Source organism: Rhinolophus hipposideros, assembly GCF_964194185.1.
Source record: "Rhinolophus hipposideros genome assembly, chromosome: 21".
Taxonomy (NCBI): Eukaryota; Metazoa; Chordata; class Mammalia; order Chiroptera; family Rhinolophidae; genus Rhinolophus; species Rhinolophus hipposideros.
The window spans coordinates 44,444,962-44,505,909 of NC_138067.1; the positions used below are offsets into that span (position 1 = coordinate 44,444,962).

At 44.9% G+C, this 60,948-nt stretch overlaps 4 protein-coding genes across 19 annotated transcripts in view; 1 reads left to right on the top strand and 3 right to left on the bottom strand.

Annotated features, from left to right (window-relative positions):
* The window catches only part of VRK3 (VRK serine/threonine kinase 3), a 39,974-nt gene extending 33,653 nt beyond the window's left edge, over positions 1-6,321 (bottom strand). For 4 of the 16 annotated variants that reach the window (XR_013992130.1, XR_013992132.1, XM_081031195.1 and 1 more), the window contains exons 1-3: positions 5,791-6,321; positions 4,791-4,854; positions 601-776 (exon numbers count right to left, since the gene is read on the bottom strand). Coding sequence is in view for 11 of the 16 variants with exons in the window: in XM_081031195.1 (XP_080887321.1) it covers positions 601-739 (139 nt within the window). In the remaining 5 variants the exon portion in view is untranslated. Of the gene's footprint in view, positions 1-600; positions 789-4,790; positions 4,855-5,712 lie in introns of all 16 variants that reach the window. The other 12 variants (XR_013992131.1, XM_081031194.1, XM_081031190.1 and 9 more) reach the window with 7 other exon arrangements.
* Positions 6,050-22,093, top strand: ZNF473 (zinc finger protein 473; the record flags this gene model as incomplete). The annotated part of the gene is made up of 5 exons (XM_081031531.1): positions 6,050-6,061; positions 6,324-6,572; positions 12,910-13,036; positions 15,511-15,600; positions 16,882-22,093. The coding sequence occupies 5 exons, from the start codon at positions 6,050-6,052 to the stop codon at positions 19,278-19,280; spliced, it is 2,877 nt and encodes a 958-aa protein (XP_080887657.1). The 3' UTR covers positions 19,281-22,093.
* Positions 22,094-30,418: 8,325 nt separating this feature from the next.
* Positions 30,419-44,404, bottom strand: LOC308489675 (uncharacterized protein). The gene is made up of 5 exons (XM_081031150.1): positions 44,352-44,404; positions 41,492-41,590; positions 40,532-40,658; positions 38,411-38,512; positions 30,419-35,264 (listed from the first exon to the last, which is right to left on the bottom strand). Exons 2-5 carry the CDS (start codon positions 41,543-41,545, stop codon positions 33,379-33,381), a joined length of 2,169 nt encoding a protein of 722 aa, XP_080887276.1. The 5' UTR covers positions 41,546-41,590; positions 44,352-44,404; the 3' UTR covers positions 30,419-33,378.
* A 6,294-nt stretch (positions 44,405-50,698) lies between these two features.
* On the bottom strand, positions 50,699-58,715 carry IZUMO2 (IZUMO family member 2; the record flags this gene model as incomplete). Its single annotated transcript, XM_081031532.1, has 7 exons — positions 50,699-50,741; positions 52,965-53,091; positions 54,305-54,385; positions 55,289-55,309; positions 55,548-55,634; positions 58,211-58,285; positions 58,484-58,715. 7 exons carry the CDS (start codon positions 58,713-58,715, stop codon positions 50,699-50,701), a joined length of 666 nt encoding a protein of 221 aa, XP_080887658.1.
* Between the last annotated feature and the right edge of the window lie 2,233 nt (positions 58,716-60,948).

Sequence of the window (60,948 nt, forward strand, 5' to 3'; positions counted from 1 at the left end):
GCCATGTGAAGAAAATGATAGGAAAGAGAGAAGCAGCAAGGAGACCAAGGGAAGAAGGATTCTGTAACACTATCAGTGACAGGCGAAGGTGGGATGGCCCAGGATGGTGGCAGAGGCAGTGGTCTGACTTGGCACTGACTTTAACGGAGAACTGACAAGATTCGCTGGAGGGCTGAAGCTGTGGGGTAGAGAGAAAGAGGACTAGGATGACTCCATGGTCTGGTCTGAGAAACTGGGAGAACAGAATTGCTGTTTAGTGCGATGGGGAAATCTATGGAAGGGGCAGGTGGGGGGGGCAGTCACATCAGGAGCTCAGTTCTGAGCACGTGGAGATGCGTATGAGACGTCCAGGAGGTGTCAAGCAGGCAGTATGATATATACGAATCTGGATTGTAGGGGAGGAGTGCAGGCTGGAGACAGAAATGAGTAAGTTGTCAACTTTAAAAGCATGAGACCAGTAAGATGCCAAGAAACTGAGTACAGAGTCTGTATCAACGCAGGGTCAGACAGGCTGCAAAGGTGTTTGTGCTCCCTTCCCAAATGCCTGCACACCTGCACCTCACCCTCCTCCAGGGAAAAGCTCAACGCTCTGGTCCTTACCTTGGAAAGATGATAGAAGCGATCCGAGAAGGCTCTGGGGCTCCTCATGCTCCCCGGTAGGCAAATGCTTTCCGCAGTAGGGGCAGAATTTGAAAGTTGTTTGAATACTTTTCCCACAGTCTGGACAGGAGGTGATCATGCTAGAAAACAGCAGTGGCAGAGGAGGGAACAGGAAGCTGAAAGAGAAACTTAATTCATTGCTGATGAGTAGTTATCCGAGTTCCCCACACTGACAAGACTGTAAAGGGAGAAAAGTGATCACCCCTGGAATATACTCTCTGAGGAAGTGGCCACTTTTAAAATGAGTTCCTGCCCAGTGCCTCCAGCCTCTAGCCACCTGTCTCTCCCTAATGGCACAGGACAGGTACAAAGCGGAACAAAGGTACCAGGCAGAAACTGCAGAGCTCACAAAAGATACAAGAATGCCTTGAGGTCAGTGAAAATTATGCAGAAGCACTGCGAGTCTTCAACAGTATTTGTGATGTTTACTTCTTGAACATCAGATGATGCTCACCAAATATCCACATGCTCCCCTATACTTCCCAGGGTCCTTTGCAGTTAGATTGAGGCCACATGACTAGTTCTGGCCAATAGGGTGTCAGTGGAAGTCATCTCTTAGCTGACGTAGTTAAAAGCCAGAGTACCTTCTCCATCCTGCCCTCCCCTCCAGGGATGGCCCTGGAGGCCACACCCCAGATGGCACAGCTACGAGATAGAGGGGGGCTGCATGGTCCACATTGCAATTTCATGATTGACACATAAACTTATGTTGCACCGAGCCACCAATATTCTAGGGTTTATTTGTTACTGCAACACAACCTATCCTAACCGTGCCTAAGTGAGACACCAGGTGTCCACTGCATTATCCTCTCAGCCTTGTGTATCTCTGGAATATTTCCTAACACTTTAAATATCAAAACGAAATAACACACATTGCCTATGACAAATGAAAATACGGCAGGTGTATTCGTTTGCTCGGGCTGTCATAACTGAATACCCCGGACTGGGTGGCTTAACAATATGAATTTATTTTCTCACAATTTTGGAGGCTAGCAGTCTGAGATCAAGGCCAGTACGGTTTCTTCTGAGGTCTCTCTCCTTGGCTTGCAGATGGCTGCCTTCTCACTGTGTCCTTACATGGTCGTCCCTCTGTCTGCGTCCTAATCTTCTCTTCTCATCAGGACACAGTCATATTGGATTAGGGCCCTGTCTTAGTATGTTTGGGCTGCTATAATATCACAGATGGGGCCAGCCCGATGGCTCAGGTGGTTGGAGCGCCGTGCTCCTAATGCTGAGGCCGACGGTTCGATTCCCACATAGGCCAGTAAGCTGCCCCTCTACAGCTAAGATTGTGAACAACAGCTCTCCCTGGAGCAGGGCTGCCATGAACAGCCAGAGGTTGGCGTGAGCTGCCACGGGCTGCTGTGTGCTGCGCAGGAGCGGCTAGTGGGCAGCGTGAGTGGCCAGCAGCCATCGTGAGCAGCCGGCAGCCCAGCGGGAGCTGCCTTGAGCTGCTGCGAGAGGCTGACCGACAACTGGCGACCGACTGCCCCAGCCGGGGGAGTGCGAGGCTCCTAATACCAGCATGGGCCAGGGAGCTGTGTCCTACACAATTGGACTGAGAAACAATGGCTTGAACCGGAGGGGGGTGGGGAGATGGGAGAAAAGGGGAGAGAAAAAAATATCACAGACTTGGTAGCTTAGAAACAACAGAAACTTATTTCTCACAGTTCTGGAGACTGCGAAGTCCAAGACCAACATGCCACCATGGTTGGGTTCTGGTGACGACCCTCTTCTGGGTTGCAGACTGATAACTTCTCACTGTGTCCACACATAGTGGAAGTCGGTTGGCTCAGTTGGTTAGAGCACAGTGGGGTGTCTTTTATAAGGGCATTAATCTCCCTCATGAGGCTCCAACCTCAGTACCTAATGACTTCCCGAAGGCCCCACCTCCAAAGTCCCCATCACATTGGGCATTCAACATGAATTTTGGAGGGACCCAAATATTTAGACCATAGCAGGCCAACCCTAAGAACCCCATTTTAACTTAATTATTGCTTTAAAGGCCCTATCTCCAAATATAGTCACATTCTGAGGTCCTCGGGGTTAGGGTTTCCACATACGAATTTTTATGGGACACAGTTCAGCCGTCAGAGCAAAATTAAACTAGTTAAGAAGAAGAGCAAATCAATAAGAATGACAGTGCAATAGGCACTTCAAATGAATATATTTTGAATATAAAAAAATATTACCTTATTTGTTCTTGATTCTAAGACTTAGCATGTAGTACCAATTATAAGCTGGACTATCAAAACAGAAGTCAAAATAAAATTGTCTGTGGCTTCATTTCACCTTCAAGAGAAAGTTCTTCTCTTTTTACTTTTATTTATTTTGACAAACACAAATTGTATATATTTAAGGTGTATGTGACGTTTTGATATATGTACACATCGTGAAATGATCATAATCAAACTAATTAATATATCCATCACCTCTCATAGTTACCATTTCTTTGTGTGTGGTGAGAACATTTGAGATCTACTCTCTTAGCAATCTTTAAGTATACAATATATTCTTTACTATAGCCATGCTATATATTAGGTCCAGAACTTATTCATTTCATAACTGAAAATGTGTACCCTTTCATCAGCATCTCCCCCTTTCTTCCATAGCCTCTGGTAACCATTATTCTACTCTCTATTATTATAAATTTGACTTTTAAAAATTATTTATTTTTAATTTTTTTTATTGGGGAATATTGGGGAACAGTGTATTTTTCCAGGACCCATAACTCCAAGTCAAGTCGTCGTTTTCAATCTAATTGTGGAGGGCACAGCTCACTGGCCCATGTAGGAATCGAACCAGTGATGTTGGTGTTATGAGCACTGTGCTCTATCCAACTGAGCCAACCAGCTGCCCCAAATTTGACTTTTATTTATAATTCTACATATAAGTGAGATCATATGATATTTGTCTTTCTATGTCTGGCTTAGTCGAATCAAACACTTTTCCTTTAGTCAGTGTAAACGTTGGCCTCTGTAGCAATTTCAAAACTGTGGAGTCCTTAAAATCACAGGCTCTGGTCCCAAAATGCCTGGATTTAAATTCCGGACCTGCTATATGCTCGGCACCTTACTTAACCTCTCTCTGCCTCAGTTTGCCCGACAATGAAATGGGGCTTCTTACACTACCTATCTGACAGAGTGGTTGTTGAGGCCTAAATTTATGGCAAGTGCTGAGAACAGGGCCTGGCCCATGGAAAGCCTTTTATGTTAGTAGTTATTACCATATCATGCCCTATATCCCACTTATTATATTCTATTTGTTAATATATCTATTTTTCCTTTTTCTTTTTCCATATTGTAAGTTCTGAGCCTCTCAGGCCTTTCCATTTCCTCCTGATGTTGCCTTATGGAATCTTAGCACCCACCCTTGAAAAACACAGGCTGTCCAAACAGCTAGTGAAAGAAATCTCAGCCAGAGAGAAAAGCGTTCCTCTTCCCCATGGTCTGCAGAAGAGCAGAAACCACACTGTGGTGTAAAACTGTCCTTCTGTTATATCCCACAAAGACATCAGACTGCAAAGACTGCTGCCAGGTATCCCTCGGCCTCTAAAAAGTCTGTAATTCGGACTGGGTGTGTAACTTAACCATTTGTTGTCCTGGTAATAACAATGAAATGGATACCTCTGTCTTCTCAAAGGTATAAATACTGGTGAGTAGTTTTGTTAAGCTAGAGGAGTCACCATCACATCTTCCTTCTCCCTCAGGACATGGCAAACCTGAAGCCCTTGTGTTGATGGAGACACAAGATCAAAATTGCCTGGATGGCTACCCTGGAGAGTTGTTGCAGACTTTGTATTAATGAGAAATTTGTATTTGGGTTTAGTCACTGAGGTTTAGGGGTTGTTGTTACTGCAGCACAGTCTGTCTGACAAATATACTGAGAATCTGCTAGATTACTTTGTGAACAAAAGTCTGAAAATCCATGGCAGTTTTAAGTGGCGTCACTTTAAGTGGACTTTCCCCAGGTGCTAAGTGCCCTTGGATAAAGATGGCCTCCAGGGTGGGGCAAGGGCCTGAGTGAGTGACGGATACAGTCCTCCTGGGACTGAAGAGCAGCAACACGGAAGAGGTGGAGCAGTAGCAGGCTGGTGATGGGGAATAGGGCTAGACGGGCAGTGTCTGTACCTTTATGGGGTCACGGTCTGGCACTCAAGATTCACTGGGCTAGAAACTCCATCTTAACAGTGTCCTGTAAGTGAATAAACACGGAGAGGCTGTCTCAGGCTCACTTCTCATGTAAAAGACAATGGTTAATGATTACTGAGCACTGGCTATGTAGGAAGCATGTGCTAATTTCATTCATTTATTCAATGATCATTTACTGAACTCCTAATAGGTGCCAACCACTGGGGATACAGCACAAAGGAAACAAACACAGCTCTTCATCTGATAAAGCTCACATTCAGGGGTGGGGCAAGACTAGACAAACAAATGAGCAAGTCGCTATTGAATAGGTTAGAGATAGTGCTATAGTAGGTGCTCGATGATTATGGGTGGAAGAAAGAGGGAGTCACAGTCCAAGGTCACATGGTTTGTTCAGGACTAAAACCCACGGCTCCAACACTTAGGCTAGTCTTTATGATTCATTCATCCATTTTATTTCCTCAACAAATATTTACTGAACATCTGCTACGTGTTCAGTATTTTGTCTTTCCTGGAAATTCTAAGACATAGCACAATAAAAGAGCTAAAGGCTAGTCTCCATCTCAGGGCAGGAGGGTCAGTTGTTTAGGTGACCAGGACTCGCCTCCTACGCGCCCTAAGCAGAAACCAGTGATGACGTAAGCTAAGGCGGGGCGTCTGTTAAATCCCCCGTTAGCTCCGCCTGTCTCAGCCGTAGCCACGCCCACTACCAAAAGCTAAAACTGGCTTGGGACCGCAAGGACAGGCCAACTATCTCCGCGACTAGAAGCTCCTCTCATCCCAACCCCCGGGCCGGGGGGCTCCGCCTCCCACAAAGTGTTGTGATGACGTCACAGGCACCACGACCCTACTGAGGATAGTGTATCAGGAGGCCGTCCCACGCTAAACCTCGCTTTCCCCTCACCTCGGGATTTGGTGATTGGGGTGGAGTCCAAGTACGCGCCGCCAGACCCTCGGATCCACCCGCCGGGATAGGACTCACCTCAGTTGTCACCAAGAAACTTCCGCTGAGGCGGAAGGCGCTGCGCGCGCATCCTCCGCCCTGAGGCAGGACTGCCCCGGCGCAGGCGCTGCCAACCTCCCGACTGCCCCTGGGATGTGCCTACCGGAGAACTCCATTTCCCAGAAGCCTTCGCGGCACACCAGCCCTCTGACTCGAGGCTGGGGGAGGGATCATTTCCTCATGGCCCATCCCCATTCCGCCCTCTTTGGAACGCTGGTTCCACTGCGCATGTGCCAATATGGAGCCAATCGTGAGGAGGAATGAACTAGTAGGCAGAAGTCTTGTTGTTTGTTCAGCCTCAACTATGTCCGTTACTTCCACGCGTATTCTCAGGAATACGATTTCCTCCTCCACACGTTTCTACAGTTCTCTGGTTGTCTCTCTGAGAAATGGAAAGGCTTCCCCATCTTCCAGAAAAGGCAGGAAAGGATGATTATGTTATTCTTCAACATGGGAAAAGCTGGACTAGAATGCCCAGTTGCCTCCCGGTCCCGGTTCTGTTTCTACTCTAGTTCCCGGAGTGCTCAGCAGGACCTTTAAGGACGAGGAAGCGGGTGGAGACAGGAACACAAGTGAAGGCGGCCGCACAGCCTTCTGGGAAACGGAGTCCTGGCGTTGGGCGGAAGGATCTGCGTAGGGAAATTCTGAGATTCACGCGGCACCGGAAGTGGCTGCGAGGAGGCGCCTGTGAGAGGAATAGGGTCTCCCGCTTTCCCGGAGTTGGGGTCGCGCCTGTTAACTCGGCGGACAGCAATCTCAAGGTGAGGAGACGCCGGTGTTGGGACCGCTGAGGACTCTGGAGGCTTGGGGGCTCGGTTCTTCCTGAGGGGTAACAGAATGCTCCCGGGGCGACGACGGTACGGGCGCGTCCCCTTGGGCGGTGGGTCCAGGTGGACTCTTGAACCCTTGTTCGCAACCTGTTACAGGCCAGGCTCCTGTTAAAGTGGTTTCCAGTCCTCATTGGCAGCCTGGAGAGGAACGATTCTATTTTATTTTGGGGTGAGGAAACCGAGGCAGAAAGCGGGGGTGGGCTGCCTGAAGTCGTTGGCAGAGCGGGGCAGGATCTTGAGGGATGAATGGATTGGAGTTCTTCGGGAGGTCAAAAGAGTGAACATTTATTGAAATACTTTCAGGGTGCCACGAGCCGTGCTGCCCTCGCGTGTTTCTCCTGTAACCTCCCCGCCGCGGTGAGAGATCGGTGTAGCCCCCAGGTCTTACCGGATACTCCTGGCACCAGGATCATCTCGGGAATCAGACTTTAGGAAGTTAGTAGGGTGCATATTTCACAATTGGGCAACACCCCCAGCGGGATCTGGGGCAATCCTTGGAAAATGAATGTTCCTGCCGGGAAAGGGGTGAAGAATCACGCCTGTGTCACGTCGGGTTAAGTTTTGCTGCCAGTTTATGAATAAAGTTCTGGTTTCCAGAGTTTGGGGTTTTTAGTTTAAGGGACTGTGGGTCTGTTGTATTTGCCCCGTTTCTCAAACTCAGATGTCTATGAGGGCCAGGCAGGTAAAGGGCAGAACCCACGTGGGTGAGGGCTGTGGGCGTCAGGAAGCACTTGCCCCGTCTAAGGGGGATGGTAGCTTTAAACGAACTCCCACTTATTAGCTCCACAGGAATGCAGACCCAGCGTGGCCAAACCATAGGATTTTTTCAGACGCTGGAAATCAAATGTTTAGGTGATATTTCCCAGTTTTCAAGTGTGGAACTACTTAAAATAATGTTCTTTCAAAACTTCCTATCTGCCAACATTGTAGGACAAATAAAACATCTGTGCACTGAATTGTATTCGCAAGCCAAGGCTTACCTCTGTCACGTGCGGAGAATCATTGTGAGTAAACGTTAGCACTTACTGGTATACCACATTGCCTGATCTGCAATCACAAAATCTAGAAAACTCTGAAGACCATTTCTTTCATAAATTTGGTACCAAAATCTGACCAGAACTACAGTGATTTATAACCTTTAATCATCCTACCTTGAGTGAATATTTATACCCTTCACTCTAGAAATACTGAAATGTTCAATAACAAAATGCTGCCTGTCCCACACTGTACTGGCATGTTAATGACATATATTGTATAAATGTATATATCACCTTTTTAAAATCTGAAAATTTCAAAGCACATTTGGCCCCAGAGGCTTACGACTTGTGGACCTGTGTCATTAAGTCATCCTGCTGCTTTGTGATATGGCGTGTTTTCAATGCTGTAAAAGAAAGAGGAGCACACTAGAGAAGGATTAATTTATTTAGCAACATATAATCAATTTATTTAGCAATATGCAATAGCAAAAGACAAAAGCACTTAAAAGAATGTGCTAATGCCAGAAAGTAAAGGTGGTTAAGACTGAACTATATACATTGATAACAGTGTCATGTCAAAGGAGTATACGTATAAGTTTAAGAGATCCTAACACATGTTTATTATTGATCAAAAATCACTTGGCTACGTACACAAATAACATCAATAAGGAGTATCCAAAAGCAGTAATAAGCTTTATAGGATAGCAACTAGAATAGTAGATGCCAAAAGCTCACCACACCTTAGGAAAAACAACAGTGGAAAGAGCAGGAATCAAAATCTTGCCAGGTCTGCAGCTGGGAAAGCTGAGGCGTCTCCTAATGTTGCCTGCTAATTCCCAAGAATGTTGCTGCTGTTGTTACTGTTGCTGCTGTTGTTGCTGGACGTCTGGGTGTCTCCTGATGTGTAAGCTGCAAGCTGTATACAAGTTTTCAAACTGCTAACCAGTTCTCAAGAAGGCTAACCGTGGGGAACAACACTGGAGAGGCCGGGAACCAGCCAGACCTCACCAGGTTCGCAGTCGGAAGTCAGGACATCCGCTGGTGTTGTAAGCTGCATGTTGTATACGAGTTTCCAAATATTAGAATGATGAAGAATTACCAATGACAAGACGATGAAATTACACTGCCAACTGAGGTCTGTCTTACATATTTTTTCAGATGTACCTTAGAGCCAAGCTCCTTGTTCCTGCTTCCCCCTCAGGGAATGGCCAGTTCTGAGAGGGTCTGGCAGTTACTGCGATAACTGTGATAAAAACATTGCTTATTCGGCTGAAGGGCCAGTTTATTCGGACAAATAGTACTTATTCTTCTCTCCTGGGATCATCGGCCCAAGGCCTTCCAAAGCCTGGCAACAAACCTGTTATGTCATTCTGATATAACTTAGTTACTACTTTTTCTACCTCATCTGCTGATGCAGGCAAAACAGACAGAAAGCAACATCATCCCATATCTCTCCTGCAGAGAAAGAGACAAGGGAGAAATTCTCTTAACCAACCCTAAGCTAACCAATACCTCACATGCAGTCTCTCATGTGAGGGAACTCCACATGCAGTCCCTCGTGTGGGAACAACGGAACAAACAGCTAACAGACAAAAGCTCACATCAGCCAATGAAGGCAAATTTTCCCAACACCTTTCGCACAAATGCTCCATAGATACATGCTCCTTAGGAAATTTACAGTGACTACAAATGTGTAAAAGCCGCAGGGTATAATGTTTTGCATGTTATGGGTCATGAAAAAGCTCAGTGGGCAGTGATTACAATTTTTCTTAATGAAGTAAAATAAAACCAACTAGAATAGAAAACATCCCAGTACATTCTACTTTGTAAGATGAAGTATTGTTTCATGAAGCTTTTGTTTATGTATTTGAGTGAGCAGTCGTGATATGTATTTTCTTCGTTACCGTGGGTCATGGTTAAAAAAAAAGTTGAAGAACTCTTGCTGTTGTAGAAATAGCAACAGTTTGGAGGCCGAGTCACCTGGACTCAAATCCTGGAGATGATAGATAGTCTGAAATCCCAGAAGCATCATTTCAGGGATTCAGTTAGAGAGACACGTGTGATCTGTCAACAAATATTTAAAAACTACCGACTGTCTCCAGGCACTGTGCTGTGCTAGCACACAGCAGAGAGCAAGACAAAAGGTCCCAAATATGTATTACTGGCTGTGATAAGTGCTAACAATTGTTGTGAAGTTGTTTGTAGGCTCTGAAACATAGTGGAAATGTGGGGTCAGGGTAGTTTCAATAAGCACAATTGTCATTGTGATTCCGGTAGGTAGACTCATGTGCTAACTCATCCCACTTCTGGACATTTTGGGGGCTCATCCAGCATGGCCAGGAAATCAGCCCTAGAAGGAAGGAAGACTTTCTCCCAGTTCCCTTGTCCTTCCTGCAGCCCTGCCCGCCAGGAACGTGGAGGTGAAGGAGGCGAAACATAAACGAGGACTCTGGCTGCTGGGCCTTAGTTGGCTATGACTGAGGTGAGTCTAGGGTCCTTCCATCCTAATGGATCATCCCCAAGGACTGCTCGGATGGCCTGGACTGTCCTAGGGTGGCCCCTAGCAGTCCTTGCTGTCCTGCTCAGGAATCATTACTTACAGGAGAAAATCCAGGGTCCGTGGCCCGTTCCTGCATGATTGGGGTCCTGCCCCCATCCACGGCATTCTCTCCCTTTCCACACAAGTGATGCTCCCTTCTTGGCCTGGTGGGAAAGTGTTACACTGTACTTTGCTCAGGCTCCTCCTGCTCCAATACCCTGCCTGCCATCTCTGGCTGGGAAGACTTACACCGCCTTCAAGACCCAGCTCAGTCCCTCCACCTTCCTGACAATCAGCTCTTCCCCGCTCTGGTCTCCCATAGCACCGCCTGCTGCCTTCACTGGAACAAAGCCACTGGATGTGGTTGTCCCTGCCCGTGTCTGTTCGCCCTGCCACAGTAGAGACAACTGCTGTCTGGTAGAGTCCTTCCTGTGTGCCAGGAACCATACAGGAGCTTCCCAGCAGCATCTCAGTCACTCGGCAGAACAGCCCAATGCGATGGGGCAGGAATCGGCTCAGAAAAGGCATGAACCTTACTTGCCAATGGTCACCCACAGAGGAAGGTAGTGGGACCAAGCTCAGACCCAAACTAAAGACTCAGGTTTCGTTTTTATTGAAGTGTGTCCGTGCACACGTGTGTTGATGAGAGTCTGGAAGGAATACAGCAGACAGCCACGGGTTCACCTGGAGATGGGGTGCTGGGGGAAGGCTGTCACTTTTTATTGTCAATACTGCTCCAGTATTTGAATTTTTATTAAAAACAGCTATTCACTAGGAAGTTTTAAAATTAAGAAAGTGGCATCGCCGAAAGTTGGGCAATCAGACAGGCACCCCAGGTAGTTATGCAGCCCGAAGTGGACCCAGCAACACCTATGAGGGCTCTTGGAGAAGGACATGATGTCCCCTCAAGGTCACAAAGGCAGGACTCAACTCAGGTCTGCCCAGAGTTGTACAGAATCTAATCAGGCTGCTGCTCTCCCGACGAGTTTCCAGGAGATGCAGTGGGCAGAGGAGCAGCCAAATGACACCCAGAGGGAACAGTTCGCCATGTCCAGAACGTGGCTCCCTAAATCAGGAACAGTGAATGAAAAGGGTGAAGATGTACGGCTATCGGACACCTTCTGAGCACATCACTCCAGTACAGGGCATGGGCCTGCGTGGATTCTGAATCAGACAAGCCAACTATAAAAACACCCAGTGTAGACAGCAGAATGGTGGGTGATGGGCCTGGGGAGCGGGGAATGGGGAAATAGTGTTTAATGCAGACTGTTTGAGTTTTGCAAGACGAAGAGAATTCTAGAGATGGATGGTGGTGATGGTAGCACAACAGCATGGGTGTGCTTAATGCCACGGACTATACACTAAAAATTGGTTAAGATGGTAAATTGTATATGTATTTGTATCGATAAGTATTATCGATTGCTGTGCACAGACTTATTTTCAAGGCCCGATACGCAAGACACACCACCACAAGCCGGGATGAAGGGGTTAAAGAGTTTTATTACAAAGTGAAAGTAAGTAAGACAAGACAGAGATTAGAGGAATATATTATCATACCACTAACAAGCAAGGAGGCAATTCATCATACCACCAGGGCCCGGTCAATTAGAGTCGTAGAAACAGCAACGGCCTTTCATCAGCAGGGCAAAATCCCAATCAAGTAAAGTTATCAGCACGGGCGAAACATCATGCGCAGAAACAGCACCGGTAAAATATCAACACGGGCAAAACATCATGCGCAGAAACAGCACCGGCTTTTCATCAGCACGGCCTTACAGCAGCCCAGGCAGCCGGGGAACAACTGTTGCTGTTGCTCCTCCGCTTTCTGGGGTTTTGAGGACTTCACTAACAACAGCAGCAAGGAGCCAATAAGCATACGTGTTAACTACACAAGGAACTGGTCTCAGATCTGGCTAGGAGCCGGGGCCAGTCCTTGGGATGAGATTAGATGTATCAGAGCTCAGCCCACCTGTACCAAGGCAAGGCCAGGCTCCACATCCTGTAAATATTTTCTTGGTCCTTGGGAGGGTAGCCAATCCTTCCAAGGCCAAGCACGTATCCCAGCCACAGTGAGAGTTTACATCCCCAAATGTTCCCAGGCAGACCTTCATATATTCTATTCCTTACAGTATTTTACCACAATAAAAACAAATTGGGGGAAAAAACACCATTGAAATGTCTAACAAATCTGAATACAGACTTTGAATATGGTGTGTGTATTCAGTGATAGTGGTTCTGCTGTTAATACTGAAGTATTCACAGGTGAAATCAGATGCCACCTGGGATTAACTTTGGAATATTTTAGCCCCCACAAAAAAATAAATAAAAGTGGGGAAAGGGGCTTAATGAACAAAACAGATAATTGCTAATAGGATAGGGGTTGAAGTTGGATGATGGATACCTGGCTGTATATTGCATGTATGTCTCTACTTGGGTGTGTGTTTGAAAGTTTGCATAATAAAAAGTTAAAATCTTGAACAAACACTGAGAAAAAGCAAAAGAAATAAGTGGGTTTTAGGATCAGGCAGACCTGGGTTGAGTCCTGCTTTTGTGATCTTGACGGGACATCACGTCTTTCTCCAAGACTGTCCTTCCTACAAATACGGGATGCCCCGTCTCCTAAGTCTGAAGGCTCTAATGAGATGGTCTGTGCCAAAGAGCTGGCACGTTGAGGGCGGGGGCACACTGAGTGAGCCATCGTACCCCTCCCTAACCCTCGCCCCAGAGTCACTAAGAATGTGTTGTGTTTTAGCCATTTAAGACCTTCAAGGACGTGGCCATGGACTTCACGTTGGAGGACTGGGAGCAGCTGGGGCTGGACCAGGGGAACATGTTCTGGGATACGGCACTGGACAACTACCAGAACCTCTTCTTGCTGAGTGAGTCTGCACTCCGGCCCGGCTCCGTGATCACCCGTCACCCACAGGGTGAACTCCCAGCTCCTGAACACCTCAGAGGCAGCGTGATCTAGTCCACTGGCGCCCAGCTGGTTGATTCTGCCCCCTAGGGGACATTGGCAATGCCTGGTGACCCTTCTGATTGTCACCGCCTGGGGGTGGGGGTGCTCCTTGCATCTAGTGGGTAGAGCCCAGGGTTGCTGCCACACATTCTAGACATAAGAACAGCCCCTAAACCAAGGATTAGCCGACCCCACATGTCAGTAGTCTCCAAGCTGAGAAGCTCTGATCTGGCCCCTGCCGGCCGCTCCAGCCTCAGCAGCATTTTCCTCTTGATCATTCTAGAGTGATTCCTCATGCTGACACTTGGGGGTCTTCACATTTGCTCTCCCCTCTGCCTGGAAGAGTCTTGTCCCTTCCTTGCCTCGGGGCTTCCCTAAGACTCGAATGGCAACCCCATTAGCACTCCCTCCTCTCTCTCCTGCTTAGCTTCTCACTGTTCCCTCACTTTTTAGCTGCTGCTTTTATGACCTGTCTCCTGCCAAACGGGAGCTTCCTGAGGGCCCCTGTGCTATTCACTGGTGTACCCCACGTTTGCAACAAACAGTATCTGCTATGGGGACTCAATAAACAGTTCCTAAATTAATAAATGAATAAGTAACAGGAGATGCTGTGTCAGGAGCCAGGTCCTGTGCTGGGTGAGCTCTTAGAACTCTCTCCTTCAGTCCTTTAGTCACCCTTGAAGCAATTTGGCTGTTCCTGTTTTGCTGGGCATTCTTAAACAGGTTCAAAGAGGAGAAGTCATCTTCACAGCTAGGCCGGGGGCCAGGACCACCTCCAGGTTTGGTGCTTTACTAGGAGGCCTTACTTGCGGCCTCAGCATATGGCTGTACTCACACCATGCGCCATCCCAGCGAAAGGACACAGAGCACAGTCAGCAAAGGGGAGTCGTGTGGGGTGAAGGCCAGCGGAGTCCAGTGTAGCTTCTAGAGTCCTCTCCCTGTGGAATCACGAGGACACACTTAATTCCCCTAGGACTGAGGTATGACAACACGTGAAATATTGTCTGCCTGGGAAGCTAGTTCCTTAGAGACTGAGCACCCAGGATTTTTACTGGGTGCTGGTCACACAGGCGCCCTCTGTCTGGAGCATACCAACTTTCTAGACTCCCAGAAGGAAAGCTGGTGTTCAGCAGAATGGTTTAGGCCAGATAGGAGCTTAGGCACAGGGAGCTCCTCTTACTGGTCAGGGGCTGCTGGGCACCATCCTGAAATCCAGGTTCCCAGGCGGGCCTTTCCCAGGAGAGCAGTCAGCCTGCTGTTAACCCTTTTCGCCAGGCTGGGACCTCCAGCATTGAATAGTCAGCAGATGGCACGGCCGTGACTGCAGCTGGGACTGTGCGTCTCCAGGGCCACAGCACCCCAGCTCTGCATCAGTGTCCCCCATCCCAGCTGACTCGATTCCTTTTCTCTAGCTCCTCCATTCTTTTCCCAAAACAGAAGAATTTATTCCAAAGATGTGAAAAATACAAGATTACACACTGGAAACTATCAGTTGATGTAATCTTGTCACATTGGGACAGATTTTCTCCAAACTGTACTCAGTGTCTGCTACAGAAGTAGCTTAGAGGAGGTCCAATCTCAGTGTCTGTTCTATTTTTAAACTCCAGCACACAGTAAAAATGCATTTCCCTTGACTCCTGTGCACATGTCTGTATGTATAAATGAGGAGCGTATTTGTTTCCTGTGAATGCTTCTACAAATGGCACAAATGTAGTGGCTTAAAACCACACACTTTTATTGTCTTACAGTCAGAAGTTTGAAAGGAGTCTGACTGGGCTAAAATCAAAGTGTTGGCAGGGCTGTTTCATTCTGGAGGCTTCAGGAGGAGTCTGTTTCCTTGCTCCTTTTTAATTTCTAGAAGCTGCCTGCATTGCTTGGCTTCATCTTTAAAGCCCACAATGGCCTTTCCTCCACCATAGCACATATCCCTGGATTATGACTCTGCTCCCTTCCTTGAGGAAGTCTGCAGAAGGCAGGATGCCTTGGGTTCTGGGACCCTGACATCTTCCATCACAGGGCCTGGCTCATGAAGGTCTCAGGCATTGTGTGGTCCACAGGTGAATGAGTGAATGGTCAATGGCTGAGTAAGTACGGGCCTCTCCGTCTGGCAGACTCTGCTCATTCCTTGAGCTGTTGCACGTCCTATGTATCCCCAGTCCCAGCTGTCACAGCTCTGATCCCGATCACCTGGATTGTGACTGTGGGTCCCTCTCTTCCACTGGACCGGGTACTCTGCAGGGCAGGTGTCCCTGGAGTTGCGCAGTGCAGCACCAGGCCCCCAGGAGTGTATGCTGGACAAAACATCGAATAATCAGGAGAGCCAAAAGGTTCCCACCGAGCGGCTAGATGGCCCTCTATGTCCTGGTTGATGACAGTGCCGTTCTCTCCCTGCAGACCCCCCCAGATGCAATCTGACCTCCCATCCAGATGGTGGGGAAGAGCTGGAAGCCTTGGTGAGAGGAAGTCCAGAAGTTGCAGGCCCTGGTGAGTGGGTGAGGAGGGGCCACCAGCATCTGGGGGGATGGTGGCGGGGTCCTGGGGTGTGGCCTGTGTGTGCCCTCTGTCCTCAGAACCTCCATCCATATCCAGTATGTCTACCCAGCCACCAGGACCCCTGGCTTTTGGGCTTCACTCTGACACACGCTGGCTTCTATCCCCTCTTCCCGACAGGGATCAGGACCCTCTTTCTGCATGCCCACCTTGTCTTTGTCTACTTCAGCGTTCAACATGTGACTGTCCTGATGCCTTTCCTCTGTCCCGTCCTGGTCCTTCCAGGCGCAGCAAGGGGAGGCCTTCCGTCCCTGAAGTTGGTCTCTCCATCTTCCTGCCTTGTGCCCCGCTGAGCACCCAGATGGACATCGTGGTCTACCTGTTTCACCTCCATTTGTACAGGCCTAGCCCTCCTTTCTGGCCCCTGGAGCACAGCAGATGGTCACATCTGTTAGTAACTTAAGCCTGGGCCTAAATGCTACCAAGAGCATTCACTGCCACAGTCCCCCAGAGGGATCAGGTTAAGCAGTGAGGATTCCTGATGTAACACTGGTCAAGAGGTCCCTACTGGGAAAGCAGAGGCAGGATCCTTGCCCGGGGCACAGGAGGCTTTATTCGTGGTTCGATCATTAAAATGAGGAGAAGGCCCCTGAACCAGAGACCATGATAGCTGCACAGCTCAGTCAGCCTCCACCCAACCTGGTCAGCATGCAGCCCCATTCACCTCTCAGAAGTTTGTTAGCATGAGTCCTCTGCAACCTTATGCAGCACACCACTATTTTCATGTAGGTGACTAACCCAGGCATAGACTCCTGCAGCCTTGGATTTCTGTTTCTGCCACCTCAACATATAGACCATTCCCAAGCATGTAGAACCACGACTTGACTAACAAGCAAATGTATCCTCCATGGTGACAGTCGTATGGCATTCTTATCATTCATATCTCATGCCCCCTTGAACAGTGCACTTCTAGGAAGTAGGTCTTAGCTGATGAGGGTGATAGTGGAGAGTATCTGCTGAGAAGTCCCTGCTTCCTTGTGGAGGCCCTCCAGTGGCCCACTCCCATCTTAATGCTCCTGGTCATGGGCTCGCTGTTTCCTGTGATGCCACTTCTACCTGGATCACCACTTTGGCCTCTTCTCCTTTGTCCCCATGATGGACAAGCTTGACTCAGGACCCATGCCCCGTTCTCCCTCCTGTCTGTGTTCTCACCCTGCAGCTCTTTCCTTTTCACCCTGGGGAACAGGACACATTTGCACTTTCCTTCTCTTGCAGACATGGCTCAGGCCAAGAACTCTCCTCTGCTGCAGGACTTCTTGGGAGAAGGACTCTCCCAGGAGATTATGGAGACATTTTCCAAGGATGGCCTCTGGAACTCCAACTTGGGAGAAGCCTATATGGGTGAGAGCTGGTTAGACAGTTTGGTGGGAGATCCAGAAAGTTTTCTGAGATCTGACGTTGTCACCAACATGGCAAGTCCCACAGAGGACAAGAGTCATGAACTCAAGAGTGGCCTCAGTCCTCAGTCCTTCCTCTTCACAGGAGAGGATTCTGTGATCCATGGTCTTCCTGAAGAAAGCCTGATGCCAAATAAGTCTCAGGAATGTAGGAATGACTTTGGCAACCACTCAGACCAAAGTCAGCAGGATATTGTCCAGGGAGAGGAGAAACCATATAAATGTAGTGAATGTGAGAAGCGCTTCAGCCGCAGTTGCCATCTTATCCAGCACTGGATTATTCATATGAGAGAGAAACCCACTGTGAATGAAGAGTATGAGAATAGTTTTGACCAGAGTTCGTGCTTTTTTGTGTATCCAACAACTCACCCAGGCTACAAATCCTATGTGTGTAACAAATGTGGGAAAACTTTTAGTCAAAATACACACCTTCTGTGGCATCAGAAAATTCACACTGGAGAGAAACTACATAAGAGTCAAGACAATGACTGTCCATCAGGTCACGGTTCACAGCCTGTGGAGCAGCAGAAAACCCACACAGGTGGTAAATCCTACAAGTGTAACGAGTGTGGCCAGAGTTTCAGCCGAGCCTTTCGTCTTACTCAGCATCAGAAGACCCACACTCGGAAGCGCTATGAATGTGCCAAATGCAAGGTGACTTTCAACTTTCGCAAATACCTCCTCCAACATGAAAAAATTCATGCTGCAAAAACTACCTTTGAGTGTCAGGAATGTGGGAAGGCCTTTCAGCAGAGCTCAGCACTCATCAAACACCAGTCTGTTCACACTGGAGAAACAATGTACAAGTGTTGTGAGTGTGGGAAATCCTTCAGCCATATCTTGACCCTAAAGAGCCACAAGAGGGTTCACAGCCGAGAGAAGTCTTACAAATGCAATGAATGTGGCAAAGCCTTCTACCGGAACACTCACCTTAATGAACATCAGAGGATTCACACGGGTTACAGGCCCCACAAATGTCACAAATGTGTCAAGAGCTTCAGCCGGCTCTCCCACCTGATTCGACACCAGTCCGTTCATGCCACAGAAAAGCCCTACAGCTGTGCTGAATGCAAGAAGACTTTCAGCCATAATGAACACCTTGTTCTACACCAGAAAACTCATGCTGTGGAAACCCGCTATGAATGTCAAGAGTGTGGTGAACGCTTCATTTGCAACTTGACCCTAACATGTCACCAGAGTGTTCACACCCGAGAAAAACAAGGACTTGACAAGAGTGGGAAGATCTTGAATCAGAACTTAGACCAGAAAGAGCATGCAAGGATCAGCGAGAAGCACTTTAAATGTAACAAATGCAAGAAAACCTTCAGCTGCAACAAATACCTGACTCAGCACGAGAGGATTCACACCCGGGAGAAGCCCTTTGAATGTAACCAGTGTGGCAAAGCTTTTGGCCAAAGTATACAGCTTATTCACCACCAGATGATCCACTCTGGAGTGAGGCCATATAAATGTGGGGACTGTGGGAAGGCCTTCAAGCGCAGCACCTCCCTCACCAAACATCAGTGCATCCACAAGAATGAGCACCCCTTTAAGTGTAATGAATGTGGAAAGATCTTCAGCGAAAGTGCACATCTCTCAGAACATCAGTTGATTCACACTGCCAAGGAACCCTTTAAATGTAACCAGTGTGACAAAGTCTTTGTGCACAGTAACTACCTTATCCAGCACCAGAGAACTCATGCCGAAAAGAAGTCCTTCGAGTGTAAGGAATGCGGAAAGACATTTCACCACAGCTGGCACCTTTCTAAACATCAGAGAGTTCACACAGGTGAACAACCCTATAAATGCGGTGATTGTGGGAAAACCTTCAGTTTGAGTGCTCCATTCATTCGACACCGCAGAGTTCATACTGGAGAAAAGCCTTACATTTGTCAGGAATGTGGAAAAGCCTTCAGCCAAAGCTCGTGCCTTTCTGTTCACCGGAGAGTTCACACCGGGGAGAAGCCTTACATGTGTGCTGAATGTGGGAAAGCCTTTTCCCAGAAAGCAAATCTGAGGCAGCATGAGAGAATTCACACTGGGGAGAAGCCTTACATCTGTGAGGTGTGTGGGAAAGCCTTTGGCCTCAGTGCCCATCTCAGTCAGCACCAGAGAACTCACACCCAAGAGAAACCGTATCGGTGTCAACACTGTCAGAAAGCCTTTCCCTGCTACTTACGTCTACTCCGACATCAGCAAGTTCACACTAAAAAGTAAGAAGTAAAACATTACATGTGGCCACACATGGCAGCAGGGTCCCCTGCTGAGAACATCATCCGAGGTCTAAAGTTGAAACTATTACATTGTAGGCCCTCCCCATACCCTCAGCAAAATAGATAAATATCTTTATTAATAAAAATTAGAAAGTTTGCACACAATTTTCATTAAAACAATGAAAACAGAAAACTGTAGTGTCCAAATTCATAGGTGGACTCGAACCAGTCTACTGAGTTAAATCCCAGCTCTGCCATTCACTACCTAAGTGATCTAAGGCGAGTCATGGAACCTCTCAGGGCCTCAATGTCCTCATGTATAAAACAGGCACAGTAATAGTTACCTACCTCAGAGGGCTGTTGTGAGGGTAAGTAAGTAGATGTAAAGCACTTAGAACTGAGTGTCCAGCACATAGTAAGTACTCATCAAACATGGTCTACACATATACATCAGATACAACAGACATACATTCTTTTATGTTAAAAGGAAGAGAATTAGCAACCCTCTATTTACTGCACTTAATGTTCTTAACTAACATACATGGCTTCAATTTTTAGTTTTTCTCCAAAATACCCTTGGCTTAATTCAGTTCCCCAAACCTTAATCTTTTTTTTATAAGAAGTCTAGCCTTTCCCTTTCCTCCTCTCTGCTCTGTCCTAGTATTTTCTTAACTAACCCACAGAAAGCCAAGAAGACCACGTAAACTAACATCAAACGGCTAAAACTTGCCACTCCTAACATCCCAAACCTGTGACTCAAAAGGACCCCCTCCCACATACATACACATGCCACCGTTTCCCATGATCTCCTTCCCCATTTAAAGTTGTTGGTTGTATAGTATGAGACCCAGTTTGTCACGGGAGTTAAAGATACTGGAAACAGCTGGATTCAGTTAGGAAAGCTGCACTGGATGTTGCCACACAGCTAATGTGATCTATACAGAGTAGTTTGGTGAAAATTGTATGGTAACAACTGCTGGAATGTTCCTTATTCACTATTTGTCCAAGCTGGCCACTCACCAGGTGCTTTGCTAGGTGCCAGGATAGAAGCTTCTGGAATCCAAGGGAAATGAATGGCCCCATTTTCATGAAAGAGTGCTGTTTGTTGACAAGTGACATCTTAAAATGCCACATTCCCTCACGTCACAGCAAGTTCTGGGGTCACCGATTGTGGGAAGCCCAGTGAGGAAACATTGCTTCCTGTTGGAGCCCTTAAGTTAACCACTCACCTTGGCCAGGCCTGTTCTAAAGCCTAGACTCACCTCATGGAACCACACACCCTGCTCCCTCTTGATGGCACCTCTTCAGCTCTGGGCTTTTGTGTTCCACTCACTAAGCAACTCAGTCGCCTGTTGCTGAAGCACAAACAATCTTAGGAAGACAGGACACACACTCAAATGTCTTTCATATTTTTGGTGCTAAAAAAGTTTAGGAGTATGTACCCTGTGCTCTTGGGCTTTTTAAATCTTGCACCTTGAGTTTAGCTGGTTGATTTTATTGTGGAAACTAGGAACTTAATGGCTGACCATTGGGCCCACAGCACAGTGGGGAGAGTACTGGTTTTCTAATGGTTGAAAGGTTCAACTCCCTGCTCTTGGTCCCTGCCCTTGGAAATCAGTCTAGTCTGGGCAACAGGGCTGTTATATACTAAAGGGGCGTACAAAGGGTCGTGGGTGGGGCAGAGGTGGGAACTCAAATTGAAAAGTGTGTTCAATGAGAATTTTGAAACCAAACATACAGGTCAGAGGCTCTGTAGAAAACCAGCAGCCACTAGATGCGGGGAGCAGTCTTTGTAATTAATGACCTGTGTTGCTGTGGGCCATTGTAGAAACACCCTTCGTATGCATGTTGGTTCTCTGATTAAAGTTTTGAGTCTAAAAGTGTTGCTTCCTTCTCTCAGCCTGGTGCCACACACCTGGCTGGATGCTGGGCATAGAGTCCCTGCTTGCCAAGTGCTCACATTCTAGTGTGTGGGAGGGGAGGGCTTGTAATGGTGAAAAACATCCCCCAAGAGGGCAGTTAAGTCTGTTTTCCCAAAGTGGGCAGGGCATGGACCACAGAGGAACCACACAAAGCCGGTCCTGAAATACATCACCAAACCACTTTTCCATTCTAGTGCAATCCTAGTTAATTAAGGAGAAAGAGTGGACAGCATTGTGTTTACTCAAATTACAAAGACACAGCAGGCTTCAGGCCCAGGCAATAATTTTAGCTGGAATTTAATATTTGGTTCTCTTGGCATTTATTTATTTTCACACCTCCTCGCCCCCCCCCCCCTTTTTTCTTTTACTGATAAAAGACACTAGTTTCCTACTCGTTGTAGTAGAAGAAAGTCCTCTTTAAAAATAAATTGATTTGGGGCCGACCTAGTGGCTCAGGCAATTGGAGCTCCGTGTTCCTAACACCGAAGGCTTCTGGTTCGATTCCCACATGGGCCAGTTGGCTCTCGACCACAAGGTTGCCAGTTCAATTACTCGACTCCTGCAAGGGATGGTGGGCTCGGACCTCTGCAACTAGGATTGAACACGGAACCTTGAGCTGAACTGCTGAGCTCCCGGATGGCTCAGTTGGTTGGAGCGCTTCCTCTCAACCACAAGGTTGCCGGTTCGACTCCCACAAGGGATGGTGGGCTCTGCCCCCTGCAACTAACAACGGCAACTGGACCTGGAGCTGAACTGTGCCCTCCACAACTAAGACTGAAAGGACAACAACTTGACTTGGAAAAAAAAAATAAAGTCCTGTTCCCCTTCCCCAATAAAATCTTTTAAAAAAATTGATTTAAGTTAAAAAAAAAAAAGCCTATTTAAAGGAAAATGCATGGTACACATCTGCAAAAAAGTTGATAGAGGTATATAACTGAATAAGGTTTGGGTAACACTGAGTTCACTAATACCTAGAACCCTGCCGATGGACTACTGTACCAGAATTATTCTTTGGCAACACACTTGTCGAAAATCTCGGGCTGAACAGAACAAAGATTTTTGGTCATGCTACGTATCCACTGTGGGTTGGCTAGAGCTGTTGTATTCACCCGAGAGATCAGGGTGCAGCCGCACCAGTTGGAACATGTGGCCTTAGTTACCACAATAGGAAAAGAGCTGGAGGCTACTGCAGTTTATCACGTCCTCAGCCAGGAAGTGCTGTAGGTCACTTCCATTCATGTCCCCTTGGTCACAACTAGTCATGTTGGCCTAACTGCAGAATGACTGGAAAGTCTCATCCAAGAGGAGAACTAGATACTGGTGGTCTCAGTGATAGCACCGTAAGTACTTGCTTGACTTTCTGATGATATTGGAAAGGGTTCATGATATAATACGTGATAAAAGCAGGAGATCAGCCTTTAGAAGTTTTCCAAATTGAAATAATTCTATGATTACAGAAAAAATTCACCAGTGTGTTTCTGAGTTAAATTTTGTTCCTCAGTCTTTGTGGTATTTCTGACATTCCACAATAGACAGGTTACCATTTTATATTACAGAGGTAATGCATAATTACATTTAGAAACAGTCCAGCAATATAAAGTGTTCAGGACAAAAGCCTCTCTTCCACATCCACAGCAACACCCTGCAAGCAACTGCTTGCATCGAGTACATATTAACTTCCTGTCCTCTCTTACATGTGCAGATCCTGGTATTTTAAGTATCAAGTATTAGGGTGCTACAGACGAGGTATCTCAAAAGCCTCTAAATGCCTTTCTAAAGTCTTTGGAAAGTGCCAGTCCTGGCCTGTTTTGTTGTGTATGTTTTGTTTGTTTTCCTCTCATAATTTGGGATTACTTTGCCTTAGATGAATGGTTTTCAAATATTCTGCTTACAGAACTTTTACTAGTGTTTTCTAAAGTGTCAGAGACACCAATGTTTTGGAAGACAACACTATATTTAAAATATCAACACACACTGAGAAAGTTACTCCCTTTTAATGCCTGTTGATGCTTCTGGTCACCTCAATGAGAATGCAACACCTTACATCTCATGTCACTGGCTGGCAGAGCAGGACTTGACTTAGCACTTCGGGTGAACAATGCTATCCATCGAAAATGTGCAAACCATACTATTTGTTGCATTACTCTTAACACCCATTCATGGCAAGTGATACGGGTTGTCCATTCACAGCTGTGTCCACAAGTTTTAAAGGGCATTGCTTGAAATAAAGAGGAGAATCTTGGTGCAGGCACTTGGCATCTCAGGAGGGTGCAAAAACGAAGGAGGTGGCATGTGGATGCCTAATGTTGAAAAGATACTGTTCTAAGAAATTATACCTGAGAACCCACTGTATAAAACAGATAAAAGTGGACACACTGTGGTCAAACGGTTAAGGAAACTTGCCCCTGTTGACCTGTTGTTCAGTGTCAAAGTGCTAGAGCTAGGATTTAAACCTGAGCAGTCAGGCTCCAGACCTGGGTACTTAACCACTCTGCTAAAGGCAAAGACTCCATTCTGTCCTTTAATAGATGTGACCCTGGGCAAGCGCCATCACCCCATGAGCCTGTTTCCTCATATAACACAGCAGTAACAATAGTAGGGACTCCACTGGGAGGATGTAAGGATTAAATACGTGGGAAACGTTTAGAGCTGTGTCTGGCACCTAAGATGCATAAATACTAGCTGTTTCAGTACAATTAATACTTTTTAGTAGTTATTAGCATTGAGAGTAACACTACCCTAGCACATAATAAGCACTCAACACGTTTTATACATTTTATTTTGTAAGATTAGCATATGTAAACTTGGAACCCTAGCGCTTAACCTCTACCTTAGGACAGCACCTGGCACTTAATAAGTGACTGAAAAATGTATTACTAGTAAAGCAATAACAGATTTCTTATACTAAATATTTACTTCCTTAGAAAGTCAGCTTAGAAACAAACTGAGAAACTAAGCTGGTTCCGCACCGCTCAATTCAGCCAACGAGTCTCCAAACCAACAGCAAGAGATCAATGAACAACCCTGGACGAATCCCCACTGCTCTCTGAGCCTCAGTTTCCTACTGGACTTAAGGATTCTCAGAACTTAAGCGCGTTTCGCCTACTCCGGCTTCATTGGCTCAACCCACCCTCCCAAGCCCACTTCGGCCAATCCGCACACTAGCCCTGCCCATAGCCACGCCTCTACCACGCCCACCGCCCGGCCTCTAATGTCGCCTCCGCGGAGCCAGCCGCGTCCCTACCGCCCCAAGGCACCAGCTTCTCCCACGTCTCTATCCCTCGTAGGTGGCATAAGCCCCCGAGATCGCTCCAAGCTGCATTCGTGGCCAAAGATGGGGAGGATACGATGAGTGTCATTAATACTCGGGTCCTAAATTACCTGGCAATTGGGTCGGCTTCCCACGAAGAGTTCGCTCCCCACCGTAATCCCCACCGTAGCGGCATCCTCAACCCGTCCACTGCATACCTTTGCGCCTGCGCAGACTCCTGGATAAACTACATTTCCCAGATCCCTGCGGGATTTCGGCTCCTCTGGACGATCGTCCTTGGACACCTGATACCTGAAAGGCGGAAGGAACCCGGGAGTCCGCGGCAGTTTTCGCTTTGGGTGCGCCGATCAAAGGCTTCTTCTGGCATCCGTAGGCGGAGCGGAGAAGAATGCCACACAGTTCGTTTCTCTCGACAGGCTACATTCTGAAAACTAACCATCGCCCGCATGCATCTCCTGGGAAACCGTTAACTCTGGAAACGAGTCTGCTTCCGTGGCAACTGTGGCGCGGGACAAGGGCCCCCCATTAGAGGCGCTTTTAAGTAGTAGAGATGCTCGACAAAACGGCGTGCTCTGCTCATAAAATGTAGTGGAAAACGTGTTAGACCACAAGGAAGGGAGAAAAACTGGGCAGAGCAGGACTGAAGGAGTTGGTGTGGGGAAAGTTTCTTAGAGGAGGGGTGTCTGAATAAGGCTTTGAGGAATGAGCAGGAGGTCACCTGGAAAAGAAAAAAAAATACTGTCTTATCTATCCGGCCAAAATTTAAAACTGTATGACATACAGTCTTAACGAGGGTGTGGGGAAACTACCATTTTCCTACCACACAGGTGGCGATGAGAGGTAAATCAATCAGTTGGTGAATATTTTCTGAGAACTTACTGTTACAGGCAGTGCTCTAGGCCCTGGGAATACAGTGGTGAAAGACACACATGGACCCTGCTTTCAGACAGGCAGAGAGCAAGCAGTAAATAAGAAACATAACAGGAAATTATGACAAATACTATGACGTAAACAGGCAAGGAGCTGAGATAGGAATGAAAGAGTAACTGTGATAAGGAAATATAATTATCTGACAACATAAATGTGAAATAACCACAAGGGAATTGTAGAGAATTATTAATGTCTATAGCACCTGCAGATTTATTCTTCCTAGTGTTTGCAAAAATCTGAATTGGGGTTTTCTTTTACTTTCCAGTGAAGGCATCCTGAGGTACTAGGATACAACAGGATGAATGGCTTGCTTTTGGTCCTTTTGGCTACTTGGGCTAGTAAATGATCTTTTCTGTTTGAGCTGTTTTGAGTTGTTTTTTGTTACTTCAAACCCAAAACATCTTTGTAATATAGTCTTATTCTCATTTAAAAAATAAAGAAACTAGATTAGATTGCAAGACAATGGCAATGGCAAGGTTTAAAATTAGGTTATTTTCTACTAATCCAATTATTCTACATTCGTATGTTAGTAAGGGGGGTGTGAGTCTTCGAGATGAGAGTGGACTAAATGTGCCAAGAAACATACGTATGGTAGAATATACTAGGATGAGGGATTTAAAGATGTTAGTTTCTGGCTTTGAAGATGAAGGAAGGGGACACAAACCAAGAAATGCAGGTGACCTCTAGAAACTGAAAATTCATACCATAAACCATAAAAAAATGCAGATGGAATAAAAATTTAACTCATAAAAATCATAAAAGTACTAGAATAAAAATATAGAAGATCTTTTCCATAATCCTGGGAGTGAGGAAGGCCTTTCTTAGTGGGATAGTAGGTCCAAGTACTATAAAAGAAAATACAGATAGATTTGAATAACTAAACATTTAAAAATATAGATTTGAATAGCTAAACATTTAAAAATTCTGTATAGCAAAATACGCCGTAAACAAAACTGAAGAAGAAATAATAAAATGGGAGAAAATATTAGTAACATATATACCAAAGGGTTAATATGTGTAATTTATAAAGACTTGCTCCTATAAATCAGTATGAAAAGGCAGCCCAATTAAAAATGGGCAAAATACACAAATAAGCAATTCAATGAAGACAAAACATCAATAACACCTAAAAAGATAATTAATCCCACTATGAATAGGACATTTTTACTTATTAGATTAGAAATCTTTAAAAAACAAGAACACTACCAAGTATTTGTGAAGGAAGTGGAGGAACAGAAAAATAGGCACTCATACACACTTCAGGAAGTTGGTTCATCCTTTTTTTTCCTTTTTTTAAAAAATTTATTTATTAGTTTCCTGTGTACGAAACATTGTAATAGTTAGACATTTATCATTTATACCCCTCACAAAGTGATAACCCTCCTCGCCCACTCTACTACCCCTCTGACATCGCATACAGCAATTACATTTCCACTCTCTATTCCCTATGCTCCACTTCTTGTGAATATATATATATATATATATATATATATATATATGTATACACATATATATATAATTATAGTTGACATTCATTATTATTCAGCTTCAACTTCAGGTGTACAGTGCAGTGATCAGGAATCTACAGCATCCCTGAAGTGGTCTCCCTAATAAAACAAGTGTCCATCTGATACCCTACACAGTCTTTACAACATTATTGATTACATTCCCCAAACTGACTTTCATATCCCTGTGGCAGTCTTGTGGTTACCGATTGTGCTTTTAAATCCCCTGACCTTCCCCCTTACCCCTATCCTCCCTCCCATCTGGCAACCCTCAGTTTTTCCTCTATGTCTCTGAGACTTTCTGATTAGTTCGTTCATTTATTATATTCTTAGATTCTACATATAAGTGAGATCATATGGTATTTGTCTTTCTCTGTCTGATTTATTTCACTTAGCATAATGTTCTCTAGGTCCATCCATATCGTTGCAAATGGTAAAATGTCATTCTTTTTTTTTTTTTAAATTAATTAATTTATTTATTAGTTTCAGGTGTACAAAACAAGGTGATACTTAGACGTTCATCATTTATATCCCTCATACTGTGAACCCCCCTCCCCCCATCCACTATCCCTCCGACCTCACACTGAACCATCACATTATATATATAAAATTATAGTTGGCATTCATTAATGTTTAGCTTCTGATGTACAATGCCATGATCAGGTATCCACAGTATCCCTGAGGTGGTCTCCCAAATAGGACGCATGTCCATCGGATACCCAACAAAATCTTTACAACATTATAGAATACCTTCCCCAAATTAATTTTCAAAAGAAAAACCCTGAGGCCATCTTGTGGTTACCAGCTGCTTCCAAATCCCTTCACCTTTCCCCTTATCCCTAACCCCCTCCCACACACCCATCTAACCACTCTCGGTTTTTTCTCTGCGTCCCCAAAACTGACTCTGATTAGTTCATTCACATAGTCTTTTCTTTAGATTCCATATATAAGTGAGATCGTATGGTACTTGTCTTTCTCTTTCTGACTTATTTCACTTAACATAATGTTCTCTAGATCCATCCATGTTGCTGCAAATGATAAGATTTCTTTCTTCTTTATGGCTGCGTAATACTCCATTGTATAAATGTACCACACTTTCTTTTTTCTTTTTCTTTTTAAACAGGACTTTATTGGGGAACAGTGTGTACTTCCAGGACTTTTTTCCAAGTCAAGTTGTTGTCCTTTCAATCTTAGTTGTGGAGGGTGCCGTTCAATGTCAAGTTGTTGTTCTTTCAGTCTTAGTTGTGGAGGGCGCAGCTCAGCTCCAGGTCCAGTTGCAGTTGCTAGTTGCAGGGGGCACAGCCCACCATCCCTTGCGGGAGTTGAGGAATTGAACTGGCAACCTTGTGGTTGAGAGCCTGCGCTCCAACCAACTGAGCCATCCGGGAGATCAGCAGCAGCTCAGCTCAAGGTGCCATGTTCAATCTTCGTTGCAGGGGGCAGAGCCCACCATCCCTTGTGGGACTCGAGAAATTGAACCAGCAGCCTTGTGGTTGAGAGCCCACTGGCCCATGTGGGAATCGAACCGGCAGCCTTTGGCGTTAGGAGCACGGAGCTCCAGCAGCCTGAGCCACCGGGCCGGCCTGTACCACAGTTTCTTAATCCAGTCGTCTACAGATGGGCATTTCGGTTGTTTCCATGTCTTGGCTATTGTGAATAGTGCTGCAATAAACATAGGTGTGCATAGATTTTTTTCAAATTAGCATTTTGGAATTCTCTGGATAGATACTCAAGAGTGGAATTGCTGGGTCATAAGGTATTTCCATATTCAATTTTTTTGAGATACCTCCATACTGTTTTCAATAGTGGCTGCACCAATCTGCAATCCCACCAGCAGTACACGAGGATACCTTTTTCTCTACTTCCTCGCCAGGACTTGATATTTGTTGATTTATTGATGATAGCCATTCTGACCGGAGTAAGGTGGTTTCTCATTGTGGTTTTTATTTGCATTTCTCTAATTATTAGTGAAGTTGAGCATTTTTTCATATGTCTGTTTGCCATCTGTATGTCCTCTTTAGAAAAATTTCTCTTCATGTCCTCTGCCCATTTTTTAATTGGATTGTTTGAGTTTTTTTGAGTTTTGTTTTAAGTTGTTTTGAGTTGATTGAGTTTTTCATAAATTTTGAATATTAATCCCTTATCAGATATATCATTGACAAATATTTTCTCCATTCAGTAGGCCTCCTTTTCGTTTTATTGATGGTTTCCTTAGCTGTGAAAAAACTTTTTAGTTTGATGGAATCCCATATGTTTATTTTTTTTTCTTACCTCCCTTGCCCAAGAGGATATATCAGTAAAAATATTACCCTGGGTAATGTCTGTATTTCTAACTTTCCTCCTATATTTTCTTCTAGGAGTTTTATGGTTTTAGATCTTACATTTAAGTCTTTAATCCATTTTGAATTTATTCTTGTGTATGGTATAAGGAGGTGGTCCAGCTTCATTTTTTTTGCATGTGTCTGTCCAGGATTCCCATCACCATTTATTGAATAGACTGTCTTTACCACACCATAAATTCTTGCTTCCATTGTGGTAGATTAAATGACCATGTAGGCACGGACTCATTTCTGTGCTCTCTATTCTGTTCCCTTGATCTATGTGTCTGTTTTTATGCCAGTACCATGCTGATTTTATTACTGTAGCCTTGTAGTATAATTGGATGTCAGGTATTGTTATACCTCCCACTTTGTTCTTATTTCTCAAGATTGCTGAGGCTATCCAAGATCTTTTATGGTTCTATATAAATTTTAGGATTATATGTTCTATTTCTGTGAAAAATGTCCTTGGTAGTTTGATAGGAATTGCATTGAATCTGTATATTGCCTTAGGCAGTATGGACATTTTAATGATATTAATTCTTCCTATCCATGAGCCTGGTATGTGTTTCCATCTATTTGTATCTTCTTTAATTTCTCTCTTCAGTGTCTTATAATTTTTTGAGTACAGGTCTTTTACTTCTTTGGTTAAATTTATTCCTAGGTAGGTTCATCCTTTTTTTGAGCATTATTTAGCAATAACTATCAAAATTTTACTCATGTACACACTATTATCCTGCAAGTTTAATTCTAAGTACTCATCTTATGGAGATATTTTGCACAAATGTGTAATAAATGTTCAATGATGGAAAAGAAAATAGCAACCTAAATGTCCATTAATAGAGATCAGATAAATTCAGGGAACTCTAGTATGAAATACTATGCAGCTGTTAGAAATAAGGATACAGATATATTGCATTGTCATGGGGAAATATCCATACTATACCAAGTGAAAAAAAGTCACTTCTAAAATCACGTGTGATAATGCCATATTTATTTGAATACATATATATATTCCCCCCAGAATCCCCACAAAAGGACAGGTTTTATATATATATATATATACACACACACACACATATATGTATATATATATCCTATATATATGTATGTGTGTGCATATATATACACACATATGTATATGTGTGTATATATATGCACACACATATGTATATATACATATACATCCAGTTTAATTTAAAAAAACAGGTTCATATTCACAGAAAAAAGTCTAGAATCTTTGGAATGAAGATTTATAGAGAGCCATAGCTTTCTTCATTTTTGTATTATCTGAATTATTCACAATAAACAAGTATTTCTACATCAATTGAAAGAAGTCACAGAAAATTCGGAGAAATATTGTACCTGAGTAAAGACTTAAACACCATAATAGTTATCCACAGATGATGTTGGTGAAACACAGTTCCATCCATTGCCAGTCAGATTGCCAGTGATACAGAACTTCTGGAAAGCCTCTGGCCACGTGCATGGGGACATTGAAACTGTGGGGAATATTGGGGAACAGTGTGTCTTTCCAGGACACATCAGCTCCATGTCCACTCATTTTCAATCTAGTTGTGGAGGGCGCAGCTCACTGGCCCATGTGGGAATCGAACCAGAGACCTTGGTGTTATGAGCACTGCGCTCTAACCACTGTGCAAACTGGCTGCCCTAAGACTTTCTCCCTTGGACACTATGACCTCCCTGCCAGGATTTCACTTGGGAACTGGTCAGGTGCTCAGCCTAAGACTTCTGTAGAAGGGACATTTATAAAAGTCAAAAACTGAAAACCAGGGCCGGCCTGGTGGCTCAGGCAGTTAGAGCTCCGTGCTCCTAACTCCAAAGGCTGCCGGTTCGATTCCCACATGGGCCAGTGGGCTCTCAACCACAAGGTTGCCAGTTCAACTCCTCGAGTCCTGCAAGGGATGGTGGGCTGTGCCCTCTGCAACTAGCAACGGCAACTGGACCTGGAGCTGAGCTGCACCCTCCACAACTAAGACTGAAAGGACAAAAACTTGACTTGGAAAAAAGCCCTGGAAGTACACACTGTTCCTCAATAAAGTCCTGTTCCCCTTCCCCCAATAAAATATTAAAAAAAAAACTAAAAACCAAAATGTCCAACGAGAGACTGGCTAATACATTGGTTGAATAAACATAAACTATACAAAGCCCCAAAACATCTAGTTGTTAGAGGTTACTTAATGATGTAGATATTTAATTATATGGGTAAATCATGATATTTAATGATAAGTTCTCATGATATAAAAGTTAAGTAAACATAGAAGTACACTCAACTGTATATTCAGTGTGCGCCAGATTTATTAAAGCATATATATTATATATTAAGTTTTAAACATAGTAAAAGTGTATTGAAATGTTAACTTATCTCTGAGTAGCATTGAACTTTGGATGAAATCTTCTGGATTTTTTCTAAATTTTCTATAAGAAGTATGTACTGGTTTTTATGATAATAAACATTATTTTAAGAAGGAAATATTATATGTGCAACGTGGATAAACCCTATAGTAGTTCAGAACATCGCTTCTGGAGCCACATTACTTGGGCTTGAATCCAAATACCATGACATCAGCTGTGAGACTTTGGCCACTTTAATCTCTCTGTGCCTCAGTGTCCTCATCTGTGAAATGGGACAATATAGCCTTGAACATTTAGGGATGATGGAAGAATGAAAGGTGTTCATACATACTAAGGGCTTAGAACAGAACGTGGCACACAGTAAGTTACTGAAAGCACTAGCCATTTTATGTTTGATATGGGGAAAAAATTTCATGATTGATGTTCAGTGCTGGTAAAAATATAGCAAAACTATGATCCACATACCTCCTTGTGCCAGGTGGATTAGGTTCAGCCTCTTTTGAAAGCAATCTGAAACATGTTTCAGGAATCAGGAAAATGGTTAGAGAGTCAATTCTGTTATTTCCCCTCTGGGAATTTACTTAGAGTAATAATCCACCCAAAAGGCCAGAGGAAGTGTGGAAATGCTCATTACAACATTACTTATAATTGAGAAAATTGGTGAACAACCTGTGTCAATCAGAGACTTAGAACAAAGCCAAAATGAGCAATGGATTTGTAAATTAGTCTACGTCCATCAATGAAATATCATTAGACCTAACAATGATGAGTACAAAGTGTAGGTGGTGAAAAAGGACAAAGTTCATGGTAAAATGAGGACAAAACAGGGAAGTCAAAATTGTTACTACACTCTGGTTACAGTTAAATAAAATAACATTTATTTTAAAATGATATTTGGAAGGAAATAAGAAAAAAATCAAAACAACATGATTTCTGAGGGTGGCCAAGTTGTAGGTGGGTATATGGCTTTTGTTTTATGATCCAGATTTACAAAGTTTAAAAATATAGATATGGAATACAGAGTAAAACAAAACCAAAAAGAAATACACCCAAAAATGATTAGTGGGTGTCTCTGGGCTGTGGGATTATAGGGAACTGGTATTTTAGTTCATAATTCTTTACACTTTCCAAATTGTCCTTTACAATAAGCATATGTGACTTTACTTAAAAATTTTGCTGTTATAAAAGTATGCATATTATTTTTATATTAGAAAAATACTATGTTTAAAAAATATGAGGAAAGAAAAACTTCCCTTTGGGCAAAAATAAAAAATGGTGCTTAATAGGGCAATTGCTTTGTAAAGCATATATCCTCGAAATGGAAAATAGAAAAAATAGGACATAAAAAATAGCTGTAAACATGTGAAACGTATTCAGTGTTTAAGCCAACTGCAGATTTTTAGGTGAAATTTGTATCTTAAAGTTTTAAAAGGAAACTAAAATCATCGAGCACTTATGTTCAGCTACATATATTTGAGACTTTTACTCTAAAGCGTTAATCTTTACAGTTATTTCTTTTTCCTGGAATTTTCAGGCTCCAAATGAAAGAATAATCAATACACTTATAAAGCTCAGAGAGATCTTATTAAAGATCCCAGATATAGTTGCATACCATTTAGATCACCACCTGGGGACACTGTAAGGTTGAAAAATAGGGGGGAAGTTGAGATTTTAGGGGAAAGCTACTAAAATGATCAGATAAATTGTATCATCCTCCTTCTAGGAACAGCTGAACCGAACCCAATAGTAGAACCACCAATGTGTCACATTCTCAGACTTTCTAGTCAGCATGAGTTCTCTGATGACCAGCAAGCTGTGTGTTCCAAGCAAAGGCTTTCTCAAAATCATCACAGACGTATGTGTTGTGTATGGTGTGACGTCTCTGGTGTTGAGTCAGGTGTGAACTCCAGCTGAAATCCTCTCCACATTCTTTATATGCATAGTGTCTGCCCCCTGTGTGAATTTTCTGGTGTTGAATGAGGTGTGAGATCTGGGTATAGGTTTTCCCACACTTGTTACATTTGTAGGGCTTCTCTCCAGTATGAATTCTCTGATGCTGAATAAGGTGGATGCTCTGGTTGAAGGCTTTTCCACATTCCTTACAGGCATAGGGTTTCTCACCAGTGTGAATCCTCCGATGCTGAGTGAGGGATGAGTTATGACTGAATGTTTTTCCACACTCCTTACACTTATAGGGCTTCTCGCCTGTGTGGATTTTCTGATGTTCGATAAGGTGGGTGCTCCGGCTGAAAGCTTTCCCACACTCACTGCACTTATAAGGTTTCTCTCCAGTGTGAATCCTCTGGTGTTGAATGAGGTGGGAAATCTGGGTATAGGCCTTCCTGCAAACGTTACACTCATAGGGCTTCTCCCCAGTGTGAATCCTCTGGTGGCGTGTCAGGGAAGAGTTCTGGCTGAAGGTTTTCCCACATTCATTACATTTGTAGGGCTTCTCGCCGGTGTGAATCGTTTGGTGTTGAGTAAAGGATGAGGTGTGACTGAAAGCCTTGCCACACTCATTACATATATAGGGCTTTTCCCCCATGTGAATGCTCTGGTGCCTCATGAGGTGGGAAATCTGAGTATAAGCCTTCCCGCACTCGTTACACTCATAGGGCTTCTCTCCAGTATGAATTCTCTGATGCTGAGTCAGGGAAGAACTGTGGCTGAAGGCCTTGCCACATGCAGAGCACTCGTAGGGTTTTTCTCCTGTGTGCACCCGCTGATGCTGGGTCAGGGATGAGCTGTGACTGAAAGTTTTTCCACACTCGTTACACTTGTATGGTTTCTCTCCAGTGTGGATCGTCTGGTGCTGGGTCAGGGAGGAAGTGTGACAGAAAGCTTTGCCACACTCACTGCATTTGTAGGGTTTCTCCCCTGTGTGGATTTTTTGGTGCCGGGTAAGGTGGGACACCTGTGAATAAAACTTCCCACACTGGTTGCATTTATAGGGTTTCTCCCCGGTATGGCATCGCTGGTGTTTAATGAGGGAGGAGCTCTGGGTGAAGGCTTTCCCACATTCCTTGCATTGGTATGGTTTCTCTCCAGTGTGGATCCTCTGATGCTCGGTCAGCGACGAGCTCTGAGTAAAGGTCTTGCCACATTCATTGCATGCGTAGGGCTTCTCTCCTGTGTGAATGATGTGGTGCTGAATGAAATACGAGCTATTGCTGAAGGCCTTCCCGCAATCCTTACACTTGTAGGGTTTCTCTCCAGTGTGAATTCTCTGGTGCAGGATATAGTCCGAATGGTAAATAAAAGCTTTCCCACATTCCATGCAGTTAAATGGTTTGTTTTCTATGGAAGTCCTTTGGCGTTTCAAGCTCTTTTTTGGTCCATTCCACTTCCGAGGCCTCTCTCCCCCAGGTACTCTGTGCTTCCTGATGAAGGCTGAAGACCGCCTGAAGCTTTTTCCAAGCTCATTACAGCCAAGGCCTCTCTCCCCACAGGTGTTTTCCTTAGGAGAAGCAAAAAAACACCTCAAATGTCTCTCCTGCTTTCCCAGTTCCTCCAACGGATGGCCACATGTCTGCAATTCCCCCATCCTGGTATCTCCAAGCACTGCCCTTAAAATTCCCTCCATCTTTCCCATTGGGGAAGCTGTCTCTTCAGAAATAACCATTTTTGGCAGTGTCTCCTGAGTAGTTGCTGAGCTTGTCTCCAACTCTAAAAGAAATGGAAAATATGACTATCATCTGTTCCAGGACAAAGGAAGGTGATTATTTAGAACATTTAGGCATTGTAAAATTAAAAAGAAAAATTTCAAAATTTATGTTTCTATTTCAAAAGGCATATAAGGTAGATAGATTCATGTGACACAGAAGGACAGTCTCCGTATATTGTAAAAACAAAAAGAACGGAGTTACAAAACAGTGTATGTGCACAGTGGTTTATTAGCCATAATATAGAATACAGTTTTACAAATCAATAAGAAAAAGAGAAACCATCTAATAAAAGAGTGAAGCAAGAATTTGAACAGACATTTTGCAGAAGAAAAACAAGTGGCTGATAAATATATAAAAAGATGCTCAACATCAGTAATAATCCAAAAATCAAATTACTCAGAGCCATTTGACACTTTTTAGATTGAAAATTTAAAAATATCCCATGTTGGCAAGTGAATTGTATGATAAGTGAATATGTAAGGGAATTTCACTGACTACAGTACATATTTGAAATGTTTTATTTATTTTAAATATTGAACAGTAATTTTTTTGCTAGGCGATCACAGTGAAAAGTAAATATCCTTCCTTCCTTTGCTTCTACACTGTTTGTAATTGGTGAATCCTAGAGATTTTCTATATATTCATATGTGTGAACATGTATGTGTATATGTGTGGTGGAATGGGGGATTTTTAATTTATTGTTTATTTATTTTTTTAATTTTTATTTATTTTAAGTGTGTTTTTCCAGGACCCATCAGCTCCAAGTCAAGGAGTTGTGTCAATCTAGTTGTGGAGGGCACAGTTCACAGTGGCCCATGTGGGGATCGAACCAGCAACCTTGCTGGAAAGAGCATCACGCTCTAACCAATTGAGCTAACCGGCTGCCCCTATTGTTTATTTTTTTTTTGTGGTAAAATATACATAACATAAAATGTACCATTTAAACCATTTTAAGTGTACAGTTCAGTTGCATAAGTATGTTCACACTGTTTGCAACTATCACCACTATCCATCTTCAGGACTTTTTCATTTTCCCAAACTGAAACTCTGTACCCATTAAACACTAACTCTCCAATTCTCTTCCCCCCAGCCGCTGGCAACCACCATTCTACTTTGTTTCTATGAATTTTCCTACTTTAGGTACTTCATGTAAGTGAAATTATACAATACTTGTTCTTTTTATACTAGCTTATTTCACTTAGCATAATGTCTTCAAGGTTCATCAATGTTGTTATTATTTACTTTTGTAATTAAAAATACAGTAGATATATTAGGGTAAAAATACTTGAAGGAATCACATTAAAATGTTAAATGTGAGGCCAGCCCGGTGGCTCAGTAGTTGGAGCACCGAGCTCCTAACACCAAGTTCGCCGGTTCGATTTCCACATGGGTCACTGAGCTGTGCCCTCTACAGCTAAGATTGTGAACAATGGCTCTCCCTGGAACTTGGGTGCCGTGAGCAGCTGGAGGTTGGTGTGTGTGAGCTGCCTCGGGCTGTTGCGTGCTGCCATGGGCTATCCTGTGCTGCCAGGAGTGGCCATGGGCTGCTGTGAACTGCTGTGAACGGCCACCAACTGCCTCAGCTGGGGGGAGCAAGTGCAAGGCTCATAACACCAGCATGGGCCAGGGAGCTGTGTCCTACACAACTAGACTGAGAAACAACGGCTTGAACCGGAGTGGGGTGGAGGCAGAAAAAGGGGAAAAATATTAAATGTGAATTTTTTTTGAAAGATAAGCAGGATTATGAGATTTTCATTTCTTGTTTTATTCTTATTTAGATTTCCAAAGTTTCTATGATGAACACGTACAACTTTTGTTTGATCAACAGATAACAATAAATATTAAATTTATATGAGTTTAACAGCATAATCTTGCAATTTGGAGAAAGGGAGACATAAAGATGATAAGCAGGAAACAAAACCATTTGGGATGTGTTGAAGGGAATTGATTTTTTTTGATGCTAGTAGATTTGTTCAGGGACACCCATCAATTGCTTAATTGTCATGTACCAACCACAGTACTGGGGTGGGTGACTATGCTCAACAGGACATCTGACCCTTGCCCTCAGAGAAAACGGAGAGGCAGGCTTGTACTCAGACATTTTAAACATATCCTCCATGTCTCCTTAGCATCCCTGCCTTTGGAAAACCACTGCTCCCCTTTCCATGTAGTCTTGGTGAAGCTGTTTATCATAGTTTCCTGCACCCGGCACCTCATGAGACCCAGACCCGGCCAATCAGAATACCCCTTCCTGCAGACCATAGTAATTGGTTCAAGATCCAAACAGAGCCAATCAGAGTCTTCCCTGAAATTGATATATGGTGTTGCTAGGCAGAACATAAGTTTGAGACTATGGGCAGCCATATTGACTGCCACGTGGAAAGGCCTGAAGATAGACTGAAGCTAGAAACAGACAGAATCAACATATAGAGGTAAGAATTGAAGGAGAGAGAGAATGAACAAGTGAGCCCCGATAACACCATTTACAGCTTTAGATCTATCTATGCCTAAAGTCTCAGACTGCAACACTTTCCACTTATATGGGTCAAAAAATATCTAATTTTGCTTAAGCTATTTTGATTCTTTATATGCAAAAGAGTCCTAACTAATACATCAGGTAATTATAATAATTGTAATAGAATTATTATTATTATTATTGCAATAGGTGACATTTATTAAATGCTTAGTATGTATCAGGCTTGTTCTATTAACTTATTTACTCCTCAAAATAAATTCAGCGCGGTGGACACTTTTCGTATCCCCACTATACAGATAAGGCCCACTTCTAGGTCTTTACACAGGCTATTCCTAACAAATGATAATAATGATAACCAGTGTAGCCAATTCTGACAGGGGGCAGGGGGTGACTGTGTACCAGGCACTGGGTTACACTCTGTGAATTCATTTCTTCTTCCCAAATCTAGGTACTATTACTGACTCCATTTTGCAGATGAGAAAATTGAGGCACAGAGAATCTAAATGACTTGCCCAGAGGTCACAGAGCCAGGAAGCAGTGGGGCTGAGATTTGAACCCAGAGCCTACGATGATGGCCTGTGTATTATGCTGCCTCATTCTTGAATGACCATCACTGGTCATGACAAATGGGGTAGGAAGACGGCTCGCACCTGCTGGACATCCTCACCCACCTGGACACGTAACTCTCTGGGCTTCTCTCTTCTGCATCCTGGGCTCTTCACCTCTCTCCAGACGGGAGATCACGTCGGGTTTAGAACCAGGAAGGCCTGCCCCTGGGAAAGACATGAGACTTGGCCGTGGGTGCCACAGTCACAGGGAGGCCTCAGTCCCTGGGTCTGCAGGTGAGGTGCACACACTGGGTGCCTAATGATTAGGCACTTCAACGGTCAATGCAAGATTAATTTATTGAGTGCCTACTACATTCCAGAGAGAGCCTGAGCCCCAAGGTTACTGTTTAAGGCTCTGACTCTGCTGTTCAAGCTAAGTGCAAAATATACCGCATATCTCAGATGAAGAAAAATATAAATTATCTCATTAATAATTTTCATATCGATTATGATTTCAACATGTGCTGAAATGATCATATTTTGGATAGATGGGATGAAACAAAATACGTTACTAAAATTAATTTCATCTGTTTCTTTTTACTTGTTTTTCCTGCTTCCTAATTTCTCTTTTCCTGCAGCACAGTGAACAGGGTCCTCCCAAAATTATGTCCACAGGAACCTCAGAATGTGACCTAATTTATAGGGGCTCTGCAGGTGTAATCAGTTAAGATGAGGTCCTACTGGTTTAGGGTGGGCCCTAAGTCCAACGACTTGTGGCCTTTTAAGAGGAGAGACAGACAGATACATAATGGAGGGGGAAGGGCCATGTAAGGTGGAGGCAGAGGTTGGGGTGACGCAGGTACAAGAAATACCAGGATTGCCAGGAACCTCGAGAAGCTGGAAGAGGCAGGAACAGATTCTCCCCTATAGCCTTCAGAAGGAGCATGGACCTGCCCACACCTTGGTTTTGCACTCTGGCTTCCAGAACGGTGAGACAATAAAGTTCTGCTGGTTTAAGGCACCAAGTTTGTGCTTATTTGTTACAGTAGCCCAAAGGAAGCTAACACATCTCCCTGCTGATTATTCTGATGAGTAGACAAACATGCTAACAGCTCCCACCTTAAAGACATGCCTTCTTCTGACCGGAGAAGAGCGAGGGAGGGAGAGAATGGAAGGTGATAAAATGGAGGACACTGGCAGGGGCCAGGTCACATAAGTGTATGAAGGAGTTAGTAAAGGCAGCACCCAGGATATGGTCTGGTGACTGGCTGGGTAGGGGACTATCCTTGAGACGGGTGAATCTGAGGAGGAATGGGTCTGGGGGCCATGGTGAGCTCAGTGGGGATAAGAAAAATGGGGGCCAGGACCTTCCCAGGAAGGTGGTTCTCCGGGAATATATTGTTTGTCCTGCAAAAGTATGTGAGTGAGGAGAGCTGAGGACAGAGCCTTCATACCACCATAGCTTACAGGGAAAAGGAGAGACAGGAGCCAGAAAAAGGAAACGAGAAGTGAGAGATGTATGGAGAAGGAAAGACAGAGCAGAGAGGAGGCTGGAGTGAGATCTGGGGCAGAGGGTGAGGCCTGAGCAGAGCCGGCCTGTGGAGACAGAGAGGAGGGGACATGCGGTGAGTCAGGGGCCGGGGGGGAACAGGGCTGGACCTGATGGCCTGTCAGTAAGGGGAAGGAGAAGGAGAGGATGGTGCCTGGGGTTCTGCTCTGGGGCCTGGGGTATGTGGGGCCAACCCACATGGGTACCCGGAGTGGGAGAGCAGGTCAGTGTGGAGACACTGAGCTCAGGGTAAGTGTGGTGAATGTGAGGGGTCTTGCGGGAGTGTGGGAGGGGGGTGAGTGGACAAGCGTGGGGCTCGGGAGGTACATTTGGGGAACAACGTTTATATGCTCTGGGGAAAAGATTCCAGGATGGAGCCTGTTGACAGGGGAGCACCTGGAGTCTCAGATTCCAGAACAAGCATTCCAGCGTGGAGCCTGAGGTCACCACATGAGGCGAGGGAAGCATGAACAGAGGGTGGGACACAGGCAGAAGATTCTGAGGGACAGGCAGAAAACTCAAGGCCCTCAGGAACGCTAGGACTGTAGAGAGGCCGGTGGAGACAGAGAGGAACAGAGGCCAGCCGGGAGGTACCGCTGAGGGTATCACATGACCCCAGTGACCGCCCACGTTAAGCAGTGGGAGGGCAGAAGGGGCATCATGCCTCTTCCTGAGACGCAGGGGTGGGCCCTTACCCAGTGAGAGAAGGTTCTGGTAGTTCTCCAGCATCACGTCCCGATACAGCTCCCTCTGGCCAGGCCCCAGCCAGCCCCACTCCTCCACAGTGAATTCCACCGCCACATCCTGGAAGGTCACTGATTCCTGCAAGGGCCAATGTGACACAGGGGAGGAGCGCATCCTGCCAGAACTCTGGGGTGGGTGAAGTCACGGGTCAAGAGCCTACCACTTGCTCGCTGGGCTGGAACATTCTGACTTGGCAGATTTAGGACAATTGACTCAACGGGCCCACAGGAATGTGAAAAGTCCAGGGCAGCCGTTAGCCTGCAGGCACCTCGGTAGAAAGTCTAATACGGGCCCCCTTTCCCATGACTCTTTACTGCCATCTGTTGGAAAATGGTTATAATACACCAATTATTTTAGTACATGACCGTTGACTGCCATCTGTGTGAAAATTGCCATAATAAAAACACCAGTGTAGGAGGTATAAGATGCAAATCTCATACCTCAGATGCCACTGAGATGAGGCACCCTGTGCAGTGCCTACCCTACACATCTCCATGGGGCAATCAGAAGAAACATTTAAAAAAAAATCAAGCCATTGAGTGAAAGAGCCACATACGAATTCCTAAGTTGCACTCCATCCCAGGCACCAACTCTGAGCCCAACCCCCATTCCTGTCTCCAAGGATAAGGCTCAGGGGTGAAACAAAATAAGCCACTGCCCATTTCACCTGCTAAACAAAAGGCTGCCGAGCGTTAGATAATTGATTTTCAGACCATGTCACAATGTTCCAGCTCAGAGTGTCCTGTCACCTCTCCCCGCCAACTCACACCTAGCAGCCCCAGAGCTCCTCCCATTACAGCCTCTCTTCCAGTAATGGGAGGGGCAGAAGATCTTCAGGCCACAGACAGAGATGGGGATGGCCCTCTAGGGTCCACAAAGTCATCTCAGGGCAGAGGGAAACCCAGCCTCACCTGGTCCTTAGCGGTTAGGGTCCTGGTGGCCATGGCTGGGTCTGTGGCATGCATCTCCAGGAGAAAAGGCCAGGCCTTAATCTGCAGAGCTGGAGGAGACTGGAGCAGAGACCTGGGGTCATTTCTGACCCAGAGAGACAGACAGACACTTTCCCAAAGAATCCTCGTGACAGAGGGGCCCCTGAAGCAGGAGTAAAGGCTCAAGACAGGCTGCCTGAGGTCTCTATTCTGTAACAACAAACACTAACAATCAGGAGGTTCAGCTCACTGCACCCACACAACAGCTCTCAGAGAAGTAACCACAGTTATCTTCAGATGAGGAAATCAAGGCACAAGAGGTCAAGGCCCTTGCTCAAGGTCATAGTGTTCACAGCAGGATTCAAATCCAGAATCTGGCTGCAGAGCCAACCCCTCTTTTGTTTTCTTATAATTGTTCTTGTGGTGAAATACATATAACATAAAACATACCATTTTCACCATTTTAAAGTGTACAATTCAGTGGCATTTGGTACATTCACAATGTTGGGCAACCATCAGTTACCTCTATCTAGTTCCAGAACGTTTATCATCATCACTTTAAAAGGAAACCCTGAACTGTTAGCCAATCACCACCCAATCTCCTTGGTACCCCTCTCTTCCCACATCAGCCCCTGATAAGCACTCATCTTTCTGTCTAAATAGATTTCCCTACTCTGGACATTTCATATAAAGGGAATCATACAATATGTGGCCTTTTGTGTCTGTCTTCTTTCACTTCACATAACACGTTCAATGTCCATCCAGGTTACAGCACATCTCAGTGCTTCATTCCTTTTCACGGCTGAATAACATCCCACTACACGGATGGACCACGTTTTGCAGAGCTCCTTCTATCTGTCTTACAAACCCTGCTTAAGGATCCTGGGTTCCTGCTAAAGATGTTGTTTAAAAAAGAGTTCCATCTGCTGAAATAAAGTTTCAGAATCCCTGCCAAAGAGACGTTGGTGTTGGGGTGGCCGGTTCGCTCAGTTGGTTAACAGAGTGTAGTGCTAATAACACCAAGGTTGCTGGTTTGATGCCCACACATCAAACCACACATAAGGAGGGTGAGCTGCACCCTCCTTAAAAAAAAAATTTAAAAAGAAAAGTTGGTATTCAGACTGTGGTCATCCAATTCGTTCATCAAATAGTCTCTGGGCCTCATGTGAGTGACAGGATCCATTTTGCCATCTGTAGATAGAGATGAGTGAGTTGCAGCTCCACCCACTGCCTGTGGAGGAGACAGGCCTGGATATAGACCAGGTGAAGGGCTGAATAGTAGACCCAAAAAATATCTTTGGAATGAACAGCGATGTGATTAAGTTAAGCTTCTTTAGGTGGGAAGGTTATCCGGGATTATCTGGGTGGGCCCTGGCTTTGAAGCTGGAGGAAGGGGTCACACCTAAGGAAAGGTGGTGTCCAGAAGGTGGAAAAGGCAAGGAAACAGAATCTCTCCCCTGGAACTTCTTGGAGGGAGGAGGCTCTGCTGACAGCTTGATTTTAGCCCAGTGAAACCCGTGTCAGATTTTTGACCTTCAGAACTGTAAGAGAATATATTTACATTGTTTGAAGCCACTGAGTTTGTGGTAATTTGTTACAGCAGCAATGGGAAACTAATACAGTCCAAAAATAACAAAATTCAGAGCCTCACATGTGTTTCCAGGGAAACAGCCAGCACATATACCCAACTAAGCAAGAACACACACACCTAAAGGCTGAAACCAGCTGGTGGAACTTTGAGGTGGAAATACAGAACAGTCTTAACTCTCTCCCCACAGGTTACTTATCACAAAAAAAAGAGGGTAACTTAAGGATGTTGGAACCTGGCAGACACCACCTTAGCCAAGCGATCAAGGTTGACATGAACAGTGATGGGCAAACCAAAATCATGGGCTTCTGATCTGATAAGAAGGACATAACATCACTTCTAAGTTATTCCTGCCAAAAGCATGTAACCTAAATCTAACCATGAGGAAACACTGAGCAAATCCAAACTGAGGGACATTCCTGAAGTACAGAAGATCTGTAACCTTCATAATTGCCAAGATCATGAAGGTCAAAGAAAGACTGAAGAACTGTTCCAGGTGAAGAGACTAAAGAGACCTCAGGACCAATGCACTGCATGATACCGGATTTTCTTCTGCCATTAAGGACATTGTTGGGACAAGAGCAAAATTTGAAGGAGACTTGTGGATTAGCTAATAGTATTGTATCCAGGTTAATCTCCTGATGTGATCATGGTGCTATGGTTTTGGAAGAAAATGACCTTATGTTTAGAAAAAACACAGAGACTGTTGGGGGCGTGGAGTGCGCAGAGACCCAGAAAGAAGAGAGGGAGGCAGAACGGGGTTGAGGTGCTGGTGGGCAGATCAGAGAGAAGAGATGCTCAGGATAAGGAACATGCAGACCGAGGGCGTGACTGTGCAGAGTACACTGGCGTGTTCGGGTCAGGCATCCCTGGGTGTGACCCTAGGTCAACCACTTATTAGTATTGTGACTTGGGAGAAGCCGCCGAGTGTCCCCAAGTCGGTTCCTTCACATTCGAAGCGAGGAAAGGTACCTACATTCTCCCTCCTAGGGAATCGCAGCGATCCCGCGCTCGGCCAGACTCCTGGCAAACAGCAGGTGCCCAATTCCTGCGCGCCGAGACTGTGCCAGTCGCGCAGACGGCAGGGGGGCTGAGGCCGCCTCGCGAATGACAGGAGGGGGCGGGGCACCGCCCACAGCGCCCTACCCCCTCCAGCTCAGGCGCGGCTGCGTCCGCCCGCCGAGCGCCCGCCCCTCTGCGTGGCCCGGCCCCCACCTGCAGGCTCCCGCTCGGGTCTGCCAGGTCGGCACTCACCTGTGCGCCCACTTGGGTTGCGTCGGGAGGCCAGGCCTTCCCTCCCTCCGGCGGGCCGCGGAATGAGCCTGCGCAGTCGGAACTGTAAGTCCTGGTACTTTAAACGCGGCTTCGCAGCTTGACTACATTTTCCAGAAATCATTGCGGCTCGCGCTCCTCCGGGCCTATGGTCTCTGAGGACTGGGAACGCGGGGAAATGGAGTCTGGGAATAGAATGTGGCGCGAGGAAAAGAATGCTCTACTACTCAGCTGCTCTGCAGTTGGAGGAAATACGGTATTTGGGAAATGTCTGGCTGTATTGGCACCGCGAATATCCCCATTTTAGCCAGAGGTTTTTCACTGCCCTCCACTGGAGACAATGTCAGTCTATTTAATCCATCGAATCCAAATTTCTCCTACCACACCCGAAGTCTGCAGGACACATAAAAGTTGAACCCCATCTATTAGGTTGATGCAAAAGTAACTGCGGTATTTGCAATTATTTTTAACCTTTTAAACCGCAATTACTTTTGCACCAACCTAATAAATTGATGGTGAATGAATTGAGCCTCTGTCACTTAATTGCTCAACTTTCCTGGGCACCCACCTTCCTGTATGCCTCAGTTTCATCTCTCACCTCTTAAAGGGCAGTGTGGTAAAGGAAATAGACCCCTATGGAAGGAGCTAGGTGATGTATGTCCCGGAATGCAAGAACCGGTCAGTATTAGGCGATTATGTAATTCATCTATTGATATATAAAAATAATACAATCATATGCATGGGTATGAGAAGGGTTTTGAGACATTCAGTAACCAGCCATTTCTATTTGAACGTATTAAGAATAAGGCCCAGGGGCTGCCGGATGGCTCAATTGGTTAGAGCCCGAGCTCTGAACAACAGGGTTGCCAGTTCGATTCCCACATGGGCCAGTGAACTGCGCCCTCCACAACTAGGTAGGAGGACAACGATTTAGAGCTGATCTGCCCCAGAGATACGCACTGTTCCCCAGTATTACCCAATAAAATTAAAAAAAAAGAATAAGGCCCATATTGAACAGTAATGACAACAATTTTAAGGAGTTACTGGCCTCTCCTTGGTTTTAATTATATACATATAGTCAAAACCCCAAATTAGGCTTAATGGTAAAACACCAAAATATCCTCTATTAAAGTCAAAAACAAAACAAAATGTCCACTATTAGCACTTTGGGAAGAACCAGCAATATAGTTAGAGAAGAGAAGGAAAAACATCATTGAATCAGAGAAATCCAAGTTTTCATCCTTCTTTGAATATGACTGATATCTCGGAAATCAGAGAATCAATTGAAACACTAAGGTAAACAATAAGATAATTCTGTAATATTACTAGGTACTAGGTAAAATTAATCAATAAAAGCCAATAGGTACAGCATAGGGAATATAGTCAATAATATAGTATGGAGTCAGATGGGTACTACCTATGTATGATGTCAGATAGGTACTAGACTTACTGGGGTGATCATGTCATAAGGTATACAAATGTCTAATCACTATATTGTACACCTGGATCTAATATAACATTGTGTATCAACTATTGAAAAATATTACTGAAAATTAAAATTAAAAAACCAATAGTTTTCTCTTTTCAAACAACAATTATGAGGAATCTAATAAAAAAAAAGGCTTATTTGGATTTTAGTTCCATCTTTACCTAATAGATTTTAATCTTTTGGTGATCTCGGGCATTCTCTTCCACTATCTGCACCTAGGTTTTCTTCTCTATAATCCCACACTGAAATAGTGTGTGACAGAGACTGGATAGCTCTTTTCCAAATCCTTTTCTGTACTTCCTGTGCATTCAGCCATGCTAAATTTCCCAGCCTCCCTTGTAATTTGGGGTGGCCATGTAACTACAAAATAAAATGGCCAATAAAATGTGAGCAGAAGTGACATGCATGCCATGCCCATACCTGACCCTTTAAAACCTCCCACTTGTCACTCTCCACAGTCTTTTCTGCTGATGTAGATGAAGCGTGTAACCCTGAAAGTCACATTTTGCAGATGGAAGGTCCCTGAATTGTCACTTGGAGGTAAGCCATCTCCAATCAGAAACAAAATAACAAAGTTATTTTCAATTATATGGACTCAGGGGATGGGTTACATAAATGGCGGTACATCTTGCCCTTGAAACGTTATCGAGTCCTAAAATAATTTTGATGACCAATGGAAACAAGGGGAAATGCTTGCAAATGAAAGTTAAAAGAAAAAAAATCACAAAGTTATATAACTTTCATGTTTATACAGATGTAAAATATAGGTATGCACATCAGTAAAAACTAGATGAACCATTGACAAAATGAAATAAAAAATACTCCTACATTCCACCCTGCATACCAGCCGTGAAGAATTACTTATATCTCTCTGTCCCCTCGAGGCTTCTGTATTTTGTGTTCTCTCTATTTGGAAGAGCCCACCTCACCCTTTGCCTTCATCAGTCACAATCATGTCTTTTACTCCATTGGTTCTTATCTTTCAAATTACAGACAAGGTGATACCTCAGCTACATTCCTTCCCTGATTACCAGGCTGGGTTGGAGGCTCTTCTCTGAGCTCATACAATATCCTGGACTATCACCATCAAGCACATATGTGTATCACACAGGGTCCTAACTGCTTGTAACCATGTCTTTATCATGTACCCTAACACTGGCAATAGTGATTGGTTCAAGGAATGGGCCCAAGACCCAAGCAGGACCAATCAGGACCCTTCCCTGGGACTGCTATATGAACTCAGTTGCAACTGTGCTATTTGCTTCAGCCAATAAAGTGCAGATGAAAGTGACACACGTCATTGAGCTCATTTAACTTGCATGACCACCCTGTGAAGAAGGCATTGCTCCCCCATTTTACAGACAGGGACACCGAAAGGGAAGATTTCTGTAACCCACCCAAGGTCCAGCGCTAGTCAAGGACAGAAGCGGGATTTGAATTCAGGTCCAGCCCATACGTGCAACCACTAGGTTTTACTCCTCCCAAGTTCATCCTGTCTCTTTTCCTTGTATCATGATTACTGGGAATGCCCCAAACAGAAGCTACTCTATTAGCCAGGGTTCTGGAGTCAAGGTGGCGTGGAGCAGAGCCTCAGCTGCCCTGTGATAGGCATGGCATACGAATGAGAAGTAAACCTTCATTGCTGTAAGCCACCGAGCTATTGGGGGTGTGTGTGGTGTTGTAGCATAACTACATTATTCTGACAGCCATCTCCTAAAGCCTTGACGAGGCTTAAATTTGGTATTGTATATAAGTCAATCAGCACAGTGCATTGCAGGTAGTAAGGGCTCAATTACTCTAGGACCCTGTAACAAAGGCTGCATAGCATAACTGTTAATCCCACTTATTTGTTGTGTGAAAATCATTAACCTCTTTGTGCCTCCATTTCCTCACTGTACAGAGGGAGAAAATAAACACCCTCTTCACTGGGTTATGAGATTTGAATATGTTGATATAAGTAAAGCCATTAGAACAGTATGTGACAGAAAACACCATCTACGTGTTTGCTATCAATATTATTAACAATGTCATTAATCGTTCTCACCTCTTGACCTTCATACTTGCTGTTACCTTTGTCCAGAATGTCCTTTTGCCTGTACTTATTTTGGAAAACTACTTTTTTTGCAAAAACAAGTTCTTACAGCCATTCATTCCTCCTCTGTGAAACTTTCCCCTGTTCTCACCCAGCCCAGCAGGAGGTGGCAACTCCTTCCCTGGGTCCCCCCCAGGAACCTCTCAGTATACTAGCGCTGATATTGATATTGTAATTGTTGTAATTATTTGATGACTGTCTCTCCTGCCGCAGACTCTGCACTCTTCGGGAGCTCTCCTCACGCTATATTTGATGCACAATTTATCCATTTACTGCATTTTGCATTGCTCCTAGGAAATTCCCAGGAAGTTAAGGGAGTGGCTGGATCAGTAACCTGAAGACATTTTACAAACCAAAATAACACTGCTCCCTAAGCAAAAAGCATTCAGAAGCCACCAGCTTGCGACCCCCAAGCTAGAGCCTTTCCTAGAGTGGGTTTCCGTGAGGCCACCAGTTTGATGTGTGTGTCTGCAGTAGCCCCGCCCCCGGCCAGCTATCGATGACGTCATGCACCTCCGGAGCGATGTCGTTAAGGCGACCTGTGTATGTAGCCTCCAGGGAAGTGCGCCTGCACTGGAGAGGGGGGCGAGGGGAGGAGACGGTGGACAGACAGTCCAGAAACTACCATGACCAGAATCCTCTCGATTGGAGCCGAGCCTATTTAAGAGGTTGGAGCCACTGCTCTATCTCTTCAAAACCTCTCCACTCAAAGCGCGCTCAACTGCGCAGGTAACAAAAGTGGTGTCTTGGCAACGGGTGGCTGGAACGAGGAAGTCAAGGTTTTGGCTAATCAGAAGTCGAGTTCTACAGGCACATCTCCTACCTTTAACTACACTGGGATGATAGTATCTATGGCAACAGACTTATTTGCGGGAGGCAGAGGTTTCTGGGAAATGTAGTTAATGAGGGAGTCCAGCGGGTTCCATCAACACTTAGAACTTCCTTTGTTATATCTAATACATACATATGTATATATGTATGTATATATGCAATATCCAATCCTAGATGTTTCCCCGTCACCTCACAATTGTGTCTTGGTTGGTCTGCAGTATTTGAAAAAAATTAGTTGCCTACAACTGCTTTAATGGAAAGATTTCACATTAAAAAAATCTGAATTTCTGGGTTCTGTTGAAAAATCTAAAGATCTGAAAACACTGGGGCTGTTAGTTCACCACGAGCTGAGTATTTTCTATCCTCTATGAATGGGACCTGCAGTCATTCACTTTATCTACCTGGACCAATAAGATATTTGAGGTTTCAATCCCAGACCCTGGGAAAAACTGCCAAGCTCCCTTTCCCTGTCATTTAAAGCCCTTTGATGTATGGATACTGTCTTTGCAGGCTTTTTTCTCCCAACATTACTACCCTCATTTATTCAACAAATATTTACTGAGCAGCTGCTTTGGGCCAAGCGTTCTTTTTTCTTTTCTTTTCTTTTCTTTTCTTTTTTTTTTAATTAATTTTATTGGGATGACCATTGTTAGTAAATTTACATAGATTTCAGGTGTACAATTCTGTATTACATCGTCTATAAATCCCATTGTGTGTTCTCTTTTCTTTTCTTTTTAAGATTTTTTATTTAAAAAATATGGAACACTTCATGAATTTGCATGCCATCCTTGCTCAGGGGCCATGGTAATCTTCTCTGTACCATTCCAATTTTAGTATGTGTGCTGCGGAAGAAAGCACTCGGCCAAGCATTCTTATCACTTCCCCCCACCAGTCACTCCTGTCAAACATCCTCATTATCCTGAATGAGATGGCAACAGTTCTGCTGGCAGGCTCAGAAACAGGATATCATGTTATCCAAATCTATTTCCTACTTTGGGTTAGAGAGTAGCAGGAGTTCAGACAGCAAAGGATTTACATGAAAATGTATCCGAATCTATTCAGGAACATACAGGGTGAAAATTTAAGAGTTCAGACGGGGAGGGAAACCTGTTGTAGGGAAAATAGAGTTGGTCAGGCTCCCTCCCCAGACATCTGGTGACCTTGACCCGTCGACCCACCGGGCACGAGATAAAATGTTGTGCAAGCACCATCCATCCTGAAGATGTTGTTTGTTACGCTTATTTAAGCACCTTGGCGGGCGCCACTGTTGTCTCTGTGCGGTATGAAAGGGTCCAGCCATGTTATGAGGCTGGCTGTGTGAGCCGTGACCAAAGTGTGTGGCGGCTGCTGACAAATCGGCTGCTGTGGGCTGCTGCTGCTGGCTGTGGGTTGTAACCCGAGAATGTCCAGCTGTTCTCAGCAGTGAGAAGCCCTGGCTGTGCCCAGGAAGCCTGTGAATAAAGCACGTCTGCTCTGCCTTAGGCGCCACGCATCTTCTTCCAGCTCCCCGAGTCGCAGACACCTTGCCCCCAGGACACCACCCACTCAGACACCTGTATTCTTCACGCTGACAACTGCCGTTCCTCCGCCTAACTGTCCTTGCAGGTCCCACTGTGAATTCATCCTCTTTAGGATGCATTCTTCCCCAAAGTAAGAATGGTTGTCCCTTCAAGCCCTCAATGTAGGTTGTCTATCCCTTTGGAAAGTCCAAATCACTTCTACTTTGAATCAGGGTAATTGGTGTCTACAGATGAGGGACACCTGGTCCCAACCCTTGAGAACCACCCAGTCAGGTGCCCAGAACTGGTTACCAATGGGGGGAGGGTCCTTCAGAAACTGATGGAGACATTGAGGAATTTGTCACAGACTTTATTAAACTTCTTTTCCTTTCCCCTTGCAAACCCCCAAACCACCACCCTACTGTAGCAGAAGTTTCCGGTTTTGCCTGTACGTAATAGCCCTGATCGGAGAGAAAAAGCCTGGAGGTTAGAAAGAGAACTTCAGGTCCCTTCAGGTCAACTGACTCTCACCCACCAACTTCCCTCCAATCATCGGCCTTATTTGGCTTAGCCAGTGACATCATGGGTCTCTGGGCAGATTTCCAGGGTTCTTGGACAATTAATGTACTTGAGGAGGGAGGAGTGAAAAGTTGAGACTGAGACTGAGGGTAAAAGTGGAAACAGGATGAGTGGAAAAAGGCAGGAGGGGACTCCGAGAGATACAGGCACAGAGAAGGGAAAGACAGAAAGAGAGAGAGAAAGAGGAAAGGAGAGAAACAGGTGTATTAGGACTTGGAGATCTCCAAGTCCTAATTCCCAGTACCAAATATGAGTGTGACCTTACTTGGAAATAAGGTCTTTGCAGATGTAATTAAGTTAAGGCAAAATGAGATCATTCTGAATTTAGGCAGGACGCTACATTCGAAGTCTGGTGTCCTTATGAGAGAAAGGAAAGGAAGATTTGAGACACCGACACCGAGGAAAAAGGCATGTGAAGACCAAGGCAGAGATTGTAGGGGAGCCATGAACCAGGCAATGTCAAGGATGCCAGCAATCACCAGAAGGTAGGCGACACCTATGGAATGAATGCTCTCAGAACCTCCAGAAGGAACCAACCCCACCAACCCCTTGATTTTGGACTTCTGGCCTCTAGAACTCTGAGAGAATAGATTTGTTGCCTTACGCCACCCAGTTTGTGGTCATTTGTTACAGCAGCAATAGGAAACTAATACACAGGGAGACAGTGGGGAGAGAGTTGTGTAATAGAAACTGAGAGGCGAGACAGAAGTTAGGCAAGAGGCTGAGGGAGAGAGAAACAGAATTCAAGATAGAAAGGGCAACCCAGAGATGGGAGAGGGGAAGACAGAGATGAAGACCAGGCAAAGACAGGAGAGAGGGTCAAACATGGGGAGAGAACTGGGGAAAAGGTGCTCGAGGAATAGGGGCAGGTGGGAGGGGAAGGGAAGTGGCAACAGCTGGAAAGGTTTAAAGAAGCAGAGAGGGGTTGACAGATAGGGAGAAAGTCTTCGGGGCTTGTTGGGTGGGAGTCAGAAACAGAGACCCCGAGACAGGGAGAGACATTCAGAGATAGAGCCAGAGAGACTGAAAAACACAGATTCAACCTGGGGGTGAGGAGAGGAAGAAGAGGATGGCAGATTTGGGACTGGGACAGTGGAGGGCAGAAGAAAGCCCAGTGGGAGAGGCAGAGAGAGGGGGAGAGTTTCAGAGGGAAAGAGATTGGGACATGAGAGGGGGAACAAAGAGTGAGAGCTGACATTCACTGTGCTAAGCGCTTAATGCTTACCCCCAACCCTGAGAGGGATGCACTGGAATTATGGAAAACTGAATATGAAGAAACTGAGGCATTAGGGAAATGAGGGTGAGGGACAGGTGGAAAAGGCAGTGAGAGACTGGAGAGGGTACTGAATGTGGGACAAGCACACAGAGCAGGGGGAAACTCGGAGGTGGAGAGAGGATGGTGAGAGCAACTGTTCCCCTTCCAACTGTGGGCTTCATGCTTGGGGCCCATGGACATGGTTTCATTTTAATATCTTGAAAAGCAGAAGAAAATAAGCTAATATAACAATGAATAATAATAAAATATATAATATACTGGGGCTACCAAAAATATGTATACAAATGAACACTTTCGTCAACGTTGCTCAAGCAGTAGTTCGCCGTAATCAGAAGTGTCTGGACGCTGATGGGAACCACTTTGAGCACCTCTTGTAATTATAGGAGTCAAACGTGACTTGTATTCATCTTTTGTTATTGGAATATATTGAGTATTACAATTTTAATACAGTTTTCCTTTCTTAAAATATGTATACATTTTTGGGTATCCTCTGTATATAATAATAAATCCATTTGTATATCTGTCTTCAGACCAGCACATTCACAAAATATAATTTTTAGTATTTTTTAGGGAGGAAGAGACCCACACAAGGGCAAAAGTACTGACGACGCAGGAAAGACATAATGTGGTCCATGAGAGGGGGGAAGAGGAGATGAGGGGGAGAGAGAGAGAGAGAAGGAGAGCGAGAGAAAAAGACAAAGAGAGACAGAGACATAAAGTGACTAGAGGAGACTCCCAAATAACACAGTGATGGATCCAGGGTAGTGCCATTTTTTGAGGGGCTCAGTGGGACCTTTGGAGGCCTCAGGAGAGGGCAGGGATGACTCACGAAGCCACGATGACCCCTAAGGTGAAGACAGCCAGACACATGGAAATGACGATGCCAAACGTGGCCTGGCTCCGCGGGTATCCACCCTTTTTCTCGTACTGCAGGGCCATGCGGGGCTGCCTATCAACTGGGGTGGGGGGAGACAGCCCCGACCTCCACATCACCACCCTTCCTCGGCCTTGTACCATACTCACTGCTCACTCAGCAACCTGAGCCTCTCCCCCTGCTCCCATATGCCCCTTGCCCTCTCCTGGGGTCAGACTCTCCATTCATCTATTCCTCAAATTCTGTGTCCCAGACACCATTCGAGTTTCTGGGGATACAGCTGTGCACCCCATTAATAACCATCCCCGCCATCCATGCACCGACAGTCTACACAGCACATCACAGTGACAGCGAAGAGCTCCTAAGGGAGCAAATAGACACATCCCCTCTTTTCAACTGGTCAATGTCATGGGGGGGAAATGACAAGAAAAACACTTCTAGATTCAAAAATAAAAGAAGTGGAAAAACTCTAACAATTGAATGGTATGACAAGTCCTTTCATTGGATTCTGATCTGAATGAATCAGCTGTGAAAGGTATTCTGGGGACAATTAGGGAAGTTGGAAAAGGGACTTGGAATTTTTTGATATTGAAGAATTGTTGTTAAATTTGTTGGGTGTGAGAATGGCATTGTGGTTATATAGAAAATGTCCTATTTTTAGAGGTACACACCATTAATGGGTGAAAGCTCAGATGCCTGATTTCTTTTAGAATACTGTGGCAATAAACAAGTAAAGCAAAAACAGAGGAACATTCATTCTCAAGATAATTTAATAGAAAATGCTACTTTAGAGAGTGTAATCAGGGAGTTCTCTCTGAGGAGGTAAACTTTGAGATTTTGTTGAAGTGAGTGAGAGGAACAGTGTGACAGAGAGAGGGAACACCATGTGAAAAGGTCTAGCATGACTATTCAATCTTGGTGTATATATGGGTGTTCATTGTACTATTTTCTCTGCTCTAAGGATATGTGTTTTTTAAATCTCTGAACGAATGAATAAAAGAATGAATTCAACACATTTTCCAGAATCCCCAGGTATGGCACTGGCTAATAATAAAATGTTTTTCTAGCACTTGCCATTCTGGTATTGTAAAGTCACACAGGAGTCTTCCCATTTAACAGCAGGGGTAAAGTTAATTTCAGCATGTGGAAGCAACTTCTGGGCTTCACTATAAGCAAGTTCAGGGCAGGACTCAAGGCTGCATGCGGGAGAACTCAAAACTCATATCTGCTGGGACATGGCTGTCTTCATCTCTCATGTACTGATCCCATGTCTTCCCCCATCCCGAAGAGCTTACCAAAACAGTACTTTTTTTTTATACATTCGGGACTGATCTTCAGGCAATGTACACAGTCCAAGACCTCCTCTTTTAGCGAGCCTGGACAAGAGAAAAGGGAGAAGTGGGATGAGGGCAGCAAAAGAAGACTGGCAAGGGGCGGAAAGGCAAAAGGGGAAAGGAGAGATGGAGTCCCTTGGCCCTCGTGAATTTGGAGGTCCCGCAGGCAGCAGAGCAAGCTGAGCCAAATAAACTGACAATTCACATTAAAAATAATTTTTATATAATTATTGAAGAGTTCAATTGAATGCAGCTGTACAGTTGGCCCAACATTCTGTTTGTATACATTTAACTAATTAAAAGTAAACGCACGTTTAGTTAAATGTCCACAAACAGAACGTTTGCTCTTTGCCTATTTTGCAGCCCCCAGCGGCAGGGAGACTGGCTTGATACTCATCTGTCTCCTCCCCTTCCTGCCACACTGAAAGACTACATTTCCCAGGATCCTTTGCAGCATGTTGCAACCATGTGACTGAGTTCTGGCCAATGTGAAGTGGGCAGAGGGATGCAGTGCCACTTCCAGTCCTGGCCGTAAAAGTCTCCCATGGGATTCCCTATTCTGTCTCCCTTCTGAAGCTTGCTTAGAAGCGACAGCATGGGTGCAGTCTGGATCCCGGAGTCACCACTTGGAAGAACTGCTCGACTCTCAGTGGAATTAGGGTGAGAGAGAAATAAACCTTTTTTTTTGTTAAACCACTGAGATGTGGGGTTTGTTATTAGGACATACTCTCCTATCCTGACTAACATCCCCCTCAAGTTCTTTTTTGCAGGTTGCAATCACTTTCATAAGCCCTCAAAAATCAGATAGCCCTAGGTACTACAGCTTTGGGGTGGGGGAACCACTAGATGGAGTAGGTGTGATAGTGGGGCTTGATTTGGGGAGACAGGGTAGAGAGGTGTAGGATGGTAGAGAAGGGAGGGATGGACAATAAATCCAGGACTCACGGCACATTTTGGGATCGCAAGCTGCAAGAGAAAAGAGCTGAGGTAAGTCAGGACAGCAATTTGAGAATTTAATGGGAAGGGACCAGGAGAGGGAGGGAGGAGTGAGTCTGGGAATGGAAAGAGGGGAGTATTGGGGAGGAGCAGAGAAGGCTGAGTCATAGGGGAGGGGAGGAAGGAGTTTGGTAGAAAACGTGAGAGAAGGGGATGGAGTGATAATGGGGAAGGAGAGAAGTGGGCTTGACGGAGAGAGATGCCCCACCTTTTAATTCATACAATTTTAAAACTTTCTTGAGTTCCTTGATCACCTTCTCCCTAAGAGTCACCAGCTCTTCCAGCAGAGGCCCATCTAAGGAAAAAAAGAGATCCTTGTGGGGTGGGGGGGCACCCAGCATCCCATCTGCAGCTTCAAAGAGATGAGATGAGGAAACTCCTTTTCATTTACCAGGAGTAACCAAGACTGGGTTTACTTGGGGTCCAGTGGGCAGATCTATGGCCTGGGAGGTGCTGCAGCTAGCTTCTGGTCCACTGTGGGGCCCCACGCTAAACCACCTTCCTTTGGACTCAGTTTCCTCATCTGGTAGGTAGCAGAAAGGTGGACCTCTCTTCTTTTTTCCTCTGATCTGCTCTCCTCTCCTCTTCTTTGTCTACACTCACTCCTTCATGATTTCATCCAGCCTATGGCTTTATATCTTACCTGGACCAGCACCGTCCAATATGGCAGCCCCTAGCTACACATGGATACTGAGTACTTGAAATGGGCTAGTCTGAATTGAGATGTTTTGTTAGTACAAAATGTATGCTGGATTTTAAATACATGGTACTAAAAAAATAACTGTAAAATATCTCCATAATTTTTATGTTGACTGCATGTTGAAATGGTAATATGTTAGGTATTGGGTTAAATAAAGTATATTCAAATTAATTTCACCTGCTTCTACCTTTTAAAAAACGTGGCTACCAAAAAATTAAAAGTTACATCTGTGACTATTTGTACCTCACATCATATTTCCACTGAACAGCAACCTATATACATTGATGCCTCCCATGTTTCTATCACTAGCCTGGACCTCACACCGAAGTTCCGATGTATATATTGAACTACCCACTCAAAATCACCATTTAGATGTCTAATAGGCATCTTAAACTCAGTAAGTCCAAAACCAAATCTTGATAGTCTCCTCCAAACCTATTCCCAACCCTCGAGTTTTCGTCTTAGCAGATGCAGGTGCCATGATTCTCATTGCTCAGGCCTTGGTGCTATCTTTGACTCCTTTTTCTCACATCCCACGTGCAATTTGTCAACATGTGTATCAGCAAATCTTGTTCAACATTTGTTCAATATTCAAGATAGATCGAGGAATCACTTCTCACCCCTTCCACTCATGCCACCCTGGTTCTAGCCATCATCATCTCTTGCCTGGGCCATTGCTACACCTCACTGGTCTCCCAGCCTTCCTTTCCCCATGCTAAAATCTGTTCTCTACAGCCAGAGGGATCCTATTAAAACCTCAGTCAGCTCACTTGCATCAAACCATATCAGAACCCTCCCATGTGACCCAGAAGTCAAAAGTCTTTAGCATGGCCTAGAAGGCACTTCCTGATCTACCCCTTACCTCTAGGACCTCATCTTCCACATCTCTCCCGCTTTCTCCACTCCAGCCTCCCTGGCCTCCTTGAGGTTCTGTGAATATGCCAAACATAGTCCTGTCTCAGGGATTCCACTGGTTGTTCTTTCTGCCCACAGCCCTTAACCCCAGACCTCCTCCTGGCTGCTTTTCCTCTCCTTCAGTCTTTTCTCATGCTGACTTTTTAGTGTAATCCTTCTTGGCTATCCTGCTTTAAACTGCAACCCCCTATCCCTACTCCCAGCACTGCCTATCCCCTGGTCCCTGCTTTATTTTTTTTCTCCATAGTGTTTGTCTCTTTTTGACTTATTATATTGTGCAGTAAAGGGTTAATTCAGCCGGCCTGGGTGGTCCAAACCCTGCACATTCCCAAAAAAGGTGTGTCTCTTGCCCAGCTCCTGGGAGGTAATCTCTCAGTTCTTGGAACATCTTGCCTGTAAGAATGTCCTTCTTTCCTTGGGAGCCTTGGGCCACACCAGATAGTCTATACCAACAACATGATACGTGGTAGAACCTTGCGCCATGAGGTAGCACCTTGACCTCTGGAGGGGCTGGAGACTGAGTAACTAAGGTCAGTCACTCCAGGTCGATGTACCCAACCCCCAATAATATAATAGTCAGTAAAATGATTGGCCTGAGCTCTTCAAAAATGTATCATAAAAGACAACCAAATACAATGTGTGGTCCCAGAACAGATGAAAGAAAACTAGAATGTCCTTTCTCGTTCTTAGGAGATCTCTCATTGAAGAATTTTGTGTTAAAGTTAGGGTTTAAGTGTCACTAACTCTCAAATGGTACACACACACACACACACACACACACGCACTTCCTATCTTTTTAATAACTGATGGGCTCTTCCATAGTGTCCTCCTCCCTGCTCCATCCCTCAAGGTGGGAAAAGGCTTTTGGGGCCTAGATGGCCTCACTCCCTCCCCCAAGTCCACAGGGCCCTCTACTGCCCTCTTCTGGGGGACTGTCGTAAGAACCGCCAGTCTCCAATAACTAACTGAATGGCATTCCCGCAGCGGTTGAACGTAAATCAGAAGAGACACCCATGAAGTGGTTGTTAAGAACACTGTCTGCGCGGGGATTTCCCTGGTTCAATTCCTAGCTGTGTGACTTTGGGCATGTCTGAGCCTCAGTCTCCCCTTCGGTAAAGGGTAGTGCCCACCTGGATGAAAGGCTAATAGGTGTGTTTGCTTTTATTATTAAATCCAGAGGAGGCGTGGTGGATGGCTGGAAAGGAAGGAGGGAGAAGGGGGCTACGTAGGAAAAGTCTTTCCCTCTTAGTTCCTACCTCTCAGAGAATTAACCTTTAAGCTGTTTGTTTGATTCTTGATAAAGGATGACACGAGGTCCAGCTGATCTAGTCCTAGGGACGAGAGGGGAGGAAATTCCAGTGGGTCCTTCAGAGAGCCAGGTGACCCTTCCCCCTAATCTTTCTCAGGAAAGGCCCCCCCTCCCCCTCTAGAGAGAGTGGTCCCCAAAGAGTCTCCCATCCCAGCCTCTGGCTTGGACGCACTGTCCCTTTCCCCACAGTGCTAAGTACCCTGCCGTCCTCCGCACGCACCCACTTTCCCCACAAACGCGTTCAGCGCATAGTCCCGGAAGAAAGCCCCCTCCATGCCCAGCAGCAGGGCCTGAGCGCGGGCCTGCAGCCGCTCTAGAGTGAAGCGGCTGGGGATGAGGGCGAAGCGCAGCTGGCTCAGGGCCTCCCGCACCGACTGGTCACACTGCAGGCAGCCCCAGCCTCCACGGGGGCTGAGGTCCACCAGCAGCAGAAGGGTCAAGGCCAGAGGCATGGCAGGGCTTTGTGACGTGAGAGAGAACCTGGCCGGCCAGCCTCCTAGGTAAGGGGTGGGGGTCAGGGAGGCCCAAGGAGAAACACTCCAAGTGCAGACACCGGCTCTGTGCCAGGCCCTGTTCTCAGCCCACCATATAGAGCTGAGGCAGACAGTCTCCGCTCACATCGTTTATACGCGTTTGTTCAACAAATGTCAATGGAACACCCACTGCGTGCTGGCTGCTGGAGAGAGTCCAGTGTTCATCCACTAATGAATGGTTAAACAAAATGTGTCTCTCCATACAACGGGATATTATTCAGTCTTAAAAAGGAAGGAAATTCTGACATATGCTACAAAATAGATGAACCTTGAGGTCATTATGCTAAGTGAAATAAGTCAGTCAAGAAAAGACAAACACTGTATAATCCCACTCATACGAGGTATTCAGAGAGCCTAGAGTAATCGCATTCACACTCAGGGTATTTAACATGGGTTTGATCAGTTCAACCATATTCCAACTTTCCCAACTGCCTCCTTCTAGCTCTTCTTTTGGAGAGGGAAAGCATCCACAGACGATATGGAAATGATTGAGTGTGTTTGTGTTCCAGTAATACTTTATTTACAGACACTGAAATTTAAATTTCATATAAATTTCACGTGTCACAAAATATTATTCTTTTCACTTTTTTCAACCAGTTCGAAAGGTAAAAACCATTCTTAGCATGGGGGCCATAGTTTACCATTAACCCATCATCCTGTTGGTTTTTGTCATAACACTAATTACAATTTGTCATTTCTTTTTGTCCTTCTTCCATATCATCTGATAATCCCCTTGAGGCCAGATACCATGTGTATCTTCTTCCCCGTTATGTCCCCAACCCCTGGGAAGGAACCTGGCATATGACAGGTGTTCAATAAATACTTGTTGAATGAAAAGGAAAAAGTCAGTTTCCTTTTCTGAGCCTCAGTTTCCTCCTCTGTAAATGGGGATAATAAAATACCTAGCTTAACCTAAAGGTGAAATGGTGTAAACCAATGTTTGCACTGTCCAGTAGGTAAGCCACTGTCACATGTTTGAAACAACTTGGTGATATGAATCCACTTCAACAGTAAATGTTATAAAATCTAAATAGGGATTAAGTATTTTTAATAAAAATTCAGTGTCTGAATTGAAATGTGCTGTCCTGAGAATATTTCAAAGACTTAGAACACACAAAAAAGCAAAACATCTTGATAATTTTTATGTTGGTTGTTGTCATGCGAGGTCTCAGTTCCCGCTCCCCGCACAAGAACGCAGGACATGGTGAGGCCGAAAAGGAGCACCCACAGAGCCATAGACAGGGGAGTCAGACCACTATATTCTCGCTGGCGGCTGGGTTGGAGACACAGGAAGCAGGAGCCGCAATCTGCGCCCACTTCTCTGCCAACCAACCCCCTAACGTAGCCACGGCAGTTATATTAGTGGCTAATGGCTAACCAGTAACAGCTGATGGCCATCTGATCACAGTGGATGGCCATCTGATTATAGTTGATGGCCATCTAATAACAGAGCCAGCACCTTTCCATGTGAGGCCGAGAGCTGGAAGCTGCTCTTAAGGACTCTGTCCCCACAGTTGTATGTCGAAATGATAATGTTTTGGATATATTGAGTGAAGTAAAATATATTATTATAATTAATATCATTTGTTTCTTTTTATTTTTTTAACGTGGCTAGCAGAAAGTTTGAAATTAAATGTGGGGCTCACAGCATATTTCAACTGGATATTGCTGGTGTGGCACATAGATGATGCCCAAAACCATTCAAATTAATTAGATGTGATTAAATTATCTGGAGATTAATGGTTGGGAAAAGAATCACTCAAGGTGTAATGGGGCTATTAGACCACAAGAGGGCGCGCACAACCGAGTGAAATTCGCTCTCTCCCACCTGAGTCTCACCCTTGGCTTCCTGCTGCCTCGCTTACCTTTCCCAGAATTAACCATTTAGAGTAGTAGCGAATGAGGTGCCCTAATAAGGAGTTGTCAGAATGGGATGGAAAACAAAGGTGGGTAAACAAAGGCTGCAAATTCCTCAGCTTCTAAGCCCCAAAGCCCCAGGTCCAGGTGTGAGGCAGGAAGAATAAGGAAGCAGAACGGGTTTTATTTCTCTGATGATGCAGCCGTGCTAAAGTGCCATTTAGTAAAACTCAGTTAAGTATCTGCATATTTCACTGTCTGGCAATTCCCCTCTCTGTGATGAAGAGGCTGAAGA

What these genes read in the sequence shown, in the direction of transcription:
- LOC308489675 (XM_081031150.1), bottom strand. Translation starts at nt 41,545, where the DNA reads ATGCATGCCACAGACCCAGCCATGGCCACCAGGACCCTAACCGCTAAG. An exon ending in CCCTAACCGCTAAGGACCAG is followed by an intron (nt 40,659 to 41,491) that starts GTGAGGCTGGGT and finishes TGGCCCTTGCAG; the next exon opens with GAATCAGTGACCTTCCAGGA. An exon ending in CCAGAGAGTTACGTGTCCAG is followed by an intron (nt 35,265 to 38,410) that starts GTGGGTGAGGAT and finishes CATTTCTTTTAG; the next exon opens with AGTTGGAGACAAGCTCAGCA.